Raw genomic sequence first — 72,089 nt, forward strand, 5'->3', positions numbered from 1 at the left:
GCTCATTCCCCACCCCCCAGCTCTCCCCCCTCATTCCCCCCAGCTCTCCCCCCTCATTCCCCACCCCCCAGCTCTCCCCCTCGTTCCCCGTCCCCCCCAACTCTCCCCCCTCGTTCCCCCCAGCTCTCCCCCCTCATTCCCCCCCCCAGCTCTCCCCCCTCATTCCCCCCCCCAGCTCTCCCCCCTCATTCCCCCCAGCTCTCCCCCCTCATTCCCCCCCCCAGCTCTCCCCCCTCGTTCCCCCAGCTCTCCCCCTCATTCCCCCACTCTCCCACTGCCCCATCTGATCCCCTCTCTCCCTTACTCCTCCCCCCACCCAGGGGCAGGCCTCATCCGCGGCCTCTCCTTACCCTCCAGACCCGTAAATAGTCTCCGGAGGTGGCGAGCAGGTCGGGGTAGACGCCCTTGGTGTCGGGGATCCACATGATCTTGGTGGTGGGGTACGGATGGTCGAAGGTGTTGCGGGCGATGAACTCGGAGCTCTCCTCGTCCAGGCCCACGATCTGCACCTTGTTGTTGTACTCCTCGACGAAGGAGCCGAGCGCCAGGCGGAACCGCTTGTCGGGCCGCACGCTCCAGTTCATGGCGTACACGGTCCATGGCGCCTCGTACTTATAAATCTCCTTCCTCTTGCCGTGCATGCTCATCTTGGGATGGCGATGTCAGGCCGTGCCCTCGGAGCCCAGCCCAGCGCGGCCCGGCCTCGCCTCGCTTGCTCAGAGACTCAGTCCCCGCCGCCAACGCGCTGCGCCGGGCCCTGATCCCCAACAACAATAAACCGCTCAAAGTCACAACGGAAACCGGCCGCTAACTGACAGCCACCTTCACCAACCACAGCCCGGGATCGCCCGATTGACAGCTCGAAGGACCGCTCCGATGCGGGGGCGGGCCTGCCTGTCGCTCTTTGGTCTTTATTGGTTAGAATGATTAAATGCTGGGTGACAAATGTGGAAGATGCCCAATCAAATCTAGGTTGGGAGGCGGGAGCTGACCCCCGTCCTTGATTGACGGCGGTGCTGAATGAAGGATTCTGGGAATCTGAAAGGCGGTTTTTTTTGTCCGTTGCTGTGTTAGTTTTGAACCAGCGAGCGCGGGCTGCAACTTGATTGACAGAGAGCTCACCAGTCAGAATGAGCACAAGAGGCGCAGGCGCAGTTGCTGTACCGGTAATTAACGGACGGTTATTCATTGGGACGTTGGCTTCGAGTGGCCAACACCGCCTGATTGACAAAGGAAAATATCCAGTCAGACGGGAGCTTTGGGGAGGCGGGCACAACGGTGACCGGGTCGCATTGAATGACAGGCGTATTGACCAATCGAAAGATAGAACTCCCTTGGACCCCACTGTCATTGACTCCCATAACCCTCAGACCCACATGATCATGTTCCCGCCTAAAGAGCTCATGAAGTTTGTGTAGAGCAAACTGTGACTGGGATCTCCTGGGTCAGATGGTCGTCATTGCACCCAAACTGTATATGGGGACTCAAACCATGACACCCTCCACTCCACCCAGCCCTTGCCCTTCTCAATCCTTTGGGTCAGTCATCAGCTAAAGCACTCCCTCCCAACCTCTGTCCGTTGGAGAGTATTCCATCATGTTCCTGACCGTAGATGGTGGACTGGCTTTGGGAACTAGAGAAGAATTGACAGCACAATTCCCAGCACCTGTGCCCGTTGCCTCTATATGGCCAGCCTGGTTAGGTTTCTGGACGATGGAAATGGGTCAATGCCAATCATACAAGTGACACAAACGTTAGCTGCCACCTATCACCCAAACCTGAATATAAACCGACGCAGAATGCTTCAGCGTCTGAACAGTGCAAAATGGGCAGCTTGGTGGGTCAGTGATGAGAAGTACTGCCACGCAGCACCACGGGACCCAGGTTCAATTCCAGCCTTGGGTGACTGTCTGTGTGGAGTTTGCACATTCTCCCTGTATCTGCGTGGGTTTCCTCCAGGCGCACAAGTTTCATCCCACAACCCAAAGATGTGCAGATTAGGTGAATTGACCATGCTAAATTGCCCATAGTGTTCATGGATGTGTAGGATAAGTGCATTACTCGGGTAAATTTTGAGGAATGGGTTTGGGTGGGATACTCTTCAGAGGGTTGGTGTGGACTTGTTGGGGCAAAGGGTCTGTTTCCACACTGTAGGAATTCTAATTCTAAAACAGCCAATTTCTGGCTTTTGAGGAGTGTTGACAGTGACTGAAGAGGCTAGAACACTACTCCGGAGAAACCCTACAGCACTTTCGCTGGGCTGAACTCTAATGGCCAAGAAGCATAACCACCCTCCTTTGTGCCAGCTATGACTCCAACCAGCAGAGATTTTTCTAGTTCCAAATGACTTCAATTTTACTGGATATTCCACTCACTGCTTATTTCTGGAATTCAATTTTTTATTCGGTGTTTTTGTGCAAATCTGTAATGAGGTGGCCCAAGCAACCAAACTCAACATTGATGAACAGGTTAGTGTTGGGTAAGTACAGAAAAACCATCAATTTCAATTATTTTGTTGAAGACAAGCGAGAAAATTGATGGGATGACAATTGCAAGATTCAATTAATGCTTTTTTTGTGTGTGGTTAGAAAATACTGGACAATTTTTCTTCTTGTCAGATAGTATTGTAGCTGTTTTGGCACAGCTTGACTAGTCTTCACAAGTCTGGAGCAGTCCCACCTTCCTCTCCTATTTATCTCAACCTCCTTTCTCTCTTCTACCAAAAAAAATTCTTAATGATGGACTTATGCCGATTCTCCCACTGCTCGGATGCTGTCCGACCTGCTGTGCAATTCCAGCGCCACATGTATCAACTCTGATCTCCAGTATCTGCAATCCTCACGTTCTCTTTAGTAATATAATCAGGTTGTTGTAAGATCCATAACCTTTGCAGCATCCAGTCAATTACAATGTTTCTTCGTTTCACATGGAGTAAATTAAAATGACTGACAAATTACATTTGTAATATTGGGGATCTCAGAGGAAGCTAAGATGAATTGTCCACTCAGCACTTCTGGCTGACGACGACAGCAAATTCTTCAGCCTATCTTTTGCTCTCATCTACTGGGCTTGACCACCATTCTAAATGGGAAGGTTTTTGGAACATTGTCTTAGCACATACAACAGAGTAACACAGGAACAAGCCCATTGGCTCACCATGTCTATGTCGACCATGATGCCATTCAAATCCCATCTGCCTGCACATAGTCAATATCCATCTATTCTCTATCTATTCATGTGGTTGTCTAAATGTCTCCTGAACGTTGCTCTTTTACCTGCTGCTACCACCTCACCTAACAGCTCTTCTTGTTAGTTCTGTCATTGTCCATCGTTATTCATAACGCAATGTGGCAGGCAGATCGGGGCATGGAGATACATCAGCGCCCATTGCTTTTGGGTCGGGTGTGGCCACTCAACTCAGGTTGGAGGCTGGAAGCAATTCCAGCATGGTGATTTCTGTCCCTGCCCATGAAGGCAGCACTAAAGAGTTTGAGTCTGATCCACTATTATCTACAACAAAAATAGACACCAATCGTTTCTACAAATATATGGTTCTCCCAGAAACTGGTCCCAGACAAAACAAGCAAAGCTGTCCCAATACAACATCTCCCAAACTGGGTGGGTCCTGGTGGTGGGGTCCCTTTCAGTGGGGAGCATATTGAAGGATGGAACCAAACAGGGAATATGTATCCTGTTTGGTTCCAACTCAGAGTGCCATATGTATCAGATGGCACTCTGAGTTGGAAACAGTTCTAGCCTGCACAGATACAGGATTGCAGATAATGGAGATCAGAGTTGATACATGTGGCGCTGGAATTGCACAGCAGGTTGGACAGCATCCGAGCAGTGGGAGAATCGGCATAAGCCCATCATTAAGAATTTTTTTTGGTAGAAGAGAGAAAGGAGGTTGAGATAAATAGGAGAGGAAGGTGGGACTGCTCCAGACTTTGACATAGGGAAAGTGGAGGGGTTTCTGGACAGTTTTATCCAAAACACAGTCACAGAAAACACAGGATCTGGAAAGGGGAGGTATAGGAGATAGGGACCTGGATTGTGGGGATTTAAGACAAGTTGAGAAGGAAGGGCCACAGGTCCTAGTAGGAACAGGGTGGAAGTCCTGCTGAAAGATTACCAGGATTTGTGCTCTAAATTAGAAAGCAGGAGCTGAAAGATAATCACCTCTGGATTATTGCGAGACTCATAGACTGATGTTGGAGCAAACATATCAGGGAAATTAATAAGGCTAAAGGGCTGGTGCGGGAAAGAGAGGCAATTTTTTATGCACCGCTGTCAGCAGTTCTAGAACAGAAAGAAGCTGCACTATTGAACACATTGCATCTGAATTGGGATGATTTCACCAGTTTCCTCATTTCCCCTTCCCCCACATTATCCCAGTGCCAAGCCTCCAACTCAGTACCATTCTCCTGACCTGTCCATCGTCCTTCTCGTTATCCAACCCCACCCTCCTCTCCGACTTATCACCATCTCCCCCACCTTCATCTACCTATTGCCTTCTCAGCTACCTTCTCCCCACCAGCCTCATTCCTGATGAAGGGCTTATGCCGGAACGTCGATTCTCTTGCTCCTTGGGTGCTGCCTGACCTGCTGTGCTTTTCCAGCACCACACTCGATGCTAAATTTAATATGTTTGGAATGAAAAGCGTTGACAAATTTTGTAAAAACCCAATTGACTTAAACATACCCTTTAGAGAAGGAAATCTGCTAAATGGGATAGATGTGGTGGACCCTCAGTGATGTGACTGATTCTGAAATGGCAGAGGATGGCACTCAGTTGTACCAAATTGTTACAGAAAAGTCAAAAAGGAATAAAACTAGACTGACCATCTGGCTTTGAAATAGACACCAAAAAATGATAACAGTATGTCTAATCCTACTAACCCTGCAAACTCCTCCTTACTATTTTAAGGTTTATGTCAAATTGGGAGAACTTTCCCACAGATTAGAATTTCCCATCATTCATTACTTGAAAGGTATGAATCTAAGTGGGTTAGAGGAACAAATATACCAAATGTTTGCCACAAATTAGCGAAATTATCTTTTAAAAAAGCAAAAGAACCATTCCCTTTATTTCTAGAAGGACAGGGTTGAAAAGTAGGACAGTTACATTGTGATTTCAGTTGATGTCATTGGGGGGCAACTTGTAGATAAGAAATAGGCTACGAAGGATTGATCATTGTGGAACTAAGAGGAGTGATTACAGCCCCATCAAACCGACTGCACCAACTCATGGCTGAATTTGGACATCAACTGTATATTTCCACCTGCTCTGCATATCCCTTGTTTGTCTGAGTTGTTAAAAATCCTCCTTTCCCAATTTTAAATATATTCAACAAAAGAGTATCTGGGGTAGAGACTTCCAAAGATTCACAGTTGTTTGAGTGAAGTAATTTTCATTCATTGCAGTCCTAAATGGTTTTCCCTTATTCTGAGAAAATTGCTCTTGTGTTTTAGATTCCCTGACCTGAAGAAACTATTGCTACATCTAATAGATCAAGTCCTTTTCTAATCTTGGATGTTTCAATGAGATATTTCTTCTAAATCCCAGACAGTCTGATTCAGTCAGCCTCTCATCATAGGACAGCTTACATATTCAAAGGACGAGTCTAATGAACCATACTGTTTTATCTCCAACATAAGCATATTCTGCCTTTTAATATGGAGACTAAAACTGCAGTGTTCCAAATGTAATCTCTCCAATGCCGTATAATTGTAGCAAGACTTATTTATTCCTGTATTCCAATCCCCTTGGAATAAATGCCAACATTTCTTTTACCATCCTATTTGTGTGCTTTACCTGAATGCTAACATTCTGATCGTTGTATGCGCATATCCTCTAAATACCAACATTTACAAGTTTCACATATTTGAAAAGTATCCTCTTTTTGTCTTTGTACCACCTAAGTAAATAACTTTGCCCATACCACGTTATACTCCATCTGCCACTTACTTTACCTGTATATATCTCTTTCAAAACCATGTCTTCCTCACAGCATATCCTTCTACCTTGCTTTGCATTGCTAACAAAACCTAGAATTCCTTGTTTCATCTTCTAATTCATTATCATAGGTTTAAATGACCAAAGCTCTAGCACTAATATTTACCATACTCCACTTGTCACAGAGTGCCATCTTGAAAATGAATCATCTATTCCACTTCTTTGAATCCTGTCCATTTGCTGATAGTACTCTAGGGGGAGTTCCAGGAGGTTGACCCAGCAACAATGAAGGAACAATAATGTAGTGCCAAGACAGGATGGATGGTGTGTGGCTTAACAGGTCGCAAGCCCCAGATGTTCCAGAGTCACAGGAATTCATAGCGTTGCAACAAACACCAAACTATATTAATCCCATTTAACTGCACTTGATCGAAAGTGTACTATACTCTAATGTTTTAAGTACTCATCCAGACACTTCCTAAATGTTTCAAGAGTACCTACCCTCTCAGGCAGCTTGGTGCAGATTTCTATCACCCTCTGGGTGAAAACAATTTTTCTCAGACCTCCTCGAAACCACTTACTCCTTCAGCTTAAACTTGTGCCCCCTGGTCTTAGACACATCTGCCATGAGAAAACTATTCTTATGATCTACTCTGCCTATAACTCTTATAATTTTGTCTACATCAATCAGATACCTCCTCAGCCTCCTCTGCTCCAAGGAAAACAAACCTAGCCTATCCAGTCTCTCCTCATAACTGAGACTTTTCATCCTAGGCAACATTCTGGTAAATCTCCTGTACATCATCTCCAGTGCAATTGCATCCAATTATGTGATGACCAGAACTACGCACAGCATTCTACCTGTGACCTGACCAATGTTTTATATAGTTGTAATGAATCTTCTTTGCTCCTATATTCTACATCCTGGTTAATAAAAGCAAGCAGCCTCTATGCCTTCTTCATCACACTGTCTACCTGTGCTCACAGTTTCGAAGATCTATGAACTTGTATACCAAAGTCCCTTTGCTCCTCAGTACTCTCTAGGGACCATTGGGATTCATTATGTATATCCTTCCCTTATTAGACTTTCCAAAGTGCACTGCCTCACACTTATGAAGATCAAATTTCATCTGCCATTGCTCTTCCCAATTTACCAGCTGATCAATATCAGACTGTAGCCTGAGGCCATCCTCCTCAGTATCAATATCACCAATTTTCGTGTCATCTGCAAACTCACTAATCGTACCTTCTACATTCACATCCAAGTTATTAATGTACATACAAACAGCAAGGGTCCCAGCACCGATCCTTGTGGTACATTGCTGGTCAGGCTTCCAATCAACCCTCCAGCCTTACTCTTCACCCCTTATTTGTAAGCCAGTTTTGGATCCAGTTTGTCACCTAGTCTTGGATGCTAACTAACCTTGGATGTCAACTAGCTTTGGATGGCATGAGCCCTTATCTTTTTAGATACCTGTCCATGTGGGACCTTGTCAAACGTCATACTAAAGTCCATGTAAACAACATTACCCTCATCAATATGTTCAGTCAACTTTTCAAAAAATCTGATTAAATTCATCAGACTGGATCTGTTAGTAAGGAATGTCCAGGGTTAATAGGACTGGGTTTGCTGTTGGTCATTACTGTTCTATTCCTTTTAGCCTTTGTGGTGGTTTGATGCAACTGAATGGCTTGTTCGGGCATTCAAGAAGACAATAAAGAGTCAATCATATTTCTGTCAGTTTGCAGTCCCACGTTGGCTGGATCAGGGAATATTTCCTTCCATAAAGGATATTACTGAGCAAAATATTTTTATGTAGTTTCAGATTTATTTGTTGAATTAAATTTCATAGCTACCATTGGCCTCTTAATTATTAGGCCAGCAACATATCTACCAAATACTACTGCCCTCAAATGTATAAGGTTATACTATTTATAAATGTTATAATTTGTTATAAATTATAAATGGTTAAGTATTCACTGAGCTTTCTTCACATTACTTACAGCTTGCCACAAGTGGTGTGCATGCGAACTGGCTGCAGCATTTCCTACACCAGTGAATACTTCAAAAATCATTGGATTCAAAGCAAGTTGGGACATCCTGAGGATGGGCAAGGCACTCTAAATGGAAGTATTTTTCTTCTTTTGCAGTAATTTGTTTGCTTTCACATTCTTGTTTCTGAGATTTACTTGAGTTTCAATTCTCTTGTGTATATTTGACCTGTTACAGGGAGAAGGACAGGCCATCCTCCGACAATGTCAGGTCTCAATTATTTGAGGAAGAGCTGAGAATTGGTTTATGTTTTACATGTAAAACACAAAATTTACATAGAGATTGCATAGCATCTTCCTCTCATTCCCTCATTGTTATGCAATACGTAAATTCGATTGAAATCAAATTTTGTGACAATAAGCACTTATAGTAAATTATATGGATGATAATGATCAAAAGTTGCTTATAATATTTGACAGGAAGCAGTATCTCAGTGATGAAAATAAAATGACAGTTAAATCCTCACATTTTCAGCTTACACGAAAGTGCTGAAAGGATTTTGATTCCAGGCATTTGATCAGTAATGTTCAGTGTTCTTCCTGACCCCCACTACAATCCTGCAGGCTGTGCTGAAAGCTGGGTACTGTTTAAGTGCAGTGGCCACTATCTTCACAGTGAGAGTTAGCATGTGAAGAGACTGAAGGAGTCTTATAACAAAGTTCACACACATAGCTTTACACAGCTTGCAGGTTCTCTGGCTGAATGTTCCCTGGCCTAACCCAGGAATTTAGAAGCTAATCATAATGTGTCAACAAGGATTCCTAACCAACAAATGGCACATCTATGATCAGGGTGAGGCGAGGTCATCTAGTCGTAAGGGTGGCTTTCTGTTAACTTGTCAGAATTGAAGGCTGGAAAAGCACAGCCGGTCAGGCAGCATCCGAAGAAGCAGGAGAATCGATGTTTTGAGCATAAGCTCTTCATCATAGAGTCATAGAGATGTACAGCATGGAAACAGACCCTTCGTTCCAACCCGTCCATGCCGACCAGATATCCCAACCCAATCTAGTCCCACTTTTCAGCACCTGATCCATATCCATCCAAACCCTTCCTATTCATATACCCATCCAGATGCCTTTTAAATGTTGCAATTGTACCAGCCTCCACCACTTCCTCTGACAGCACATGCCAAATATGTACCAACCTCTGTGTGAAAAAGTTGCTCCTTAGGTCTCTTTTATGTCTTTTCCCTCTCACCCTAAACCTATGCCCTCTACTTCTGGACTCCCCCACCCCAAGGAAAAGACTTTGTCTATTTACCCTATCCATGCCCCTCATGATTTTATAAGCCTCTATGAGGTCACTCCTCAGCCTCTGACGCTCCAGGGAAAACAGCCCTAGCCTATTCAACTTCTCCCTCTAGCTCAAACCCTCCAATCTTGGCAACATCCTTGTAAATCTTTTCTGAACCCTTTTACGTTTCATAACATCGTTCTGATAGGAAGGAGACCAGAATTGCACACAATATTCCAAAAGTGGCCTAACCAATGTCCTGTACAGCTGCAACACGATCTCCCAACTCCTGTACTCAGTATTCTGACCAATAAAGGAAAGCATACCAAATGCCGCCTTCACTATCCTATCTACTTGTAACTCTACTTTCAAGAAGCTATGAACCTGCACTCCAAGGTCTCTTTGTTTAGCAACACTCCCTAGGACCTTACCATTAAGTGTATAAGTCCTGCTAAGATTTGCTTTCCCAAAATGCAGCACCTCACTTTTATCTGAATTAAACTCCATCTGCCACTTCTCAGCCCATTGGCCCATCTGATCAAGATCCCGTTGTAATCTGAGGTAACGTTTGCTGTCCACTACACCTCCAATTTTGGTGTCATCGGCAAACTTACTAACTATACATCTCATGCTCACATCCGAATCATTTATATAAATGATGAAAAGTAGTGGTCCCAGCACTGGTCATTTGAGTGGGAGCAGCGGCCGAGTAAAGGCGAACCCGGGAGACTACAGCTAAGGTAAAACAGTTTGTTTCAAAATTACTTACCTGTAGCGGGCAGCGGTGTTTTTTATTCTCTCTTCACAAAAAGAGCGGGAGCAGCAGAGGAAGTGACGGCAAACAGAGGGGCAGCCGGGAAGGAGAACTGTGAGTATAAATACTCACCCTTTAATCACCAACGGTCATTTGAGTGGGAGCAGCGGAAGTGAGGTTGGAGCGCATAGCTGGGCGGGAAGGTAAGTGATTAGTATTTGAGTGGGTGTGTTCTAGACCCCAGGTCCTACTTCCGTAGGGCCTCCCTCCCAACCTCCTCCTCTAACCTCCTCCTCTAACCTAACTTTAAAGTCCACAGGTAAGTGACTCAGTGTTATTGACTCAGTGTTCTTGTTTTTGGAGAAAGTGTACAGTCATGGCAGCGCAGGCGGTGGAATGTTCCTCCTGCAGGATGTTTGAGGTAGGGGTGACCACCGATACTCCTGCCGACTTCACCTGCAGGAAATGCAGTCAGATCCTGATCCTCACCGAACGAGTTAGGGAACTGGAACTGGAGTTGGATGAACTGAGGATTATTCGAGAGGCTGAGAGGGTGATTGATAGAAGCTACAGGGACATAGTTACGCCGGAGAACAGAGGTAGCTGGGTAACAGTTAGAGGTGGGAAGGGGAAGAAGCAGGCAGTGCAGGGTTCCCCTGTGGTCGTTCCCCTAAAAAATAAATATACAGCTTTGGAAACTGTTGGGGGGGACAGCGTTGTAGGTGTAAGCTGCAGTGAAGGGGTCTGTGACTCTGAGACTCAGAAGGGAAAGGGGGAGAGGAGGAGAGCGCTAGTTATAGGGGACTCTCTAGTTAGAGGGACGGACAGGCGGTTCTGTGGACATGGGCGAGACTCACGGATGGTTTGTTGCCTCCCGGGTGCTAGGGTCCGAGACGTCTCAGACCGTGTCTTCAGAATCCTTAAGGGGGAGGGTGTGCAGCCAGAAGTCGTGGTGCACATTGGCACCAACGACATAGGTAGGAAGAGGGGTGGGGAGGTCATTCAAGAGCTCAAGGAGTTAGGCTGGAAGCTAAAAGCTAGGACAGACAGAGTCGTCATCTCTGGGTTGTTGCCGGTGCCACGTGACAGTGAGGCAAAGAATAGGGAGAGAGTGCAGTTGAACACGTGGCTGCAAGGCTGGTGTAGGAGGGAGGGCTTCAGATATTTGGACAATTGGACTGCATTCTGGGGAAGGTGGGACCTGTACAAACAGGACGGGTTGCACCTGAACCAGAAGGGCACCAATATCCTGGGGGGTAGGTTTGCTAGCACTCTTCGGGGGGGTTTAAACTAATTTGGCAGGGGGATGGGATCCGGACTTGTAGTCCAGCAAGTAGGTTAGCTGTTTGTCAGGATGCCCAAGACTGTAGGGAGGCTGTGGAGAAGGTAGCACTGACAGGGACTACTTGCGGGCACAGAGATGGGCTCAAGTGCGTATACTTCAACGCAAGGAGTATCAGAAATAAGGTGGGTGAACTTAAGGCGTGGATCGGTACCTGGGACTACGATGTTGTGGCCATCACGGAAACGTGGATAGATGTGGGACAGGAATGGCTGTTGGAGGTTCCTGGTTACAGGTGTTTCAGTAAGATTAGGGAGGGTGGGAAAAAAGGAGGGGGGGTGGCATTGCTAATTAGAAATGGTATAACGGCTGCAGAAAGGAAGTTTGAGGGGGATCTGCCTCTGGAGGTAGTATGGGCTGAAGTCAGAAATAGGAAAGGTGCAGTCACCTTGTTGGGTGTTTACTATAGGCCCCCCAATAGCAGCAGAGATGTGGAGAAACAGATTGGGAAACAGATTTTGGAAAGGTGCAGAAGCCACAGGGTCGTAGTCATGGGCGACTTCAACTTCCCAAATATTGATTGGAAGCTCTTTAGATCAAGTAGATTGGATGGGGCGGTGTTTGTGCAGTGTGTCCAGGAAGCTTTTCTAACGCAGTATGTAGATTGTCCAACCAGAGGGGAGGCCATATTGGATTTGGTACTCGGTAATGAACCGGGACAAGTGGTGGGCTTGTTAGTGGGTGAACATTTTGGTGATGGTGACCACAATTCTGTGACTTTCACCTTGGTTATGGAGAGAGATAGGTGCGCACAACAAGGTAGATTTTATAATTGGGGGAAGGGAAATTACGATGCTGTAAGACAGGATTTGAGGAGCATACGTTGGGAGCATAGGCTGTCAGGGAAGGATGTGGTGGAAATGTGGAACTTTTTCAAAGAGCAGATACGACGTGTCCATGATATGTATGTACCTATCAGGCAGGAAAGAAATGGTCGTGTGAGGGAGCCTTGGTTGACGAGAGAGGTTGAATGTCTGGTAAAGAGGAAGAAGGAGGCTTACATAAGGTTGAGGAAACAGGATTCAGACAGAGCAGTGGAGGGATACAGGATAGCCAGAAGGGACCTGAAGAAAGGGATTAGGAGAGCTAAGAGAGGGCATGAAAAATCGTTGGCGGATAGGATCAAGGATAACCCTAAGGCATTTTATGCGTATGTGAGAAACCTGAGAATGACGAGAACGAGGGTAGGTCCGATCAAGGACAGTAGTGGGAGACTGTGTATTGAGTCGGAAGAGATAGGAGAGGTCTTGAACAAGTACTTCTCTTCAGTATTTACGAACGAGAGGGACCGTATTGTAGAAGAGGAGAGTGTGAAATGGACTGGTAAGCTAGAAGAGATACCTGTTAGGAAGGAAGATGTGTTGGACATTTTGAACAACTTGAGGATAGACAAGTCCCCCGGGCCTGACGGGATATATCCTAGGATTATGTGGGAAGCAAGAGAGGAAATTGCAGTACCGTTGGCAATGATCTTCTCGTCTTCACTGGCAACGGGGGTGGTACCAGGGGACTGGAGAGTAGCGAATGTTGTGCCCCTGTTCAAAAAAGGGAATAGGGATAACCCCGGGAATTACAGGCCTGTTAGTCTTACTTCTGTGGTAGGCAAAGTAATGGAAAGGGTACTGAGGGATAGGATTTATGAGTATCTGGAAAGACACTGCTTGATTAGGGACAGCCAGCACGGATTTGTGAAGGGTAGGTCTTGCCTTACAAGTCTTATTGAATTCTTCGAGGAGGTGACCAAGCATGTGGATGAGGGAAGAGCAGTGGATGTAGTGTACATGGATTTTAGTAAGGCATTTGATAAGGTTCCCCATGGTAGGCTTATGCGGAAAGTCAGGAGGCATGGGATAGAGGGAAATTTGGCCAATTGGATAGAAAACTGGCTAACCGGTCGAAGGCAGAGAGTGGTGGTAGATGGTAAATATTCAGCCTGGAGCCCAGTTACAAGTGGAGTTCCGCAGGGATCAGTTCTGGGTCCTCTGCTGTTTGTAATTTTTATTAATGACTTAGATGAGGGAGTCGAAGGGTGGGTCAGTAAATTTGCAGATGATACGAAGATAGGTGGAGTTGTGGACAGTGAGGAGGGCTGTTGTCGGCTGCAGAGGGACTTAGATATGATGCAGAGCTGGGCTGAGGAGTGGCAGATGGAGTTCAACCCTGCCAAGTGTGAGGTTGTCCATTTTGGAAGAACAAATAAGAATGTGGAGTACAGGGTTAATGGTAGGGTTCTTAGTCAGGTGGAGGAACAGAGGGATCTTGGGGTCTATGTACATAGATCTTTGAAGGTTGCCACTCAGGTGGATAGAGTTTTTAAGAAGGCCTATGGAGTATTATCGTTCATTAGCAGAGGGATTGAATTCAAGAGTCGTGAAGTGATGTTGCAGCTGTACAGGACTTTGGTTAGGCCACAGTTGGAGTACTGTGTGCAGTTCTGGTCGCCTCACTTTAGGAAAGATGTGGAAGCTTTGGAGAGGGTGCAGAGAAGATTTACCAGGATGTTGCCTGGAATGGAGAGGAAGTCGTACGAGGATAGGTTGAGAGTTCTCGGCCTTTTCTCGTTGGAACGGCGAAGGATGAGGGGTGACTTGATAGAGGTTTATAAGATGATCAGAGGAATAGATAGAGTAGACAGTCAGAAACTTTTTCCCCGGGTACAACAGAGTGTTACAAGGGGACATAAATTTAAGGTGAAGGGTGGAAGGTATAGGGGAGATGTCAGGGGTGGGTTCTTTACCCAGAGAGTGGTGGGGGCATGGAATGCCCTGCCCGTGGGAGTGGTAGAGTCGGAATCATTGGCGACCTTTAAGCGGCATTTGGATAGGTACATGGATGGGTACTTAATCTAGGTGAGAAGTTCGGCACAACATCGTGGGCCGAAGGGCCTGTTCTGTGCTGTATTGTTCTATGTTCTATGATCCAGGAATGTCCCAAGGGGGCTGAGAGGTAAATCCGAGAGGCCCAGGACCTGCATGTCTTTGGCGGAGTGGGAGGAAGAGATAAAGTGTTTGGCCACAGAGTGGTGGGCTTCGCTGAAACATTCTGCAAGTTGGCGTCCTGTCTTCCCAATGTAGAGAAGACCATATTGAGAGCAATGGACACTAGATGACTCCAACCTCACCACCAAAGCAGCAGACTAGGAGGAACACAGTGGTAGCTTGGTGCACCGACATCTACACTGCTGAAGCCAGTTGCCAATTCACGGACACCTCCTCCTACTGCCCCCTTGGCCACAACCTCTCCTCCCATCACCAAACCATCATCTCCGACACCATCCACAACCTTATCACCTTCGGGGATCTCCCACCAACTCATAGTCCAGGAATCCCGCACTGCCCAGTTCGACCTTTCACCTTCAGACTCTCCAATCATACGGAATCAATGTGGATTTCACCAGTTTCCCCATTTCCCCTTCCCCCCACCTTATCCCCAACCCAACCTTCCAACTCAGCACTGCATTCTTGAACTGTCGTACCTGTCCATCTTCCTTCCAACCTATCCTCTCCACCGTCCTCTCTGACCTATCACCTTCACCCCCACCTTCATCTATCTATTGCATTCCCAGCTACCTTCCTCCCCAGTCCCACCCCCCCTTCCGATTTATCGCTCAGACCCCTTAGGTGACCACCCCCCTCCTCCCCTCCCAACCATTCCTGATGAAGAGCTTATGCTTGAAACATTGACTCTCCTGCTCCTCGGATGCTTGTCAGATGTTGCTTAGAGACTTAATGAACCAGGATAGACAGACAATGGAGTCCAGACACATTTAAGGCAAGGCCTCTGACATGTGACTATCATCGAAGGTAACAAAATATGATTTCATTTGAAATATAGCATAGCCCCCTCACTCTGAATTGTAAGTCTGGATACGTGTTCAAACCTCTGGAATGGGAATTGAATCCTTGATCTTCTATTTGTTACCCACTAAACAATGGCTCGAACCTTATGCAATAAATTAATTTGACTGAGTTACCATGAATGATTGGCCCTACTTATTTATTGAGTACATGATAAAGAGAGCTTTCTGTCTCTCACAGCATGAAGTATTCCCAGTGTTGGGTTCTTTCCAAAACAGACAAACAGAAGCGAGACAGAGACCGAGCAGGAGTCTTAAAAGTTGCCTTTATTGAAAGCATTTCTCGTACATCTCCAACTTAAGTTACATTTACTGCGAGTAGACATGGCTTTTTATGCAGCATTGTAACCGAAGCTTGTGTATACAATATTCTTATGGTTATCTGTCCTTACTATGATAAACAGACATTTTCTTTACAGAGTATTTACTTATTCTCGCTGTCTTACTCAGTTAACATGACTCTCACAGGCCTGACAGCATTTGCCGTCATGCACCCCTTGAGTCATTCACGTTAATCTGATCATCCACATTAACCTGATCATCCACGTTAACCTGATCATATTTGCTGTCATGTGCTACTTTAGTCATTCACCTTAATCATCCTGAATACCTTCAGTTGCTGCCCTCCACCACGCTCCCTTTGATTCTGTCAAAGCAGAAAAATGTGATGCTGGAAAAGCGCATTATAACTTCAAGAGAAGATTGAATCAGCACTGGAGGAGTCCCAGACCAAACTGGAACCGATCTCGGCCATGCTACAAAAGCATGAGCAGGAGATCCAACATCTCGGGCAGTGCATGGAAGAGGTAGAGCAGTGAACTGCAGCATCAGAGACCGTGGCAGATTCAGGCCCTAGATAACCAGGTCCGGGCCTTAATCGAGCAGGTTGATGACCTTGAGAATCGAGGTCAGAGAAAGAATATCCACATTATCGGATTGCCAGAATGAGAAGATGATGATCAGCTGGTCAGCTTCCTGGAGCAATGGTTCCTACAGCTCCTGGCACCGGGAGCTAAATCGGGCCGGGTGCGCATTGTACGGGCTTACCGGATCGCAGTGCGCAGGCCCAGATCAGACTAGCGCTCCCATCCAGTCCTAGCTCGATTTCAATGTTACAGAGACAAACAAATGGTTATGGAAGCCTCCAGAATGCTCAGGAAAGATCCACAGGTCCTGATCTAGAAGGGGTTGAAAATCATGTTTTTCTAGGACTTTTCTGGGGCTGTGATTTGGAAAAAGAAATCTTATGATGAATTTAAAAAAAGGCTGAGAGACGTGAACATTCAGTATTCTGTCAGGTACCCAGCAGTGTTGTGCTTCGGCAGTGGAGGGTCCATGCATAATTTTGATTCAGCAGAGAAGGTAAAGGATTTCCTAGATACTTTAAAATAGACTGGTTGGGTCAAATACTATGGACAATATTGTTTCCTTTGTTCTCTCTGTTGTTTATTTTGTGTGCCTGTATGGGTGGGATAGGTTAGGTGCCCACATTTAATTTCCATGTGTATAAGATACATGTTTTCTTTGTTTCTATTTTGCCTGTGTTTGGGATGCGGCTTCAGCTAGAAGGAGCCATGGAGTCGTTAGAGAGTGTGCAAAGGGGAAAGTCTCCAGTTATTTGTCTTTTGTTTATTTTAGGAGTAGTTATAAGAATTTTTGCTTTGGTACTGCTGTTTTTTTTAGATTTTATGCATCTTTTCTTGTCACCACTCGGCGCATTATGAGTAGGGTTCTTCCTTTCTGGGGGGGCCACAGGCCACTTTAGATGGTTATGGCTGGTTGTTCATTTAGATGGTGCGCCTGGAACATAAAGGGGAATCAGTCGCTGGTTAAAAGAAAGAAAGTGTGCTCGAGTCTCAGAAAGGAGAGGGTCGATGTTGTTCTGCTACAAGGAACTGACTCAGATGATAAGGAGCATCTAAAGTTACAGCAGGGAGGGTTCGGCTGGGTGTTCTTCTTGTCTTTTAATTCCAAAAGCAGAGGAGTGGCTATACTAATACAGAAGAAGCTGCCATTTCAGTTGATAGAGGAGAAAGTGAGGTCTGCAGATGCTGGAGATCAGAGCTGGAAATGTGTTGCTGGAAAAGCGCAGCAGGTCAGGCAGCATCCAGGGAACAGGAGAATCGACGTTTCGGGCATAAGCCCTTCTTCAGATTCCTGAAGAAGGGCTTATGCCCGAAACGTCGTTTCAGTTGATAGACCCAATTAAGATCCTCAAAGACCTAATACATGGGGAGGAATGCAGCATTTTGAATGTCTACTGCCCTGCCCACCCCCTCAAATTTTTAACAGATGCACTTTACAGGCTGATGATCCTTGGAGTGCACCACACAAGACTTCAACCGTCTTATGGATCCCAAGGTGGATAAGATGCCAAGGGGTCTTTCAGGCATCTCCCCACAATTCAAACAGTAAGTGGACCTATGTGGGGAATTGAAGTTGGGGGATATGTGAAGATGTCTTCACCCTAAGGGAAGGGATTTTAATTTCTTCTCCAACTCGCACAAGTGCCACACAAGGATCGATTTTTTTTTTGCCGCTGACCTTTTTGGGTTCAGTACTAACCTGTACGATTGGGAATATAGCCATTTTGGACCATGCAACAGTGTATTTGGAGGTTAAGATCAGGGGTAACGGGACAAATACGCGGCATGGGCGCATGGATCCTTTTCTCTTGAAATACTGTAAGTTCGTTGAGTATTTCACAAGGGAGTTTAAGACCTTCTGGGATATTAATTTGGGTACATCCAGTAACCCATCAGTGCTCTGGGAGGCTGTTTACTCAAGGGCTTACTCAAGGGGTATAATTATCGCATACTCGCTGATAAGAGGGAAGAGCAACAGCATATACTTGAGGCCTAATTGAAGGCAGCAGAGACAGACCACCTGTGACTACGTTACAGTGGATTACAGCTCTGCAGTCTGCTCTGAACTCTGTGCTCACCCAGGCAGTGAAGAGAGAGCTCTCCTTCTTGAAGCAAAGACTATTTGAGCACGGTGGTAAGCCAGGTAGATACTTGGCATATCTGGCCAGGAAGAAGAGCACTCCTCAATCTCGCATGTCCATTAGAGAAGGTACTGATACTCCCACCCCTGAGTCCAAAAAGATCAACGCAGCATTTAGGAAATGCTGAGATATACCTGTCAGAGGGCTGTGAGGATGGAGTCCTTTTTTGAGAATTTGGATCTTCCAGGTATAACTTCGGAGCAAGCCTCCCCTATGAATGCCCCTCTGACAACATAAGCGATACAAGAGGTGGCAAGGCAGCTCCAAAGTGGCATAGCACCTGGCCCGGATGGATTCCCAAGTGAGTTTATAAGGAGTTTATAAATGTGTTGGCTGAGCCAATGTTGGGCACATATAACCGTTCATATAGTCAGGACTGCTTCCCGCCCTCCCTCAGGGAAGCTAATATTTCCCTCATTCTTGAGAGAGGGCAAGGCCCTGAGGACTGCACCTCATACAGACCCATCTCACTCGGAATTGTGGATTTTAAAATTCTGTCTGAAACGTTAGCTTTGAGGCTGGAGAAGGTATTGCCCTCTATTGTAAAGGAGGACCAGACAGATTTCATTAAGGGTTGCGGCTCATCTAACAACATCAGAAGAATGTTGAATATGATCCAAATGTGTCAGCAAAGATCAATCCCCGGCTTGGTAGTCTCCCTAAATGTGGAAAAAGCATTTGATTGGGTGGAATGGCTGTCCATTTTTATGTCTTGGAATCGTTTGGTCTTGGGGGTTGGGGCGGGGGTCTTCGCCAGGTGGGTGGTAGTGTTGTATAGCGATCCCAAGGCAACTGTAACTGAATGGCATTAAATCAGACATTTTAGTATTGGTAGAGGCAGCTGACAAGGATGTCCCCTTTCACCACTGCTGTTTACTTTAAGGACCAAACCACTGGTGGAGACTATTCTGAAGGATCCCAAAATAGTTGCCCCAGAAGTGGGAATAGGAGAGCATAAAATCACTCTCTATGCAGACAATGTCCTCCTCTTTCTGTTTAACCCAGCAATGTCTGTGCCTCACTTAATACAAAATATTAATTTATTTGGCTCTTTATCGGGGTATAAAATTAATTTTTCGAAATTGGAGGCCATGCCCGTGGGAGGATCTTGAAGATGGAACTTGATTTCCTTTTAGGTGTTTTCATTACCCCTGCCTTTCACCAACTGTACAAAGATAATTTTGTACAATTACTCAAAAGATAAGACAAAACATTCAGCGTTGGGAGGTGCTACCTGGTGGGGTCGAATAGCTCTGATCAAAATGAATGTTCTTCGTTGTCTACTGCACCCCATGCGAATGCTCCTTCTGGTGCTACCTAGGCAAGCATTGTGGAGACTTAATGGTTGGCTTGGATCTTTCATTTGGCATTACAGACTCCCTCTCATTGCGTTTGCTAAGCTGCAGCTTCCACAGGCAATGGGGGTGGGGGGAAGATGGGGGTAGACCTCCTAGACTTCAAAAGACATCAAATAAGTTCTTTATTGTCTTATGTGAATGATTGGGCTTGTCAGGATCTGAGGTCAATATGGCTCGATATTGAGGCCTCCCAGGCAAAATGTCCCCTTATTAATTTGCTATTTGTGGACAGGATGAGAACTGTCGCGGAATATTGTAAAAATCCGATCGTCATTAACACGGTCAAAACGTAGAGAATGATGCAACAGAGCGAGGGTAATTTACATAAGACCTCCTCGCTCACTCCTATAGTAGGAATACCAGGGTTTAAGTTATGGGAGTCTAGGGGAGTCTCCCGTTTGGGAGACTATTTGGAAGGTCATGATGTCTTTTGATCAGCTGAGTCATAAATATGGGTTATCCAGTAGGGACCTCTTCCGCTATTTTCAGATCAGGGTTTTGTAGAGAAAAGGACCACACTATTGGTTCATTGCTAGAAGTCCGATGTGGAGAGGAGAGTGCTTTGGTCCACTGGCACTCTCTCAATTAGTGCCCTCCATCATATACAGGGAGCGGGTGCCTCAGAAGGTATTGAAAGGCTTTACAGAAACTGGAATCAAGAATTGGGAGCAGAAATTTCATCAGAAGTATGGGAGGATAGCTGGGAGAATGTGCAAAAGATTTTGATTTGTAATAAAACACAACTCAAGATTCTCCACAGGGCCCATCTGGCCCCACAGGGGCTTGCAAAATTTTAAAAAGGAGCATCTCCAAAGTGCCCTAAATGTAAAACAGACATTGGTACACTCACACATTGCTTGTGGTTGTGCCATAAGATTAGTAGATATTGGGGCGCCATAGCAAATGTGTTGGAGAAGATCTTGGAGACTGAGGTTAAGGCAAATCCAGTATCCATCCTTCTGGGATCGCCAAATCTGCCTTCTCCAGATGAGCATGAGAAAAATCTTTTTAATATTCTTACATGTTCTGCAAGGAAGTACATCCTGACGAGCTAGGTCTCTGACAACCCCCCGGGGCTTTCGGGATGGTGTAGGTTAGTGATGGAGGATGTTCCCCTAGACCTCCTTCCAAGTATGGTGCACCAGAAAACGGAACTTTTTTATAAGACATGCTGGCCCTTTTTGAATCACACAGACTTGTCAGCCATATTGATTAGGGGCTTTGTACAGCCACGAAGACTGTATCTTGCAGGCTGGGGACTCAGAGAGGAAGAGTCCTGAATAAATATGGGTGTGTTAACTGATGGTCCTGATGATGGGAGCTTCGGTCTGGTGGCACTGAGTGGTGTAAATTGATTTAGATCAATTCAACCTAATTTAATTTATTATGTCTAATTATTTATTCAGTTGTGGTATGGGAAGATTGCTGTTTTCCTTTTGGTATTTTTGATTTGTTTTGTAAGGTAGAGTAGTAGTTAGTTTATTGTTATTGTTGTTGTACCATCAGATTGTTATACTGTCTCTTTTGTCATTTTATAATTTTTTGTAATTTTATAATTTTGTAAATAAAAAAAACTTTCAATAAAAAAAGTTACACAAAAAGACGACACTATCTTGCCTGCCTCTACCACTTCCGCTGGCAACGTGTTCCAAGCATCCATCACCCTCTGCATAAAGAATTCCCTTAAACTTTTCCCTCTTGCTTGTGACCCCTGATGATTGAGTCCCCCACTCTGGGGAAAAAGCCTCTTGCTATCCACCCTATCTATACCTCTCATGATTTTGTAGACCTCAATCAGGTCCCTCGTCAACTTCTGTCTTTCTAATGAAAATCCTAATCTACTCATCCTCCCTTCATAGCTAGCACCCTCCATACCAGGTAAAGTCCTAGTAAACCTCCTCTGCACCCTCTCCAAAACATCCACAACCTTTTGGTAATGTGGTGACCAGAACTGTATGCAGTGTTCCAAATGTGACCGAACCAAAGTCCTATACAACTGTAACATGACCTGCCAACTATTGTACTCAGTACTCTGTACGATGAAGGAAAACATTACCATTAAAAGGGGTGAAATGGGTAATAAGTTCAGGGAACTAATTTTGTTGAAAAATGCCTTCACGGTTGGCTTTGTGAAAAGTAAGAAGGCTATTGGACCCACATGTGAGGAGAGTCCCTCAGTCAGAAAGGATTGGGAAATCTTTCCTATGAGAGGGAATAATAGAGACATTATAATATTGGGAGCATCTGCTGACTCCCATGGGTGTCCTGTTTTCCTGAATTGCAGTTCTGGTGAGACAGACAAGGGCTGTGCTCCTTCCTTCATACAAAAGGTTGGTCAGTGTAACAAAAGAGAGGCGGAGGAGGTGGTGTGATAGTCTGGCTGGTAATGTTTGTGGAAGGCCGAAAGGGGGGTACTCTGGAGACTGCCACTCTTGCAGTAGCTGGTCAGTGTTAATTATATAGCGGTCAGCTTCAGTCTGTGAACCATCCCAATTCCTGGGCATCAGCAAACCGTTCTGTTTTAGTACCCACTCTGTCAATTCAGAGGCATTGAAGGGGAGCTGTCATAATGGGAGTCCCCCTTTGGAGTGGGTTGGAATATCAGTACATACCCAACAACCAGACACATTATTCCGAGAGGCGTAAGTATATGAGAGGTAAAGGACAGTGTTTACACCCAGCATTATTCTTTTGACAAATTATGTATCTATCCAACACTGACTGCTTGAGTCTTTTAAATCCCCTTCCCCACCAACTTCTCTGAAACCTGGCTGTCATCTGCAGGGGTCCTTGGTGGCCCCAGGATGAACTTGTTGAACCAGAAAAGGGCGGCAGTGCTTGTGGTGCTACTGGTTTATTCGTTTCCCTCTGTCTCCAAATCCCATCTTCACATAACGTCAATCTTGGCTCAACCCACATCCACTTCTCTTCAAGAGCATTGCTGTTGCATAGTTTTTAACTCTTGCAATTTATGAGCTGTTGTTTGCAATGCCCCTGTTAGGGGTTTGTGTGGGGTATGGGCCACCACATCTTTGGCTGCCTGGTTAGCCAGGGCATTGCCCTGGGTCTCCAAGGAGTTCCCTTTAGCGTGGGCTTTACACTTAAGGATTGATATCTCCTGCAGTAACTGGATGGCAGTCAGCAGGCTTCGGCCTTCATTTCTGTTTTTAATGGGAGTGCCTGCTGTTGTGAGGAAGCCTCATTTTTGCCAGAAGTAGCCTAAATCGTGGACTATACCAAAAGCATATCTGGAGTTGGTGAAAATGTTAGCCATTTTCACCTCAGCCATTCTACATGCTTCAGTTAATGCCCTTAATTCAGCCTGCTGAGCAAAGGTACCCAGGGGCAGACTGCCTTGGGTCAGGATCTCCTGCAGAGTCTTGACTGCACAGCAGTCTTCCAATCCTTTCGGATCCTGTTTTCCAGAAAAGAGGACCCGTCTGTAAAGAGGAGCAGATCTGGGTTTTGAGGCTCTTCTGAAGCACAAACTGCTTTGTCAAGCTGCTGGAATATCTCAACCTTGCCAGTGTCACCCCTTTTCCCCTCCCCCTCTTAGTCCTGTGGGATTGGTAACAATGTGACCAGGTTAATAGGACTGGCTCACACAAGATTAAGGTTGGGAGCCTCCAAAAGTTGGGGGGGGGGGGGGGGGGGGCAGCGAGAGGTTGTAAGCTGGGAGACATGACCCATACAGAGCATAGCATGAATAGTGTGAAGACATTAAACAGTTAATCTTTGATCAAGAACAATAGGTGCTGTGGTTTTAACCGTATGGCAAGTGGCTTTCATCACCCATAAACAACTCCCTCATCCCAATGCCACAGGATCAAATCAGTTCAAATAGGTCATTGTTTATCACTGTGCTCTTGGGTCAAAACGGCTTTCATACAACTGTCCTGTTCATGCAATTGGAGGCTGAAGGGTCTACCATTATTGGGGTGGAACAAAGGCAATTTAAAATTTTCTGGAAAGCAGAGGGTTGTTCATGGGAAAACCGTATCCTTGGAATCTCTTCTGCCCTTTAAAAGATTGGTCAGGGGCTGAGCTATCTGGGAGTAGCTGTCAATCTAATTTCTATTGAAATTGCAAAAGCCGAGGAAATCTCAGTTCCTTCACCCTCCAAACAGCAGTTGTCCTATCCTCAGTGATCTCACATTTCCCACTGAAATCTTCTGGCCCAGGTATATAACTTCTTCCTGGACAATCTGGGCATTTTTAAGGTTAGCTTTATGGTCCCAGAGTGGAGGTGGTCAAAGAGGGTAAGGATGTCCTCCATATGCCTGCTCATTGGTCAGAGGGGCAACTAAGATTTCATCCACACGTAGTATAACCGCAGGGGCCGTGGGGGCAGCTTACGCAGATGGTTTGGGCAGTGCCATTTAGAACACAATGGGCCTACTGTGAAATCCCTGTGGAATATTATGTATATTATGCTGTTGAATGGCAAAGGTGAACCGGTGGTCAGTGGGACCAACCAGAACCCGATGGCCATATCTATTACAGAGAAAAACTGATGATCTGGTGAGAGGGCTTTAAGGATGGTCCACAACCAAGGATGCATTCTGTTGATGCACTGGTTAGCGTTCTGGTAGTCAACAGTCAGGTGCCACATACCGTGAGGTTTCTTACCAGACATACCGGACTGTTGGATGAAGTAGGGGTTTCAACGAGAACCCCTTGTTGTTCTAATTGAGCGATGAGGAGTAAAATGCCAGCAATAGAGGCAGAACTCAACATTGTTTTGTACATGGTGGCGCAATACAAGTGAATGCTATTGGTGTCATCTTCAGTCGGCTAGTGATTTTTATCTTTTGCCCAAACAGGGTGGTCTCGCTCTTCCTCTTGGGTAAGGTGCCTTATGGACCAAGTGACTTGACCATAGTCAAAATGTATCGATGAGTTTATCTAGGTCAAGCCATCAATGCCAGCAAAGCTTGACTATTTCATAAGGGTCCAGCTATATCGGTGGGGATTCTGTTTTCTCAATCTTGACTACTTTCTTCCCCAAGTCCCCCTCACCATCCTCTTCTTGCCTTCTCAGGGTACACCATGGCTACATGGCCATCAAACAAAGGAAGACAAGTTAACAGCACCTGTGTCAAGGAGACAGTCATTTTACTTATCACCCATCCCCATTAAAACGTAACAGGTGGCTGGTCGATTTTCTAAAGCTATAGTAAACGGGCTAAAAGGTGGGGGGTGGGCTGTTAGTTTTTTTTTGTAAGATCCATGAGTTTCTTCAACTGAGACTCCAAGCACCCTTTAAGTTGCTCAAGTAGTCAGGCGTTCCGTTGGGGCAAATTTGGGGAGAGTATCTTCTGTTCTACTGCGTCAGCCTCGTCATCATGAGCAAGCCCTGAATGTTCCATCTAAATAATCTATAAAACAAAGTCCCTAATGTCTTCAGTATGTTTTTGTTGGCAGGCAGTTATTCTTCATGTGTTCTATCTCCTTTTTAGCAGCAACCAATTCGTCTTCGGTTGTTTTTAACTCATTACATACCACTTTCAACTGGTCTTTCAAATTGTTCACTTCTCCATCACAATTGGACTTGTCAATGATCTTGTCGCTGTCTCAACAGTTGCATAACACGAAGAGACAGAATTCATTCAGGTACTTTATCCCCCGAGCTCATCTGATATCGTCCAGGGGGTACTGTCCCATGGAGGTTCCATATTTCTTACAAATTTCCAATAAGGTGGTAGGGAGATAAAAGCATTGTTCAAGATATTCTTTTAGTTTTTGTAAGACTTCCTTTTCTAGAATGTCAAGCGGTTTAAGGTCTTAGTGACTGCTTCATCCAGAGGCTAGGCGGCACTGAAAGTGTCACCCAGGAGGGAGGCGAAACGTATGGAAGAAAAGCAATCAACTCAGCGAACTGACCAAGTTCAGTGCCTGCCCACTTCTGACAGTAGCTAGTAATGGTCTAGACATTTTGCATCAGGTCTCACATCTCTTAGATCAGAACCAAACTAGACTCTTTTTGAGCCGTAGATAATCTAATTGATTACTGAAAGAGCTGTCTCTATTTAAAAACAGATTCTGGACCGACTATGTTTGCCTTATTTGGATCACGTCAGATGGGACCTTCCACCATACAGCCTCTCACTTTTCACTGGAGGGATGTTTTAATAGAGGAGTCCTTACCTCGTAGATACTAGCCAAGTGAAGCAAGAGCAATGATGGTGGTCAGGCATCTTATTGTGATCCTGTCAACTACGCCAAACTGTTGGATTCTTTACAAAACCAGCAAACAGCAGCGAGATGAGACCAAGCAGGAATCTTAAAAGTTGTCTTTATTGAAAACAATTCTTAGTATATCTTCAAGCTCAAGTTAAATTTACTGTGAGTAGACCTGGCTTTTTATACAGTATTCTTACAGTCATCTGTCCTTACTATAATAGACAGACGTTTTCTTTAGAGTATTTAATTATTTTCTCTCTCTCTCTTAGTTAAGATGACTCTCACAGGCCTGACAGCATTGCTATCATGCATCCCTTGAGTCCTCCACATTAACCCAATCATCCACATTAACCCAATCATGCTTACTGCCATGGGCTCCTAGTCAGTTGCCACCCTCCATACCAGCATATACATTATCAATGGCACGAACTACAACAAAATATCAGGGCTTAGATTTCTGAACAAATTATTGCAAATGTTACTATTATTCAGGCTTACTTTCTCCAACTCTCCTAAAGGTTCAGGTTGCAAAATCTGTCCCACCCAGCTATTTCTCTAGCAGTCAAGGCTGGCATGGTAATTTACAATATAGGACATTAGAGTCAGATCCAAGCCCATCCTCAGGTGAACAACACACAGGGAAGTGTTTCAGCAATAGAAAGCTTGATTGTTCTACTCTCAGCCCTCCTAGCCTGAAGATGACCAAGTTGAACAGCAACATGTAATGGTCAATCTTTGCTTAGCTCGGAGTACTCTCAGAAGAATGCGGGTTCAATCACCTCTCCATGACTTAAACACAATCTAGACAGGGACCTGAATGCAACACTGAATGAGTGCAAATGTATTTTGAATGGGAGATAATTCAAGACTACCTGTTCAGGTGAGTATTAAAGGTTCTAGGCATGAGGAGACATCCAGTTGTCATTGCCCAAATACCCTCTCTGTTAATATCTCCTCAAAATATTTGCCATTTGTCCACATTTCAACAAAGACAACATTTCAAAACAAAAAACCTCTAAAGCGTATTAGATGTTTTCAGACATTTTCTAAATGCAAACTCTAACTTTCATAATCATCCCCTGCTATTGGACAAAAGCGAGATTAGTCAGGGATTTTGCTCTTGATCACTGTTCAACGTTCACAGGTTAAATAACAATAAAAATCAGTCAGGATTCTGAATCCAGATCGTAGCCCATTGACCCCTCCTCCTGTTCACTGTCCCTCTTGAAAATCAAGAACTGGACTAGATTGTGCCATCCAACGCAATGGGTTACCAACACGTACATGAAGTTGTAGACGAATAATGGAACTGTAACCCAATGAACATCTGCACTTATGGGGACAGTGATAATGAAGCAGGATCAGAAAACACCATTAGTTACATAGGGATGCATGGCTGCCTCACAGCGACAGGTACCCAGGTTCGTTTCCATACTTGGACAACCATCTCTTGGAGCTTGCACGTTCTTCCCATGTCTGTGTAGGTTTCCTCCAGTTGCTCTGGTTTCCTCCCACAGTCTAAAGATGTGCAGACTAGGTGGATTAGCCAAGGGAATGCAAGGTTACAGGGACAAGGCAGGGGGTGGGTCTGGATGGGATGCTCTTCAGAAGGTCAGTGTGGCCTCGATGAGCCGAATGGTCTGCTTCCACACTGTAGGGATTCCATGATTGGCAAGCACTGTCACGTAATCACAACCTTTACTCAGTGAGGGGGTCACAGTTGTATTTGGCAATGCAGAGAGGACATAACTATCAGTATCTTTGATATAGTCCTCATGCAATCTCAATTCAATATTCAACTGTACTTCCTGAACATAGATGCAGCAACCAATAAGGTACAGAAATCTCTTTCTTGCTGTCAGTCAACCTTGTGACTCTATATTATCATAGACTTTAATAACGTCCCGATATCCATCGATCAGTTCAATCAAGCTAAATGCTGCCTCCAAATCTCGGTCTGTAAGCTGGACTGTGGTTGTGGCAATAAACTCAGGCACAGCAGTAATAGTCAGCAATCCCAGTGCCTTCAACCTCTCTCTTACATCTTGTAGAGATGGTATGTCAGAAACAAACTGAAAAACAATGATAAAAAGAACAAGCTGTTACAAAGAGTTTCCCATCAAGATGGCAATAATTTACACCTGTAACAACTGCATGATGTAAGAATGCTATGATGGAGCAAATTCATCACATAGTACTGTATGAGATCAGATAGATGATCGGGTCAGTCTCCATGTAATGCTGAGTGGCAAGATCAGAGTCAGTGGTATCTGGAAGGTGGGTCACTATCAGCTTATGGTCCTTGAAGCTTCTGCTCAAATCCAGCCCAGTTACGTGAGATCAAAGTATTCTCTGCCCATCATAGAGCTCTGACCTTTGAAAGAGACATAAAACTGAGGTTCAATTTGTTTGTTGAGGCAAATGAAACATGAAGGGATCTTCCTGATGTTTATCCATCAACCATGAAAAGCAAATTATTTGATCATTTAGCTCATGCTGTTTTTTATGGACCTTGCTCTGAACCAATTGGCTGCTTTGATTTTCTACAAAGTCACGGTCAGTACAATGGAGGATGAGTAACATTTCCTGCAGATAGAAAGTGATTTTCATTTTTATGTGAAATTAATATAGAGAGATGCCATCCACTATTGGGGACAAAACCCTTCCCAGTCATTAATTCTGCTCGACTGGTACAAAATTCTTAACTTCACTCAAAGACTGCAAAGAGTCCTGCTGCTAGAAACACAAAACTAATCACTCTGATGGAGCCATATTTCCTGTTCAATAGCTGCAGCCAAGGGAAACCATCAGAGAAACAGAGCTCTATCGACCCTATACTCCATCTATCCTAGAAATGCTTGATGGGAACAGTTTAGAGAGAGCTTTATCTATATCTAATCCCATGTTGTGAATGCTGGACTTATTTGTTGGCTAGAGACGTATACATGCCATGAATAGTACTGGTCAGATATCCATTTGCACAGTGCCACAGGTGGGAAGACTGACAGCACCATTCTTTACATCAATATTAAAATTTATAAAAGGCTGCACTCACCTTCAGGATCACCTTGTCTTCTTCATCCTCAGCCTGTTTAACATCCTCAGCCCCTGCTTCAATTGCCAGTTCTAGAGCACGTTCCAACTCAATCTGCTGACCATCGTTGTCCAGTCCATTCACCGTCACCACTCCTTTTCTCTCAAAGCAGTGGCGAGCACCCTCACACAGAGAGCCCCTGAAGGGGCCAATACACAAAAATACGTTATACACCAGCAGATGAAGCCTATCCCAAACTTTCCTCCATTAACCCACATGTCCCATCACTTTATTGATGACAAAGTTAAAAATCACACAACACCAGGTTATAGTCCAACAGGTTTATTTGGTAGTACAAGCTTTCAGAAGGCTGCTCCTTTGTCAGGCTACCTGCAGGAGGGGCATAGTTCCAAAAGTTTGTACAGGCATTTCGAAATAAACCTGTTGGACTATAATCTGGTGTCGTGTGATTTTTAACTTTGTCCACCCCACTGGCACCTCTTCAACATAATTGATGACAGACATACATATCTTGCTAAACTATCAGCACCTTCCGGCCCCACACTAGGCTCAAGATAAGGGGATAAAGTAATTGCTCAGACGTTTGGGGGTTTATTACAATCAGATTTCAGGTATGTATCATATATTTAAGTGGCTGATCTAAGCAGATTTGGGAGTGCAGCGTCAGAACATAGGAACAAAAGAAATAGGAGGAACAGACCTTTCGACCCTTCAAACGTATTTCTCCATTCAATAAGGTTATGGCTGATTAAACCATCTCCTTAGCTTCAGTTTTCTGTCTGTCCCTCATAACCAGTCTACCTTCTGTAATTAAACATCTGTATAACTCAGCCTTGAATATATTCAATGGCCCAGCTTCCACTGCTTTCTCAGGAAGAGAATTTCAAAGATTTCTTCAGAAGAAATTTCTCATTTCAATCTCAATGGGGAGACCCCTTATTTTGAAATCAAGCCTTAATTCAGAATTCCTCCACAGGGAAACATTCTCACAGCTTTCTTCCTGTCAAGCCCTGCAAAATCGTAGATGTTTCAATAAGATCACTTCCAATTCTCCTAAACTCCAATGAATATTGGTAAATTGCTCAATTTATCAATCAAAAGATTACTCAATCTTTTCACCTAAAGCAACCCAGGAATCAACCTCATAGGGATAGAAGAATTAGCATCACGAGTAACCCATTCAGTCCCTTAATCCAGCTCTGCCATTCAATAAGAGCATGATGGATTTGAATGTAGCTTTAACTTTACTTTCATGTCTACCCCAATACCTTTCGATTCCCTTTTTAGTCAAGAATCTATCTACCTCTATCTTAAAAACATTTAGTAACATTGCCTCCACTGCTCTCAGGAAAAGACTCAGGAATGTCTTCTCATCTGCCTCCAATGCAAATATATCCCTTAAATACAGAGACCAAAACTCCACTGTACTGTACATCTTGGCCTAATTCTGCTCCTATATCTTGTGGTTTTATGGATTTGTTCAAATGTTTCCCCATTTTCTCCTTTTACATTAATTCCCCAAACTCCACTTCTAAAGGGGCAATCTCTACTTTAGTTCTTCTCTTTTTCATTACATAATTATTGCTATATTTTATATTTCTTACTAGTTTAATTTCCTCCTTTATTTTAGTTTTAATCAACATTTCGTCATTTCGAAAATGTCCCCAATCTTTGCGAGCAATGTGAGTTTTTTCTTTCAAGTCCTTAACTAGCTGCAGGTGTAGTATGATCAGGATCAAGAGTCACATTATCGGAGTGATATGAGTCAGAGCATCACGTCTATGCCAGAGGCCATGTTAACGGTGGAGAGAAGCAGTGGTGCTGGTGGAACAACTCTTTGGAAAATTACTTTGCAAACCGATCAAATAACTGAAACCGGTCCAAACCATCCCTCATCCTGTTCATTTTATATTCTAAACCCAGAGTCCAGAGGCAAGAGGAGGTGAGGGGAGGGGAGGGTTTCCGGAATGTTAAGGATCTACAGGTAGCTGCGCAGGATTAGGTCCTGATTGGAGTCTGTGAACCAATTCCTTGAAGAGAGTCCCTCAGCCCATTCTTACCCATTTTTGTTCAGGATGTTTTTTATTTCTTGATGTGACCGACTATTGTTGTCTGTTAGAACTTCAATCAGCAGGGATGATCCACCAGGGCCTCTCCCTTCATACAGTGAATAGATTGAAGCCTTGGACTTCTGGAAAACCAGCAACATGTGGTGTTAATCAGAAGTAGTACCACATCTGAAACATACAACAAACAGTGCTCCATAGAAGTCTAATAGGAAGAACAGGGAGAGCCAGGTTAATGAACGCAGCTGGGCTGGCAGTCTGAAATGTATTTATTTTAATGAAAGGAAGTAAGGCAGGTGAGCTTACAGCCCCAAAAACTTGGCTGAGAGAAAGTCAGAACTGGCAGTTCAATGCTCCAGGGTTTAGATGTTTCAGACAGAGAGGGATGTAAAAATGTGGGGCAGTTATGGAGTCATAAACATAGAAACACACTCTTCAGTCCAACTCATTTAGTTTCCCAAAGTAAACTCGTCCCACTGCCTGTGTTTGGCCCATATCCCTCTAAACATTTCCTGTCCAAATGCCTATTCAATGTTGTAACTGTACCTGCATCTACCAGTTCCTCTGACCTTTCATTCTCCATACAAACCGCCCCCTGTGGCCTCTCATGTCCCTTTTAAATCATTCTCCTCTCAGTAGTAGGTTTGAACTTCCCTACCCTATAGAAAAGATGATTAGGACCAGCTGCCTCACAGCACCAGGGACTCGGCATCAATCCCAGCCTCGGCCGACTCTCTATGTGGAGTTTGTACACTCTCCGTGTGTGTGTGTGTGTGTGTGTGTGTGTGTGTGTGGCTTTCCTCCGGGTACTCTGGTTTGCTCTCACAGTCCAGGTTAGGTGGACTGGCCATGCTAAATTGCCCATAGTGTCCAGGGATGTGCAGGCTAGCTGGGTTGGCCAAGTAAAATATGGGTTTATAGGGATAAGGTTGGGGATCTGAGTGGGATGCTCTTTGGAGGGTCAGTGTAGATATGATGGACCAAATGGCCTTTTTCCACACTTTAGGGATTCTATGAACCTATGAATATTCACCTAATCTCTGCCCCTTGTGCTATTATAAATTGCTATAAGGTTATCCCTCAACTTCCTAAAGTGAAATGAGCCCCAGCCTATCCAGCTTTTCCTTTTCTGCACCCTCCCCAATTTAATAATATCCTTCCTATAGCAGGGCAACCAGAACTGTGCACGGTACTCCCACAGTGACCTCACCGATGTCCTGTGCAACTGCAACATCCCATCCAACATCTATACCCGTCAACGGTTTGAGAAGTGAAGACAAGCGTGCCAAACGCCGCCTTTACTACCATCTACCAATGACACAACTTGCAAAGAGCTGTGTACCTAAACCCCTAGGTCTTGCTTTTCAACAAAATTCTCCAGGGCCCTACCATTAACTGTATAAATCCTGTCCTTGTTTGTTTTAACAAAATGCAACACCTCACATTTATCCAAATTAAACTCCATCCACCACTCCTTGGCCTATTGGCCCAATTGATCAAGATCCCCTTGTAATTTTAGATCACCTTCTACACTGTCCACTATAGCACCAATTTTGATGTCACCCACAAACGTCCTAACTGTGCTGCCTAAATTCTCATCCAAATCATTTATGGAAATGACAAACAATAAGAAACCAGTATGGATCCCTGCGGAACATTGTCCGTCACAGGCCTCCAGTCTGAAAAACAACTGTCCACTGCCTCCAACCGTCTTGCCAATTTTTGATCCAATTGGTAAGCTCTCCCTGTGATCTAACTTTACTATCATTCTACGATGCAGAACCTTGTCAAAGGCTTTACTAAAGTCCATGTAAACACCATCTACTGCTCTGCCCTCAATATTTTCCTCAAAATAAATCAATCTCATCAGTGAGACATGATTTCCCATGCTCAATGCCATGCTGACTGTCCCTAATCAGTCCTTGTCTCGCCAAATGTATGTATGGTAAATGTATGTAAATCTCGCAGAATCTCCTCCAACAATTTACTGATGTCAGACTTACCGGTCTATCGTCCCAAAGTTTCTCCCTGCAGCCTTTCTTAGATAACAGTACAACATTAACCACCTCCAGTCCTCTGGCACCTCACCTGTGGCTGTAGATGATACAAATATCTTTGCGAGGGGCCCTGCAATTTCTTTCAGCTTCTCACAATATTCCAGGATTCTGGAGATTTATCCAACTTTATGTTTTTTTTAAGACCTCCAGCATGTCCTGCACTTAATGTGGGTTGTTTTTAGGACATAAATATTTATTTGTCCAAGTTCTCTAGCTTCCATGATCTTTTCCACAGTAGATACTGATGTGAAATATTCATCTAATAACTCTCCCATTTCCTGTGGTTCCACAATCTTTGGACTTTAAAGGTCCCTATTCTCTTCCTGGTTGCTCTTTTTCTTTGAATGTATTTGTAGAATTTCTTTGGATTAGCCTTAATCTTATCTGCCAAAGCTACCCCATATCCCTTTCTGCCATCCCGAATTCACTCTTAAGAATGCCCCTACTCTCCTCACTCTTCGAGATTCTCTTGATCCCAGTTGTTTCTGATAGATTCCTCCTTCTTATTATGACCAGAGCCTCAATATCTCTATTCATCCACAGTTCCCTACTCCTACCAGCATTACCATAAGAAATAGGAGTGGAAGTAAGGCCATTCGGCCCATCGAGTCCACTCTGCCATTCAATCATGACTAATGGGCATTTCAATGCCACTTACCCACACTCTCTCCGTATCCCTTAATTCCTTGCAATATTAAGAATTTATCAATCTCTGCCGTGAAGACATTTAACATCCCGGCCTCCTCTACACTCCGTGGCAATGAATTCTACAGGCCCACCACACTCTGGCTGAAGAAATGTCTCTTCATTTCCGTTCTAAATTGACCCCCTCTAATTCTAAGGCTGTGTCCATGGGTCCTAGTCTCCCCGCCTGACAGAAACAATTTCCCAGCGTCCACCCTTTCTAAGCCATGAATTATCTTGTAAGTTTCTATTGGATCTCCCCTTAACCTTCTAAATTCCTCATATGTTATTCCAGGGATCATCTGAGTGAATCTCCGCTGGACACGCTCCAGGGCCAGTATGTCCTTCCTGCGGCGTGAGGCCCAAAATTGGACTCGGTATTCTAAATGGGGCCTAACCAGAGCTTTATAAAGTCTCAGTAACACATCACTGTTTTTACATTCCAACCCTCTTGAAATAAATGACCTTACATTTGCTTTCTTAATAACGGACTCAACCTGCAAATCTACCTTTAGAGAATCCTGGACTAGCACTCCGCGATCCCTTTGTACTTTGGTTTTAGGAATTTTCTCACCGTTTTAGAGAAAACTTATCCTTCACTCTAACATGAGCATATTGTTTCTGAACTCTCGTCCTCACTTTTGAAAACCTCCCACTTGCCCTTCATCCTTTTACCAGTGAAGGGTTTACCCCAATCAACTTTTGAAAGTTCCTATTTCACGCCACCAAAGTTAGCATTAGTGATCAAGGAGAATGTCAAAGCTGCACAAATTGAGGACATCTTGGACAGCTCATCCACTGAAGCCATATGATTAAAACTCAGGAATAATAAAGTTATTGTGATCAGTGCATCCCAATAGCCAGAAAAAGTTAGACGACAGATAAGTAAGCAGATCATTGAAAGGTGTAAGAACAGGGACAGGAATGGTTGTTGCAGGTTCCAGGATTTAGATGTTTCAGTAAGAACAGAGAAGATGGTAAAAGAGGGGGAGGTGTGGCATTGTTGGTCAAGGACAGTATTACAGTTGCAGAAAGGATGTTTGGGGACTTGTCATCTGAGGTAGTATAGACGGAGGTTAGAAACAGGAAAGGAGAGGTCACCCTGTTAGGAATTTTCGATAGGCCTCCAAATAGTTCGAGATGTAGAGGAAAGGATAGCAAAGATGATTCTCAATAGGAGTGAGAGAGACAGGGTAGTTGTTGTGGGGGACTTCAACTTTCCAAATATTGACTGGGAACACTACAGTACAAGTACTATAGAATGGGTCAGTTTTTGTCCAGTGTGTGCAGGAGGGTTTCCTGACACAGTATGTAGACAGGCCAACAAGGGGCAAAGCCACATTAGATTTAGTACTGGGTAATGAGCCTGGCCAGGTGTTAGACTTGGAAGTAGGTGAGCACTTTGGTGATAGTGATCACAATTCTGTTATGTTTACTTTAGTGATAGAAAGGGATAGGTGTATACCACTGGGCAAGAGTTACAGCTGGGGGAAAGGCAATTACGATGCAATTAGGCAAGATTTAGGAAGCATAGGATGGGGAAGGAAACTGCAGGGGATGAGCACATTAGAAATGTGGAGCTTATTCAAGGAAAAGCTCCTGTGTGTCCTAGATAAGTATGTACCTGTCAGGCAGGGAGGAAGCTGTAGAGCGCGGGAGCCGTGATTTATGAAGGAAGTAGAATCTCTGGTCAAGAGGAAGAAGGTGGCTTATGTTAGGGTGAGATGTGAAGGCTCAGTTAGGGCGCTTGAGGGTTACAAGGTAGCCAGGAAAGACCTAAAGAGAGAGCTCAGAAGAGCCAGGAGGAGACACGAGAAGTTGTTGGCGGATAGGATCAGGGTAAACCCTAAGGCTTTCTATAGGTTTTTAAGGCATAAAAGAATTATGAGAGTAAGATTAGGACCAATCAAGGATAGTCGTGGGAAGTTGTGTGTGGCGTCAGAGGAGATAGGGGAAGCACTAAATGAATATTTTTCAACAGTATTAACTCCAGAAAATGACAATGTTGTCGAGGAGAATACTGAGATACAGGCTACTAGACTAGGTAGGATTGAGGTTCACAAGGAGGAGGTATTAGAAATCCTGCAGAGTGTGAAAATAGATAAGTCCCCTGGGCCAGATGGGATTTATCCTAGGATCCTCTGGGAAGCCAGGGAGGAGATTGCAGAGCCTTTGGCATTAATCTTTAAATCGTCATTGTCTACAGGAATAGTGCCAGAAGACTGGAGGATAGTAAATGTGGTTCCCCTGTTCAAGAAGGGGAGTAGAGACAATCCTGGTAATTATAGACCAGTGAGCCTTACTTCAGTTGTTGGTAAAGTGTTGGAAAAGATTATAAGAGATAGGATTTGTAATCATCTAGAAAAGAATCATTTGATTAGGGATAGTCAGCACGGTTTTGTGAAGGGTAGGTCGTGCCTCACAAACCTTGTTGAGTTCTTTGAGAAGGTGACCAAACAGGTAGATGAGAGCAAACCGGTTGATGTGGTATATATGGATTTCAGCAAGGTGTTCGATAAGGTTCCCCACAGTAGGCTATTGTACAAAATGCGGAGGAATGGGATTGTGGGAGATATAGCAGTTTGGATCAGTAATTGGCTTGCTGAAAGACGACAGAGGGTGGTGGTTGATGGGAAATGTTCACCCTGGAGTCCAATTACCAGTGGTGTACCGCAGGGTTGGTGTTGGGCCCACTGCTGTTTGTCATTTTTATAAATGACCTGGATGAGGGCGTAGAAGGGTGGGTTAGTAAATTCGCAGATGACACAAAGGTCAGTGGAGCTGTGGATAGTGACGAAGGATATTGTAGGTTACAGAGAGACATAGATATGCTGCAGAGCTGGGCTGAGAGGTGGCAAATGGAGTTTGATGCGGACAAGTGTGAGGTGATTCACTTTGGTCGGAGTAACCGGAATGCAAAGTACTGGGCTAATGGTAAGATTCTTGGTAGTGTAGATGAGCAGAGAGATCGCGGTGTCCAGGTACACAGATCCTTGAAAGTTGCCACCCAGGTTGGCAGGGTTGTTAAGAAGGCATACAGTGTTTTAGCTTTTATTAATAGAGGGATTGAGTTCCGGAACCATGAGGTTATGCTGCAGCTGTACAAAACTCTAGTGCAATCACCTCACACTTCTGTACAGTTCTGGTCATCACATTATAAGGAGGATGTGGAAGCTTTGAAAAGGGTGCAGAGGAGACTGACCAGGATGTTGCCTGGTATGGAGGGAAGGTCTTACGAGGAAAGGCTGAAGGACTTGAGGCTGTTTTCGTTAGAGAGAAGAAGGTTGAGAGGTGACTTAATAGAGACATATAAGATAATTAGAGGGTTAAGATAGGGTGGACAGGGAGAGCCTTTTTCCAAGTATGGTTATGGCGAGCACGAGGGGGCATAGCTTTAAATTGAGGGGTGATAGATATAAGACAGATGTCAGAGGTAGTTTCTTTACTCAGAGAGTAGTAAGGGTATGGAATGCTTTGCCTGCAACGGTAGTAGATTCGCCAACTTTAAGTACATTTAAGTCACCATTGGACAAACATATGGACATACATGGAATAGTGTAGGTTGGATGAGCTTCAGATTGGTATGACAGGTCGGCGCAACATCAAGGGCTGAAGGGCCTGTACTGCACTGTAATGTTCTATGTTCTATGTGACAGCAGTATGAGTGCTGTTGTAGTAAGTGATTTTAACTTCCAATATTGACTGGGACTCCCTTTGTCATGAGTGTGATGCAGGAAAAGCACAGCAGGTCAGGCAGCATCCGAGGAGCAGGAGAATTGAAGCTTCAGACATAACGCCATCATTCCTGAGGAAGGGCTTATGCCCAAACAGTCAATTCTCCTGCTCCTCTGATGCTACCTGGCCTGCTGTGTTTTTCCAGCACCACATTCTCAACTCTGATCTCCAGCATCTGCAGTCCTCACTTTCTCCTGGAACTCTTAGTAGCAGGGGCTTAGATGGGGCAGAATTTGTTAGGCACATCCAGAAGGGTTCTTGAAGCAATATGTAGATAGTCCAATGAGGGAAGAGAGTGCATTGGGGAATCAGCCTGGCCAGATGATCAAATCTCATGGCGGGACATTCTGGGTACAGTGAACATAATTCCACAAGTTTTAAGATGGTTATAGATAAGAATAAGACCGGTCGTCAGGTGAAAGTGCTAAATTAGAGGAAAGTTAATTACAACATTATTAGACAGGAATTGGAGAAATTATATTGGGGTGATTGTTTCAGGGTAAGTCCACATCAGGCATGTGGGAGTCTTTTTAAGGCCAGCTGATCAGAGTTCAGACCAGCATGTTCCTGTAAGGATCTAAGATTCAAGAACTTCATGAATCTTGGATGACAAATAATCAAAAAAAGAAAAAGGAGGCATATGACAGGTTTAGGAAACTGAAATCAGACTAGACTCTTGAGAAATATAAAAGGAAGCAGTTAGCAAGTCATGTTTCAGCCTAATAAAACTTTAGTCAGGCCACATTTGGAGTAATGTGTGCAGTTCTTGTCACCACACCACAGGGAGTATGCAGAGGAGAGAGTGCAAAAGAAGTTTCTCAGGATGTTGCCTGGATCAGAATTTGAATGTGAGGAGACGTTAGACAAACTTGGGATAATTCTCATGAGTGATCTAATAGAAGTACATAAAATTAAGAAAGGCATGGATAGGCTGGGCAGTCAGTATTTTTCCCAGGGTGGAAATGCCAGATGTTGGGGGATGTAAGTTTAAGGTGAATGGGAGAAAGTTTAAAGGAGATGTGCGAGGCATGTTTTTGTTTTACGCAGACGGTGGTAGGTGCCTGGAAGCATTGGAAGGGAAAGTGATAGAAATAGATATAACAGCAACATCTAAGAGGCGTTTGGACAGACATACGAATAGGCAGGGAATAGAAGGAAACGGACCATGTGCAGGCAGATGGGATTAGTTTAGAATGGCGCCATGGCCCACACAGACATGCTGGGCAAAGGGCCTGCTCCTGTGCTGCACCGGTCCTTCTGCCAGGCAGTACAAACATACAATGACACTTTACAGATCCCATCTACCTGGGTCTCAGCCACGTATAGACTGAGTAAACGTTAAAAGAGAAACCAGCAGAGACTGCAGTCACATATCCACCTCGTCTGCACAGTGCCCTATATATCATCTCAACTCAGGGTGAAGACACACTAAAACGCCAAGAGAGGTGGGGGCCAAGTGATTTATCCTGATCTCCAGCGAAATAGCATTCTCAGAGGATGTGGTGCTGAAGTCCACTCTAGAGATTTGAACACACAACCCAATGTGACACTCCGATTTATAAATCTCAAAAAACTCACATCCAAATTCAATGGGTAACACACAAATATAAAAGATAGGAGGAGTAGACCATTCAGCCCCTTGAGCCCCTCTGGTCAGATCACAGTTAGAATAATATCAACAGTTTTGTTTCCTTATTAAAGAAAGCTAAACTGGCATTGGAAGCAGTACTGAAAAGGTTCACTTGGTTGATCCTTGGTATTGGAGGGATTTTCTTATGAGGAGAGGTTAAAACAAGTTAGGTGTGTATTCGTTGGAGTTAAGAAGAAATGAAGGTCACCTCATCGAAACATAGAAGATTCTTAGGGGGCTTAGCAGAGTAGATGTGGAGAGATTGTTTCACCTTGTAGGAATGTCTAAGAACAGAGGGTGTAATCTTAGAGTAAGGAGTTACCCATTTAAGACACTGACCAGGAGGAATTTCTTTCTCACAAAGAGTAGCGAACGTGTGAAATTCTTTACCATAATGGGCCTTCAAGGTTGGATTTATATGGGTATTTAAAGCTGAGAGTGACCAATTTCTAATCAGGAAGAGAATTAAAAGTTATAGGGTATAAACCAGGAGTTAATGATGGTGAGTTCAGCCATGATCTCATGGGTCACGGAGGTACAGCATGGAAACAGGCCCTTCCGTCCAACTCATCCATGCAGAGGTACAGCATGGAAACAGGCCCTTCCATCCAACTCATCCATGCAGACGTACAGCATGGAAACAGGCCCTTCCGCCCAACTCATCCATGCAGAGACACAGCATGGAAACAGGCCCTTCCGCCCAACTCATCCATGCAGAGGCACAGCATGGAAACAGGCCCTTCCGCCCAACTCATCCATGCAGAGGCACAGCATGGAAACAGGCCCTTCCGCCCAACTCATCCATGCAGAGGCACAGCATGGAAACAGGCCCTTCCGCCCAACTCATCCATGCAGAGACACAGCATGGAAACAGGCCCTTCCGCCCAACTCATCCATGCAGAGACACAGCATGGAAACAGGCCCTTCCGCCCAACTCATCCATGCAGAGGCACAGCATGGAAACAGGCCCTTCCGCCCAACTCATCCATGCCAACCAGATATCCAAAATTAATCTAGTCCATTTGCCTGCACTTGGTCCATACTCTTCTAAACCTTTCCTATTCATATACCCATCTGGATATCATTTTATTGGTGGAGGAAGCCTCCATCACTTCCTCTGGCAGCTCATTCTAAACACACACCACCCTCTGCATGAAAATGTTGCCCCTTAGGTTCCTTTTAAATCCTTCCCCTCTCACCCTAAACCTATGCCCTCTAGCTCTGGACTCCCCACCCTGGGGAAAAGACCTTATGTATTCATCCTATCCATGCCCCTCATGATTTTATAAACCTCTTTAAGGTCACCCTCAGACTCCGACACTCCAGGGAAAACAGCCCCAGCCTATTCAGCCTCTCCCTGAAGCTCAAACCGTTCAACTCTGACAACATCCTTAGAAAGCTTTTCTGAACCATTTCAAGTTTCACAACATCCTTCTGATAGAGAGACTAGAATTGAACTCAGTTCCAAAGGTGGCCTATCCAATGTCCTGTACAGCGGCAACATCACCTTCCAACTCCTACACTTAATGCACTGACCAATAAAGACAAGCATACCTTTTACTCAGAGGTGTAGGTGTAGGTAGTAGGGGTGTGGAACACACTGCCTGCAACAGTAGTAAACTTGCCAACTTTACGGGCATTTAAATAGTCATTGGTTAGACATATGGACGAGAATGGAATAGCGTAGGTTAGATGGGCTTCAGATTGGTTTTACTTGTCGGCGCAACATCGAGGGCCGAAGGGCATGTGCTGCACTATGTTCTATATGAAATGCTGCCTTCACTATCCTATCTACCCAAGACTCCACTTTCAAGAAAATATGCATGTGCACTCCAAAGTCTCTGTTCAGCAACACTCCCCAGGACCTTACCATTAAATATAGAAGTCCTGCCCTGATTTGCCTTTCCAAAATGCAGCACCTCGCATTTATCTGAATTAAACCCTATCTGCCACTCCTAGCCCATTAGCCCATCTGATCAAGATCCCTTTGTAATCCGAGGTAACCACATTCACTGTCCACTACACCTCCAATTTTGGTGTCATCTGCAAGCTTACTACATTCACATCCAAATCATTTATATAATTGACAAAAAGTCGTGGAGCCAGCACCGATCCTTGAGGCACTCCGCTGGTCACAGGCCTCTAATCTAAGTAACCCTCCACCACCACCCTGTCTCCGACCTTTGAGCCAGTTCTGTATCCAAATACTAGTTCTCACTGTATTCCATGTGATCTAACATTGCTAACCAGTCTACCATGATCTAACTTTGTCTAATGCCTTACTAATGTCCATACAAACCACAGTCACTGTTCTGCCCTCAATCCTCTTTGTCACTTCCTCAAAAGACTCAATCAAGTATGTGCGACATGATTTCCCATGCATAAAGCCATGCTGACTATCCATAACCAGTCTTTGCCTTACCAAAGGCCTGTGAATCTTGTCCCTCAGGATTCCCTGCAACATGTCCACCATTGACGTCAGGCTCACTGGTCTATAGTTCCCTGGCTTGTCCTTACCATCTTTCTTAAACAGTGCCACCACATTAGCCAATGTCCAATCTTCCAGCATCTCACCTGTGACTATCAATGATACAAATATCTCAGCAAGAGGCCCAGCAATCACTTCTCTAGCTTCCCACAGAGTTCTAGATTATACCTGATCAGGTCCTGGGGATTTATCCATCTTTATGCATTTTAAAACATCCAGCACTTCCTCCTCTGTAATATGGACAATTTTCAAGGTGTCGCTATTTATTCCCCCATATTCTCTATCTTCCATATCCTTCTCCACAGTAAACACTGATGCAAAATACTCATTTAGTATCTCCCCCATTTTCTGCGGCTCCACACAAAGGCTGCCTTGCTGATCTTTGAGGGGCCCTATTCTCTCCCTCGTTACCCTTTTGTCTTTAATGTATTTTTAGAATCCATTTGGATTCTCCTTAACTCTATTTGCTAAAGCTATGTTCCCTTTTCCCCCTCCTGATATCCCTATTAATTATACACCTACTGCCTTTATACCCTTCTCAGGATTCACTCAATCCCTGCTCTCTATACCTGAGATATGCTTCCTTCTTATTATTAACCAAAACCTCAATTTCTCCAGTCATACAGCATTCCCTATATCTACCAGACTTGCCTTTCCCCCTAACAGGAATATACTGTGTCTGGACTTTTGTTATCTCATTTTTGAAGACCTCCCATTTTCTAGTCATCCCTTAATCTGTGAACACCCGCCCCTAATCAGCTTTTGGAAGTTCTTGACTAATGCCATCAACCTTGGTCTTTCTTCAGTTTAGAACTTTAACTTTTCGATCTGGTCTATCCTTTTCCATCCCTATTGTAAAACTCCAGTAGAACCCCCCCCCCCCCCCCACCCCCCGGCCCCCATACCCACGGGGGGGGGGGGGGGGGGAATACATTCCAGGACTTAACATGGAAGGCTGAAACCCATTCATTTCAATGGGAAACCTACCTCCCCGGCAGCCTCCTTGTCCCTGGATCCGGAACATTCCCATTTACATGTTCTGGCCACGGTAAACCACGAGTAAGTGAAACCACGGTAACTGGACCCAGGGATATGGGTGTCGCCCTGTAATAGAATTATGGTCGCTGGTCCCAAAGTGCTCCCTTACTCCTCAGTCACTTGCCTTATTTCCCAAGAGTAGGTCAAGTTTTACACCTTCTCTAGTATGTATATCCACATACTGAATCAGAAAATGTTCTTGAACATACTTAACAAATTCCTTCCCATCCAAGCCCTTAACACTGTGCTAGTTTCAGCCTATGTTTATAAAGTTAAAATCCTCTATCATTACTATCATATTATTCTTACAGATAGCTGAGATCTCCTTACAAATTTGTTCAATTTCCCACTGACTATTGAGGGATTTATAGTACATTCCAAATAAGATCATCCCTTTCTTATTTTTCAGTTCCACCCAAGTAACTTCCCTGCACATACTCAAAGACACCAATCCCCTTCCTCTCTTGCCCTCCTTTCTATTGTTCCTATAGCATCTATACCCTCAATAAAGGATGGACTAGACTCAATGGGCTGAATGGGCTACTTCTGTTCCTCCATCTTATGGTCTTACTATGAAGGGAGTATCATAATGCCAATGGTTCCAGCTTTCAAATGAAATGTTAAACTGATATGTGCTCCATCAGGTGGACCTGAATGATCCCACAGCACCACACTAAGAAAAAAAAAGCAAGGACTTCTTCCTGGTAATCTAGTCAATATTTTTACCTCAAATATGTTCCACATCCCTCCCAACCCCTCCTGCAGCCTTTGTCTACCCCCCCCCCCCCCCCACCACACTTACTTGCACTCTCCCCTTTCTCCCCTAATCCTCTCTCAGCCTCCCCTTCCTTGTAGCCTTTCCTTGGCAGATGCACTCCCCAGCTCCTGTCCCAAATTCCACACGTGGAGTTCCTGAAAGGTAGATCCATTTCTCAGCACCTCCACCCTCAGCTCCAAACACGCTAACATATCTTTCATTCAATCTTATCCTGCTTGCTGCTCCTTCGATCAGGCTGACATCATACACTGTTGATTAGCAACTACCATAGAACATAGAATAAAACAGCACAGGAATGGGTCCTTCAGTGCATGATGTTGTGCTGAACATGACACCAAATTAAACTAATCCCTTCTCCCTGCCCTTGGTCCATATCCCTCCATTCTTTGCATATTCATGCACTTATCTAAAAGCCCCTATCACATCTGGGCCACCCCTGGCAGAACATTCCAGACTCCTACCACACTGGGTAAAAAACGTGCCCCTCACATCTCCTTTGGACTTTCCCCTTCTCACCTTAAATGCATGCTCCCTGGTATTACACATTTCAATTCTGGGAAAAAGATTCTGACTGTCAACCCCATCAGTGCATCACATACTGTCATAGACTTCTATCAAGTCTCCCCTCAGCCTCTGCTGCTCCAGAGGAAACAATCAATTTGGCCAGTCTCCCTCTATAGCTCATATCCTCTAATTCAGGCAGTATCCTGATAAATCTTGGCTGCATCCTCTCCAAAGCCTCCACATCCTTCCTGTAATGTGGTGACCAGAACTGAACACACCACTTTAAGTGCAACCTGTGGTGTGTTGATAAGATAAGGATTTTCTATTTCTTTTTTTAAAAATCATGTAATTGGTTAAAAATTTACTTTTAAAAAAAATTTTGGTTTTTTGAAAAAGAGTATAGCAGAGAAGTATTAGAAATTATTTAACTCATAAGTTTATATAAAGTAATTAACTAAGTGGAGATGGCTGGACAGGTGCTGTGCTATGGGAGCTGGCTGATCCCATTGTGAACGGCAGTGACCACATCTGCAGCAAGTGTTGGCTGCTGGAAGAACTTCGGATCAGAGTTGATGATCTGAAATCTGAGCTTCAAACACTGTGGCACATCTGAGAAGGGGAAAAAAAGAGTTACCTGGACACTGTTTCAGGAGGCTGTCATAGGTGGTAGATTAAGTCATTCAAATTCAGTCAGTGATCAGGGGCAACAGGGTGTATTTGCAAATGAGGCAGGTAGGAAGATTCTGAGTTCAGGAATGGAGGAGTCTCAGTTTTTGATCTTTCTTTTTAAGATTAGATTCCCTACAGTATGGAAACAGGCCCTTTGGCCCAACAAGTCCACACCGACCCTCTGAAGAGTAACCCACCCAGACCCATTCCCCAACCCGATATTTACCCTGGACTAATGCACCTAACACTATGGGCAATTTATCATGGCCAATTCACCTGACCTGCACATCTTCGGATTGTAGGAGGAAACCCAGGCAGACATGGGGAGAATGTGCAAACTCCACACAGACAGTTGCCAGAGGCTGGACTCGAACCTGGGACCCTGGCACTGTGAGGCAGCAGCATTAACCACTGAGCCACTGTGCTGTCCTTATCCAACAGGTAGGAGATGTTCGCTTCCTATATGGATGAGGAAAAGGTCTGCATGCAGGATGAACTAGCTGATCACAGCACCATGGTGCAGGAGGCCATTCAAGAGGCAGAGGGAGCAAAAAGACAAATGATGGTTACAGGGGATTCTATAATTAGGGGGATAGATGGTATCCTTTGCAAGCCGGATCAGGAGTCCCACATGGTGTGTTGCCTGCCCAATGCCAGGGTGCAGGACATCTCTGACTGGCTTGAAAAGGTATTGGTGCTGGAGGGGGAGAATCCAGTTGTTGTGGCCCACATTGGGACTAACAACCTAGGCAAAGCAAGAATGGAGGACCTGTTTGTGGAGTATCAAGCACTAGCTACGAAATTAAGGAACAGGTCCACAAGGGTTGTAATCTCTGGATTACTGCTGAGCTACATTCAAATTAGCTTAGGGATAAGAAAGTTAGGGAAGTAAACACGTGGCTAAGGGAATGGTGTGGGAAAGAAGGGTTCATGGGGCATTGGCATCAGAAGGGATTGGTACCAATGGGACGGTCTCCACCTGAACCAATCCAAACCAGTGTTCTAGCAAAAAGGATAAATAGGGTGATCACAAGGAGTTTAAAACTAGTGAGTCAGGAGAAGGGAAGGGAAAACAACAGGAATTATGATGGTAAATAGAAAGGTAAACAGCAGGTTAGCATGTGTTCCAGGCAGACAAAGAAAGAAGCAAAAAGGAAGGATAACTCAGGAGATATTATTAGAGATGTCGGAAATCATGAGGTAAGAAAGTTAGCATAAAGGCACTTTACCTGAATACTCATAGCATTCGTAACAAGGCTGGCGAGTTCACGGCACAAATCATTGCGAATGAATATGATTCATTAGCCATTACAGAGACATGGTTATAGGATGGTCACAACTAAGAGTTAAACATCCAGGGGTATCAGACTATTCGGAAAGACAGACAGAAAGGTAAGGGAGATGACATAACTCTGATATTCAAGGATGACATCAGGGCTGTGCTGAGAGATGATCTCGGTTCTATGGAGAATAAAGTTGAATCCATTTGGGTAGAAATTAGAAATTCTAAGAAGAAGTAGTCCCTGATAAGCATAGTCTATAGGCCACCAAATAATAACATCACATTGGGGTGGGCAATAAACAAATAAATAACTAAGTCCTGTAAAGATGGTACGGCTATTATCGTGGGGATTTTAATCTACATGTAGATTGGTCGAATCAGCTTGGCCAGGGTAGCCTTAAGAAGGAGTTCAAGTGTATCCACAAAAGCTTTCTTGAACAGTATGTAATGGAATCAACGAGGGAGCAAGTTATCTTAGATCTGGTCCTGAGTAATGAGACAGGAATAATTCATGACCTCACAGTTAGGGATCCTCTTGGAAGGAGTGATCACAGTAAGGTTGAATTTAGAATACAGATGGAGAGTGTGATGATAAAATCCAATACCAGGATCCTGTACTTAAACAAGGGAGACTCCAATAGGATGAGGGAGGACTTGGCTAAAGTAGCTTGGAAACAAAGACTTTATGGTGGGACAGTTGACTTCCAAAGTCATTTTTCAAAGTGCCCAGCAAAAGTATATTCCAGTGAAAAGAAAGGATTGTAAAAAAAGGAGCAATCTGCCATGGGGTGTCTAAGGAATTAAGGGAGACTATCAAATTGAAAGAGAAGGCATATAAAGTGGCCAATAGTAGCATGAAACTAGAAGACTGGGAAAACTTTAAAGGTCAATAAAAAGCCACAAAAAACACTATAAAGAAAAGGAAATAGAACATGAGAAAAAACTAGCACAGAATATAAAGACAGATAGCAAACTTTTCTATACAAATATAAAACTAAAAGAGTGGCTAAAGTAAACGCCGGCCCTTTAGAAGATGAGATGGGGCATTGAGTTATGGGATATGATGAAATGGCCGAGGCATTGAATAGGTATTTTGTATCGGTCTTCACAGTGAAGGACACTAATAACATGCCAGTAATCGACAAAGTGACGAAGTTAGGTGAGGACCTGGAATCAATCATTATTACGGAAGCGTTAGTGTTGGGCAAACTAATGGAGCTAAGGAGAGACAAGTCTCCTGGCCCTGATGGAATGCATCCCAGGGAGAAATAGCAAGTACACTGGTGGCAATTTTTCAAAATTCACTGGACTCTGGGGCAGTTCCAGCAGATTGGAAAACAGTGATGCCACTGTTTAAAAAGAGGGGTAGACAAAAGATGGGGAATTATAGACCGGTTAATTCAACCTCTGTAATGGGCAAGATGTTTGCATCTATTATCAAGGAAGAAATAAAAAGGCATCTCAATAAAAATTGTCTCATTAGACAGACGCAGCATGGGTTCATGAAGGGCAGGTCATGCTTAACAAATTCTATTTTGGAATTCAATGAAGACATCACAAGCAAGGTGGACAACAGGGACCCAGTGGATGTGGTGTACTTAGATTTCCGAAAGGCAATCGACAAGGTGCCGCACAAGAGACTGCTGCATAAAAGGAGGATGCATGGTGTTACAGGTAAAGTATTAGCATGGATTGAGGATTGGTTGACTAACAGGAAGCAAAAAGTGGGGATAAATGAGTGCTGTTCTGGTTGGCAATCGCTGACAAGTGGTGTGCCTCAGGGATCAGTGTTGGGGCCACAATTATTCATTGGGTACCCAACGAACACAGTCCGCTGATTTCTCAATGACAAACCCAAACAATGAGACAAAACACGCCCAGAAACCCTAGCCACTCTCCCCTACATCAAAGACATCTCGGAAATGACTGCCAGACTACTCAGACCCCTCGGCATCATGGTAGCCCACAAACCCAACAAAACCGCAGCTAATGAACTTGGAAGACCCTATACAGACAACAAGCAAAACAAATGTCATTTACAAAATACCTTGTGAGAACTGTAACAAACACTACATTGGACAAACAGGAAGAAAACTAGCCACCAGGATACATGAACACCAACTAGCCACAAAAAGACCAGACCCACTCTCACTAATATCCTTACATACAGATGAGGAAGGATACCATTTCAACTGGAATCAGCCAAACAGAGACACGCACGAAAATTCCTAGAAGCATGGCGTTCTAACCGGAACTCTATCAACAAACACATTGACTTGAGCACCATTTACCATCCCCTGAGAAAAAGAACAGGAAATGGCATTACCATAGGGAGTCATGTCACCACAGGGATTGACATTACAAACCCTAGAAAACTCAAACACATAAATAGAAACCGGGCTATCCTATCAGTTCTTCATCCGGAGGCTCACTGAAGATGTTATCCAGTATGGTGACGAAACGTCTGAAAATGAACCTTCCAGCTCAGTGAGCAAACCTACATCCAGAACCTCAACCTGAGCTACAAATCTTCTCAAATCTCACTAGCATTATTCACAATTTATGTAGATGATTTGGAGTTGGGGTCTACGTGTAGTATGTCAAGGTTTACAGATGACTCTAAGACGAGTGGCAGAGCGAAGTGTGTAGAGGACTGTAAAACTTTGCAGAGGAACACAGATACTTTGAGTGAGTGGGCAAAGGTCTGGCAGATGGAATACTATGTTAATAAACGTGAAATCACCCATTTCAGTCGGAGTAACGGTAAAAAGGATTATTACTTGAATGGTAAAAGATTGCAGCATGCTGCTGTGCAGAAGGACCTGGGTGTTCTTGTGCATGAATCACAGAAGGTTGGTCTGCAGGTACAACAAGTAATTAGGAAGGCAAATAGAATTTTGTCCTTCATTACTAAAGCAACTGAGTTATAAAACAGGGAGGTTATGTTGCAGCTGTACAAGGTGCTGGTGAGGCCACACCTGGAGTACTGTGTGCTGTTTTGATCACCTTACTTGAGAAAGGATGTACTGGCACTGGAGGGGGTGCAGAGGAGGTTCACTAGGTTGATTCCAGAGTTGAGGGGGAAGCTGAGGAGACTGGGATTATACTCATTGGAATTCAGAAGAATGTGGGGGGGGGATCTTTTCGGAACATAGGAGAGAGGATGTTTCCACGAGTGGGTGAAACTAGGACAAGAAGGCATAGCCTCAAAATTAGGGGGAGCAGATTTAAGACAGAATTGAGAAGGAACGTCTTCACCCAGAGGGTTGTAAATCGATGGAATTCCCTGCCCAGTGAAGTAGTGGATGCTACTTCAGTAAACGCCAAGATCGATTTATTTTTGAAAAATAAAGGAATTGAGGGTTCTGGTGAGAGGGTGGGTAAGTAGAGCTGATGCCACAAGAAGATCAGTCATAATGTTATGGACTGGCAGAACAGGCTCGAAGGCCGGATGGTCTGCTCCTGCTCCGGGCTCTTGCGGTCGAACCAAAGCCTTATAAAGCTGCAACATGACATCCTGATTCCTGTACTCAATTCCCCGACCAATAAAAGTAAGCATGCCATGCCTTCTTTACCACCCTATGTACTTGCGTGGCCACTTTCAGGGAGCTATGGACTTGAACCCCAAGATCCCTCTGTACATCAATGCTGTTCCTGATCCTACCATTAACTGTATACTTTTCCTTAATATTTGAAATCTCAAAGTGCAGCACCTCACACTTACCCGGATAAAACTCCATCTGCCATTTCTCCGCCCATATCTGCAACTGATCTGTACACCACTATCCTTTGACAACCCTCGACACGATCCACAACTCCACCCATTTTTGTGTCATCTGCAAACTTAGTAATCCACCCATCTACATTTTCATCCAACTATCATGTGATATTTATGCTAGCTCCCCTAACACAAAAATGAGACGTGGGTACATAGTAGTGAAGAAATCTATTAAGTTTTGTTTCAGCTCCTGTATCTAATAATCACAGGCTCAAGCCAAGCAATTGAGATGTAAAGTGTACCAGTGTGGTATGCTGCAAGAGGACAGAGCTCAGTCAGGTAGAGAATGAGATTTTTACACCATCAGCACCACCATGTGCTGTGATATCATGATGGTATAATGATCACCACCCTTAAAGCTACACAGTATACAAGCTGTGAGATGGAACACAACTCAAACTGCTTCCACTCCACAGTTACTGATGGGGAATCAGCAGTAGAAGCACCAGAGAAGGAGCCTGTGATTGGAAGTGCAGCTGCTCAGAGATCATCTCCATTCTCTTCGAGCGGTAGTTTCCATGATGGAATTTTCTTAGATATTCTGTAGTTTTTGGGGTGAAATCCCCTGCATCCACCATTTTGATTGCAACATTGGATGGTTAACATGAATCAGCAACACATGTTTCCCTGAGCTGATAGATGGAGCATAAAACTGAAGTTTAGAGAAACATCCTGACATCGTAACTGGAATTAGCAGTGAGGCGGCTGTATCATACTTACTGCCCCTTTGATAGCAGCTTCAATGGATGCTTTGGGCATGTTCTTGGCTCGACACTGCTCAATGACATTGGCCAGCTGTGTGTTAAACTCAGGGTCTGGGCCTCCCTCTGCAAAGAAAATCACATCAAAACTGATCTGTACATAGCATCTTCAGCATGGAGACTGGAGTGACTCTAGCTCATTACCATGAGTCAATACCGCATGTTCAAATTAGTAAAACATGTTGGACTCAAATAGTTTTCAATTCAATCATTAGCTCTAATCTACTCCTGCCATTTCCAGTCCTATATCACTTCCCATCTGACTCCAACCCTTTGTGCATTACTCTCTACCATAAAGCAACAGCCTTCAGTAAGTTCAGTCCTTGGAATTCCACTCCTAAGCTCCTACAGCTCCCTCGCTCTTCAACTTTAAGAATATCTATTCAACCAAGCTTCCAGTCTTACTCCTGCAGCTCTCTTGTTCTGGCAAGCCTTCCTCACACTGGACCACCTTGCTCAATTATCCATTCACATGAATGTCACTATATAAATACACCTGGGACACAGAGTACAAGGTTTTAAAACTGAACTCCAAAAGGAAGAATGCTGGCAATTCAACGACACAGTTGTGCGGGTGGGAATGTATGGGGGGTGGTGGGGGATTGGGGTTGGACTGTGTGTTTGGTTAATCCAGATCTCTCTACATGATCATGAAGCATTGGTCACCTTTGACACAGACTTTCCAGTTGTGTCATTCTCCTCAATGAGTTTATAACTGCCAATAAGCCACTGCATCGATTGTGCTTCAGCCACCAAGAGGCAGGGGGAGAAAAGTAAAAAGCAAATGCAATTGGGATAAAAACGAACTGGGGCTGCAGGTATAGCACCCATATTACCTCTCACTGCAAAGCGAAGCATTATCGAGAACTTAGCAAACATCCGACTCCTCTCAGCATCCTTCGGCCCTTTGACATGCTTCACCTTTGACCATTTGTTGTGCCCTGCGCAAGTAGCAGCAGACGTGTGGATCTCGGCACATTGTGACAAGGAATGATGCTGGCCGCTTGCCTGGTTGGACGAGGGAATGCACACGGACAGTACAACTCTGGGTTTTGGCAGCAACTTGGCTGACCACCTCAGTGAGAATAGAAGACATCGTCTGTTCCATGAGCAAACATTTCGAAATGTGGCAACTGTAGCCATAGTTTTGTTCCTGTTAATCACCTGTAAAAGGGAAGGTGATGCTGTTATCGTCAACACAGTAAAATGTTTACTCGCCTGGAAAAACTGGAATTACATACAATTTACTGCCCTCACAAAGGTCATTCAAACCAACTATTGATGTTTCTGCTTCACCACAAGCCTCTTCCACCTACCTTCATCAAACCCCATCTTCCCTCATGTGCATCTATACTAATCACCTGAACCACACCCTACAAACTGGAGTTCCTTATTCTCACCACTTTCTGAATAAAGATTTTTTTCTTAAATTAGATTTATTAACTAACTTATCCATCAGGCTCCTTTTTTGGACTGCCTACAAATGGAAATGTTTTATCTGCGCCTATCCAATCAAATCTTCCACGAATTAAAGAACTTGGTGTGATGCATCCTTCCCCTTTTCAGTCTTTTGTCTTTCCTGATAGACGTAGCCTCCATTATGGCACCTGCCTTGTAATTTTGTTTTGCACTTTCAACGGCCCCTCCATATGCTTTCTGAAGTCTAGACCTCTGCAAGTACTCTGATCCAACTAAGTTTAACATAATGCTCTTGTTTTCAATTCTGTTCTTCCAGGAAGGTATTTTTATAGACTTTCAACTCGCGTTGTCACAAATCAGTGAAAGTAGCAAAGTGGAGGGCAACATAAAGATTTTGGCATGGATGAAGCAAAGTGTTTGCAGACTGGTTACAGTGGACACGTGAGGATAGCATCTGTATCCCAGACTGTTTTGATTTTCTTGTTCATTTTGTGCTCTATCTTCTGAATTCTCATCCTTGATTTGAAATCCCTTAGTATCTCTAATCTCCTTCAGTCCCACAAACCTCCAAGATATCTGCAGTCATTCCATTTGGGGTGTTTGTAAATTAACAATTATAATGGCTCACCCATCTACAGACACTGTTCTGGTTGTTTCATCCTCAAGCTGTGGAAATATCTCTCCAGACATTTCTGATCTCTCTCCTATCTTTCCTTATTTGGCACTTAAGCTTACCTCATTGACCAAACATTTGGTTACCTGACTGAGTATAAGCTGTGCAACTCAGTGTCACAGTTTGCTGTGAGGTCCCTGTTTAACATTGCAGATTTTAAACATTCCACACTGGCAAAGCCAGCAAAACCACTTGACTTCACCTGAAATTTTGTGGCTGAACCTGTCTCTCCACCTTTCGTTCCTTTAAGAAGCTCAGTTGAAATGTATTTTTATCCAAAGCTTTCAACCCCTGCTTTAATACACTCCTCATACTGCACCATTCAAATGTTGTGGGACAGCACTGCTGTAGACTTTTTAACGACACAAGGACACAGTATAAATGAAGTTACTGTTGCTGTAAATCAGTTGAGATGCTAAAGTGAAGCCCCACAAGACTGACTTTCGGAAAACCGGCGTTCTCCCTGGGGCCTCGACCAATAGTCAATGTGACCAGATCACTCAAGGCAGAGTAACCAAACTACCCCACCGTGATCCCACTGCCCCCTCACCCAGCCACGGCCGACAGCCCACCCCGTCCTTATTCACACACATGCCCCCTTGCCCCTCTACCCTGCTCCCCGCGGCGCACAGCCAACTCCCGGACCCGGACCCAGGCCGAGTGCCATCCTACCCCTGCCTACGTACGTACGCGCGCGAGCACGCACGACCCATGACCCCTGCCCCTGTCCTCACCCCGGGGAACCATGTCTCTGGGTCACTCACTGCCTTTTCCCGCCGCACGGGATCCTGGGAATGACGCATGCGCATGGACGCGGCACTGACCGGAGGGAGAGCATGCGCAGTACCGCCCAACAGCCCAGGGATCGCAATGATCGCCGACAGGGAGAGATGACCGACAGGGAGAGATGACCCACAGGGAGAGATGACCCACAGGGAGTGATGACCCACAGGGAGAGATGACCCACAGGGAGTGATGACCCACAGGGAGAGATGACCGACAGGGAGAGATGACCCACAGGGAGAGATGACCCACAGGGAGTGATGACCCACAGGGAGTGATGACCCACAGGGAGAGATGACCCACAGGGAGTGATGACCCACAGGGAGAGATGACCCACAGGGAGAGATGACCCACAGGGAGAGATGACCCACAGGGAGTGATGACCCACAGGGAGTGATGACCCACAGGGAGAGATGACCCACAGGGAGTGATGACCCACAGGGAGAGATGACCCACAGGGAGAGATGACCCACAGGGAGTGATGACCCACAGGGAGAGATGACCCACAGGGAGAGATGACCGACAGGGAGAGATGACCCACAGGGAGTGATGACCCACAGGGAGAGATGACCCACAGGGAGAGATGACCCACAGGGAGTGATGACCCACAGGGAGAGATGACCGACAGGGAGTGATGACCGACAGGGAGAGATGACCCACAGGGAGTGATGACCCACAGGGAGAGATGACCCACAGGGAGTGATGACCCACAGGGAGAGATGACCCACAGGGAGAGATGACCGACAGGGAGCGATCACCGACAGGGAGCGATGACCGACAGGGAGCGATCACCGACAGGGAGCGATCACAGTCAGGGAGCGATCACCGACAGGGAGCGATCACAGACAGGGATTGATGACCGACAGGGAGTGATCACAGTCAGGGAGTGATCACAGTCAGGGAGTGATCACCGACAGGGAGTGATCACAGACAGGGATTGATGACCGACAGGGAGTGATCACAGTCAGGGAGTGATCACCGACAGGGAGAGATGACCGACAGGGAGTGATCACAGACAGGGAGTGATGACCGACAGGGAGTGATGACCGACAGGGAGTGATGACCGACAGGGAGAGATGACCGACAGGGAGTGATGACCGACAGGGAGAGATGACCGACAGGGAGTGATCACCGACAGGGAGAGATGACCGACAGGGAGTGATGACCGACAGGGAGAGATCACAGTCAGGGAGTGATCACCGACAGGAAGTGATCACCGACAGGGAGAGATCACACTCAGGGAGTGATCACCGACAGGGAGTGATCACAGTCAGGGAGTGATCACCGACAGGGAGTGATCACAGTCAGGGAGTGATCACAGTCAGGGAGTGATGACCGACAGGGAGAGATGACCGACAGGGAGAGATCACAGTCAGAGAGTGATCACCGACAGGAAGTGATCACCGACAGGGAGTGATCACAGTCAGGGAGTGATCACCGACAGGGAGTGATCACAGTCAGGGAGTGATCACCGACAGGGAGTGATCACAGTCAGGGAGTGATCACCGACAGGGAGTGATCACAGTCAGGGAGTGATCACAGTCAGGGAGTGATGACCGACAGGGAGAGATGACCGACAGGGAGAGATGACCGACAGGGAGTGATCACCGACAGGAAGTGATCACAGACAGGGATTGATGACCGACAGGGAGAGATGACCGACAGGGAGTGATGACCGACAGGGAGTGATGACCGACAGGGAGAGATGACCGACAGGGAGTGATCACCGACAGGGAGTGAACACAGTCAGGGAGTGATCACCGTCAGGGAGAGATGACGGACAGGGAGTGATGACCGACAGGGAGTGATGACCGACAGGGAGAGATGACCGACAGGGAGTGATCACCGACAGGGAGAGATGACCGACAGGGAGTGATGACCGACAGGGAGAGATGACCGACAGGGAGTGATCACCGACAGGGAGTGATGACCGACAGGGAGAGATGACCGACAGGGAGTGATCACCGACAGGGAGTGATGACCGACAGGGAGTGATCACCGACAGGGAGAGATGACCGACAGGGAGTGATCACCGACAGGGAGTGAACACAGTCAGGGAGTGATCACCGTCAGGGAGTGATCACCGACAGGGAGTGATGACCGACAGGGAGAGATGACCGACAGGGAGTGATCACCGACAGGGAGTGAACACAGTCAGGGAGTGATCACAGTCAGGGAGTGATCACAGTCAGGGAGTGATCACCGACAGGGAGTGATCACAGTCAGGGAGTGATCACAGTCAGGGAGTGATCACCGACAGGGAGTGATCACAGTCAGGGAGTGATCACCGACAGGGAGTGATCACAGTCAGGGAGTGATCACAGTCAGGGAGTGATCACCGACAGGGAGTGATCACAGTCAGGGAGTGATCACCGACAGGGAGTGATCACAGTCAGGGAGTGATCACCGACAGGGAGTGATCACAGTCAGGGAGTGATCACCGACAGGGAGTGATCACAGTCAGGGAGTGATCACAGTCAGGGAGTGATGACCGACAGGGAGAGATGACCGACAGGGAGAGATGACCGACAGGGAGTGATCACCGACAGGGAGTGATCACAGTCAGGGATTGATGACCGACAGGGAGAGATGACCGACAGGGAGTGATGACCGACAGGGAGTGATGACCGACAGGGAGAGATGACCGACAGGGAGTGATCACCGACAGGGAGTGAACACAGTCAGGGAGTGATCACCGTCAGGGAGAGATGACCGACAGGGAGTGATGACCGACAGGGAGTGATGACCGACAGGGAGAGATGACCGACAGGGAGTGATCACCGGCAGGGAGAGATGACCGACAGGGAGTGATGACCGACAGGGAGTGATGACCGACAGGGAGAGATGACCGACAGGGAGTGATCACCGACAGGGAGTGATGACCGACAGGGAGTGATGACCGACAGGGAGAGATGACCGACAGGGAGTGATCACCGACAGGGAGTGATGACCGACAGGGAGTGATCACCGACAGGGAGAGATGACCGACAGGGAGTGATCACCGACAGGGAGTGAACACAGTCAGGGAGTGATCACCGTCAGGGAGTGATCACCGACAGGGAGTGATGACCGACAGGGAGAGATGACCGACAGGGAGTGATCACCGACAGGGAGTGAACACAGTCAGGGAGTGATCACAGTCAGGGAGTGATCACAGTCAGGGAGTGATCACCGACAGGGAGTGATCACAGTCAGGGAGTGATCACAGTCAGGGAGTGATCACCGACAGGGAGTGATCACAGTCAGGGAGTGATCACCGACAGGGAGTGATCACAGTCAGGGAGTGATCACAGTCAGGGAGTGATCACCGACAGGGAGTGATCACAGTCAGGGAGTGATCACCAACAGGGAGTGATCACAGTCAGGGAGTGATCACAGTCACGGAGTGATGACCGACAGGGAGAGATGACCGACAGGGAGAGATGACCGACAGGGAGTGATCACCGACAGGGAGTGATCACAGACAGGGATTGATGACCGACAGGGAGAGATGACCGACAGGGAGTGATGACCGACAGGGAGTGATGACCGACAGGGAGAGATGACCGACAGGGAGTGATCACCGACAGGGAGTGAACACAGTCAGGGAGTGATCACCGTCAGGGAGAGATGACCGACAGGGAGTGATGACCGACAGGGAGAGATGACCGACAGGGAGAGATGACCGACAGGGAGTGATGACCGACAGGGAGTGATGACCGACAGGGAGAGATGACCGACAGGGAGTGATGACCGACAGGGAGAGATGACCGACAGGGAGTGATGACCGACAGGGAGTGATGACCGACAGGGAGAGATGACCGACAGGGAGTGATGACCGACAGGGAGTGAACACAGTCAGGGAGTGATCACCGTCAGGGAGAGTTGACCGACAGGGAGTGATGACCGACAGGGAGTGATGACCGACAGGGAGAGATGACCGACAGGGAGTGATCACCGACAGGAAGTGATCACCGACAGGGAGTGATCACACTCAGGGAGTGATCACCGACAGGGAGTGATCACAGTCAGGGAGTGATCACCGACAGGGAGTGATCACAGTCAGGGAGTGATCACAGTCAGGGAGTGATGACCGACAGGGAGAGATGACCGACAGGGAGAGATCACAGTCAGAGAGTGATCACCGACAGGAAGTGATCACCGACAGGGAGTGATCACAGTCAGGGAGTGATCACCGACAGGGAGTGATCACAGTCAGGGAGTGATCACCGACAGGGAGTGATCACAGTCAGGGAGTGATCACCGACAGGGAGTGATCACACTCAGGGAGTGATCACAGTCAGGGAGTGATGACCGACAGGGAGAGATGACCGACAGGGAGTGATCACCGACAGGGAGTGATCACAGACAGGGATTGATGACCGACAGGGAGAGATGACCGACAGGGAGTGATGACCGACAGGGAGTGATGACCGACAGGGAGAGATGACCGACAGGGAGTGATCACCGACAGGGAGTGAACACAGTCAGGGAGTGATCACCGTCAGGGAGAGATGACCGACAGGGAGTGATGACCGACAGGGAGTGATGACCGACAGGGAGAGATGACCGACAGGGAGTGATCACCGACAGGGAGAGATGACCGACAGGGAGTGATGACCGACAGGGAGTGATGACCGACAGGGAGAGATGACCGACAGGGAGTGATCACCGACAGGGAGTGATGACCGACAGGGAGTGATGACCGACAGGGAGAGATGACCGACAGGGAGTGATCACCGACAGGGAGTGATGACCGACAGGGAGTGATCACCGACAGGGAGAGATGACCGACAGGGAGTGATCACCGACAGGGAGTGAACACAGTCAGGGAGTGATCACCGTCAGGGAGTGATCACCGACAGGGAGTGATGACCGACAGGGAGAGATGACCGACAGGGAGTGATCACCGACAGGGAGTGAACACAGTCAGGGAGTGATCACAGTCAGGGAGTGATCACAGTCAGGGAGTGATCACCGACAGGGAGTGATCACAGTCAGGGAGTGATCACAGTCAGGGAGTGATCACCGACAGGGAGTGATCACAGTCAGGGAGTGATCACCGACAGGGAGTGATCACAGTCAGGGAGTGATCACAGTCAGGGAGTGATCACCGACAGGGAGTGATCACAGTCAGGGAGTGATCACCGACAGGGAGTGATGACCGACAGGGAGAGATGACCGACAGGGAGTGATGACCGACAGGGAGTGATGACCGACAGGGAGAGATGACCGACAGGGAGTGATGACCGACAGGGAGAGATGACCGACAGGGAGTGATGACCGACAGGGAGTGATGACCGACATGGAGAGATGACCGACAGGGAGTGATGACCGACAGGGAGAGATGACCGACAGGGAGTGATGACCGACAGGGAGAGATGACCGACAGGGAGTGATGACCGACAGGGAGAGATGACCGACAGGGAGCGATCACAGTCAGGGAGCGATCACCGACAGGAAGCGATCACCGACAGGGAGAGATCACAGTCAGGGAGTGATCACCGACAGGAAGTGATCACCGACAGGGAGTGATCACAGTCAGGGAGTGATCACCGACAGGGAGTGATCACAGTCAGGGAGTGATCACAGTCAGGGAGTGATCACCGACAGGGAGAGATGACCGACAGGGAGTGATCACAGACAGGGATTGATGACCGACAGGGAGAGATGACCGACAGGGAGTGAACACAGTCAGGGAGTGATCACCGTCAGGGAGAGATGACCGACAGGGAGTGATGACCGACAGGGAGTGATGACCGACAGGGAGAGATGACCGACAGGGAGTGATGACCGACAGGGAGTGATGACCGACAGGGAGTGATGACCGACAGGGAGAGATGACCGACAGGGAGTGATGACCGACAGGGAGAGATCACAGTCAGGGAGTGATCACCGACAGGAAGTGATCACCGACAGGGAGTGATCACAGTCAGGGAGTGATCACCGACAGGGAGTGATCACACTCAGGGAGTGATCACCGACAGGGAGTGATCATAGTCAGGGTGTGATTATCTGTCAGGGAGTGATCACCGAAAGGGAGTGAACACCGAGAGGGAGTGATCTCTGTCAGGGAGTGATCTCTGTCAGGGAGTGATCACAGACGGAGAGTGATCACCGAGAGGGAGTGAACACCGAGAGGGAGTGATCTCGGTCAGGGAGTGATCACCGACAGGGAGTGATCACCGACAGGAAGTGATCACCGACAGGGAGTGATCACAGTCAGAGAGTGAACACTGACAGAGAGCGATCACAGTCAGGGAGTGATCACCGTCAGAGAGCGATCACAGTCAGGGAGTGTTCACCGACAGGGAGTGATCACCGACAGGGAGTGATCACCGACAGGGAGTGATCACTAAGAGGGAGTGAACACCGAGAGGGAGTGATCTCGGTCAGGGAGTGATCACCGACAGGGAGTGATCACAGTCAGGGAGTGATCACCGACAGGGAGTGATCATAGTCAGGGTGTGATCTCTGTCAGGGAGTGATCACCGAAAGGGAGTGAACACCGAGAGGGAGTGATCTCTGTCAGGGAGTGATCTCTGTCAGGGAGTGATCACAGACAGAGAGTGATCACCGAGAGGGAGTGAACACCGAGAGGGAGTGATCTCGGTCAGGGAGTGATCACCGACAGGGAGTGATCACTGACAGGAAGTGATCACCGACAGGGAGTGATCACAGTCAGAGAGTGAACACTGACAGAGAGCGATCACAGTCAGGGAGTGATCACCGTCAGAGAGCGATCACAGTCAGGGAGTGATCACCGACAGGGAGTGATCACCGTCAGGGAGTGATCACCGTCAGAGAGTGATCACAGTCAGGGAGCGATCACAGACAGCGAGTGATCACAGACAGCGAGTGATCATAGTCAGGGACTGATCACCGAGGGGGAGTGATCACAGTCTGGGAGTGATCACCGACAGGGAGTGATCACCGAAAGGGAGTGATCACAGTAAAGGAATGATCACAGTCAGGGAGTGATCACAGTGAAGGATGGATCACAGTCAAAGAATGATCACAGTCAGGGAGTGATCACAGTCTGGGAGTGATCACAATCAGGGAGTGATCACAGACAGTGACTGATCACCGAGAGGGAGTGATCACAGTCAGGGAGTAATCACAGTCAGGGAGTGATCACAGTCTGGGAGTGATCACAGTCAGGGAGTGATCACAGACAGGGAGTGATCATAGTCAGGGGGTGATCTCTGTCAGGGAGTGATCACCGACAGGGAGTAATCACCGAAAGGGAGTGAACACCGAGAGGGAGTGATCTCCCTCAGGAAGTGATCTCTGTCAGGGAGTGATCACAGACAGGGAGTGATCACCGACAGGGAGTGATCACAGTCAGGGAGTGATCACAGTCAGGGAGTGATCACCGACAGGGAGTAATCACCGAAAGGGAGTGAACACCGAGAGGGAGTGATCTCCCTCAGGAAGTGATCTCTGTCAGGGAGTGATCACAGACAGGGAGTGATCACCGACAGGGAGTGAACACCGAGAGGGAGTGATCACAGTCAGGGAGTGATCACAGTCAGGGAGTGATCTCCGTCAGGGAGTGGTCACCAACAGGGTGTGATCACCGTCAGGGAGTGATCACAGTCAGAGAGTGAACACTGACAGAGAGCAATCACAGTCAGGGAGTGATCACCGTCAGAGAGCGATCACAGTCAGGGAGTGATCACCGACAGGGAGTGATCACCGTCAGGGAGTGACCACCGACAGGGAGTGATCACCGTCAGGGAGTGATCATCGTCAGAGAGTGATCACCGTCAGAGAGTGAACACTGACAGAGAGCAATCACAGTCAGGGAGTGATCACCGTCAGAGAGCGATCACAGTCAGGGAGTGATCACAGTCAGGGAGTGATCACCGACAGGGAGTGATCACCGTCAGGGAGTGATCACCGTCAGGGAGTGATCACCGTCAGAGAGTGATCACAGACAGTGATCACCGAGAGGGAGTGAACACCGAGAGGGAGTGATCTCGGTCAGGGAGTGATCACCGACAGGGAGTGATCACTGACAGGAAGTGATCACCGACAGGGAGTGATCACAGTCAGAGAGTGAACACTGACAGAGAGCGATCACAGTCAGGGAGTGATCACCGTCAGAGAGCGATCACAGTCAGGGAGTGATCACCGACAGGGAGTGATCACCGTCAGGGAGTGATCACCGTCAGAGAGTGATCACAGTCAGGGAGCGATCACAGACAGCGAGTGATCACAGACAGCGAGTGATCATAGTCAGGGACTGATCACCGAGAGGGAGTGATCACAGTCTGGGAGTGATCACCGACAGGGAGTGATCACCGAAAGGGAGTGATCACAGTAAAGGAATGATCACAGTCAGGGAGTGATCACAGTGAAGGATGGATCACAGTCAAAGAATGATCACAGTCAGGGAGTGATCACAGTCTGGGAGTGATCACAATCAGGGAGTGATCACAGACAGTGACTGATCACCGAGAGGGAGTGATCACAGTCAGGGAGTAATCACAGTCAGGGAGTGATCACAGTCTGGGAGTGATCACAGTCAGGGAGTGATCACAGACAGGGAGTGATCATAGTCAGGGGGTGATCTCTGTCAGGGAGTGATCACCGACAGGGAGTAATCACCGAAAGGGAGTGAACACCGAGAGGGAGTGATCTCCCTCAGGAAGTGATCTCTGTCAGGGAGTGATCACAGACAGGGAGTGATCACCGACAGGGAGTGAACACCGAGAGGGAGTGATCACAGTCAGGGAGTGATCACAGTCAGGGAGTGATCTCCGTCAGGGAGTGGTCACCAACAGGGTGTGATCACCGTCAGGGAATGATCACAGTCAGAGAGTGAACACTGACAGAGAGCAATCACAGTCAGGGAGTGATCACCGTCAGAGAGCGATCACAGTCAGGGAGTGATCACCGACAGGGAGTGATCACCGTCAGGGAGTGACCACCGACAGGGAGTGATCACCGTCAGGGAGTGATCATCGTCAGAGAGTGATCACCGTCAGAGAGTGAACACTGACAGAGAGCAATCACAGTCAGGGAGTGATCACCGTCAGAGAGTGATCACAGTCAGGGAGTGATCACAGACAGGGACTGATCACCGAGAGGGAGTGATCACAGTCAGGGAGTGATCACAGACAGGGATTGATCTCAGACAGGGATTGATCACAGACAGGGATTGATCTCAGTCAGGGAGTGATCTCAGTCTGGGAGTGATCACAGTCAGGGAGTGCTCACAGACGGGGAGAGGTCACAGACAGGGAGTGATCACAGGGCATGATCACAGTCAGGGCGTGATCACAGTCAGGGAGTGATCACAGTCAGGGCGTGATCACAGTCAGGGAGTGATCACAGTCAGGGAGTGATCACATGCAGGGAGTGATCACAGACAGGGAGTGATCACAGACAGGGAGTGATCACCGTCAGGGAGTGACCACCGACAGGGAGTGATCACCGTCAGGGAGTGATCATCGTCAGAGAGTGATCACCGTCAGAGAGTGAACACTGACAGAGAGCAATCACAGTCAGGGAGTGATCACCGTCAGAGAGCGATCACAGTCAGGGAGTGATCACAGTCAGGGAGTGATCACCGACAGGGAGTGATCACCGTCAGGGAGTGATCACCGTCAGGGAGTGATCACCGTCAGAGAGTGATCACAGTCAGGGAGTGATCACAGACAGGGACTGATCACCGAGAGGGAGTGATCACAGTCAGGGAGTGATCACAGACAGGGATTGATCTCAGACAGGGATTGATCACAGACAGGGATTGATCTCAGTCAGGGAGTGATCTCAGTCTGGGAGTGATCACAGTCAGGGAGTGCTCACAGACGGGGAGAGGTCACAGACAGGGAGTGATCACAGGGCATGATCACAGTCAGGGCGTGATCACAGTCAGGGAGTGATCACAGTCAGGGCGTGATCACAGTCAGGGAGTGATCACAGTCAGGGAGTGATCACATGCAGGGAGTGATCACAGACAGGGAGTGATCACAGACAGGGAGTGATCACCGTCAGGGAGTGACCACCGACAGGGAGTGATCACCGTCAGGGAGTGATCATCGTCAGAGAGTGATCACCGTCAGAGAGTGAACACTGACAGAGAGCAATCACAGTCAGGGAGTGATCACCGTCAGAGAGCGATCACAGTCAGGGAGTGATCACAGTCAGGGAGTGATCACCGACAGGGAGTGATCACCGTCAGGGAGTGATCACCGTCAGGGAGTGATCACCGTCAGAGAGTGATCACAGTCAGGGAGTGATCACAGACAGGGACTGATCACCGAGAGGGAGTGATCACAGTCAGGGAGTGATCACAGACAGGGATTGATCACAGACAGGGATTGATCACAGACAGGGATTGATCTCAGTCAGGGAGTGATCTCAGTCTGGGAGTGATCACAGTCAGGGAGTGCTCACAGACGGGGAGAGGTCACAGACAGGGAGTGATCACAGGGCATGATCACAGTCAGGGCGTGATCACAGTCAGGGAGTGATCACAGTCAGGGCGTGATCACAGTCAGGGAGTGATCACAGTCAGGGAGTGATCACATGCAGGGAGTGATCACAGACAGGGAGTGATCACAGACAGGGAGTGATCACAGTCAGGGAGTGATCACAGTCAGGGAGCGATCACAGTCAGGGAGCAATCACAGTCAGGGAGCGATCACAGTCAGGGAGCGATCACAGTCAGGGAGCGATCACAGTCAGGGAGCGATCACAGTCAGGGAGCGATCACAGACAGGGAGTGATCACAGACAGGGAGCGATCTCAGTCAGGGAGCGATCACCAACAGGGCGTGATCACCGACAGGGCGAGATCCGAGTCAGGGAGTACTCACAGTCAGGGAGTGATCTCAGTCAGGGAGCGATCACCGACAGGGAGTGATCACCGACAAGGAGTGATCTCTGTCAGGGAGTGATCTCTGTCAGGGGGTGATCTCTGTCAGGGAGTGATCATCGTCAGGGAGTGATCTCTGTCAGGGAGTGATCTCTGTCAGGGGGTGATCTCTGTCAGGGAGTGATCACCGACAGGGAGTGATCTCTGTCTGGGAGTGATCTCTGTGAGGGAGTGATCTCTGTGAGGGAGTGATCACCGACAGGGAGTGATCACCGAGAGGGAGTGAACACCGAGAGGGAGTGAATACCGAGAGGGTGTGATCTCTGTCAGTGAGTGATCTCTGTCAGGGAGTGATCTCAGGGAGTGATCACCGACAGGGACTGATCACAGTCAGGGACTGATCACAATCAGGGAGTGATCACAATCAGGGAGTGATCACAGTCAGGGAGTGATCATCGACAGGGAGTGATCACCGACAGGGAGTGGTCACCGACCGGGAGTGATCACCGACAGGGAGTGATCACCGACCGGGAGTCAACACCGTCAGGGAGTGAAGACCGTCAGGGAGTGATCACCGCCAGGGAGTGATCTCTGTCAGAAAGTGAACACCGAGAGGGAGTGATCATCGTCAGGGAAAGATCACTGAAAGCGAGTGAACACTGTCAGGGAGTGATCACCGACAGGGAGTGATCACAGTCAGGGAGTGAAGATCGTCAGGGAGTGATCACCACGAGGGAGTGATCTCTGTCAGAAAGTGTTCACCGACAGGGAGTGATCACCGACAGGGAGTGATCACCGACAGGGAGTGATCACTGAGAGGGAGTGAACACCGAGAGGGAGTGATCTCGGTCAGGGAGTGATCACCGACAGGGAGTGATCACAGTCAGGGAGTGATCACCGACAGGGAGTGATCATAATCAGGGTGTGATCTCTGTCAGGGAGTGATCACCGAAAGGAAGTGAACACCGAGAGGGAGTGATCTCTGTCAGGGAGTGATCTCTGTCAGGGAATGATCACAGACAGAGAGTGATCACCGAGAGGGAGTGAACACCGAGAGGGAGTGATCTCGGTCAGGGAGTGATCACCGACAGGGAGTGATCACCGACAGGAAGTGATCACCGACAGGGAGTGATCACAGTCAGAGAGTGAACACTGACAGAGAGCGATCACAGTCAGGGAGTGATCACCGTCAGAGAGCGATGTGGTGTAAAATTCCAAGCAGTGGAATGTGGTGAAACGGTTAAAAATTATGTCCCAATACATGTGTGAATCTAACCGGAATGGAGGTGTTGCTAATCTTATTACACACCTCCCCGTGTGAATCTTCTTATCTGTATGTAACCAGAATGGAATGTGGTTTTTTAGCCTTGCTCTGCTGTTCACATGAATGTTTATATCTGGAAAAGAGTATATCAGCTGGAAAAGTCTCCAGTTCGGTGAGTCTGCTCCGGGGTTACGTTTAACCGCCGAGCGTGGGTTGTTGGCAACCGCTCTACGAGAACTGACGGCTCCCAGTTCCGGTAACATGTAGAGTGAGTATAAGCCAGACCCGGGAGTCTGCTCCGGGGTTACGTTTAACCGCCGAGCGTGGGTTGTTGGCAACCGCTCTACGAGAACTGACGGCTCCCAGTTCCGGTAACATGTAGAGTGAGTATAAGCCAGACCCGCTGTACCTGGTTGTGGCGACGCTGCGGGGAATAAAAAGCTGAAGCATATTCTAGCAGACTCGCCTCTTGGTCGTTTGTTCTGTGTCAGACTACTCTCCTACGAACCTGACCTTGAGAATTTTTTAAAACAAGCGATCACAGTCAGGGAGTGATCACCGACAGGGAGTGATCACCGTCAGGGAGTGATCACCGTCAGAGAGTGATCACAGTCAGGGAGTGATCAGAGACAGCGAGTGATCATAGTCAGGGACTGATCACCGAGAGGGAGTGATCACAGTCTGGGAGTGATCACCGACAGGGAGTGATCACCGAAAGGGAGTGATCACAGTAAAGGAATGATCACAGTCAGGGAGTGATCACAGTGAAGGATGGATCACAGTCAAAGAATGATCACAGTCAGGGAGTGATCACAGTCTGGGAGTGATCACAGACAGTGACTGATCACCGAGAGGGAGTGATCACAGTCAGGGAGTGATCACAGTCAGGGAGTGATCACAGTCTGGGAGTGATCACAGTCAGGGAGTGATCACAGACAGGGAGTGATCATAGTCAGGGGGTGATCTCTGTCAGGGTGTGATCACCGACAGGGAGTAATCACCGAAAGGGAGTGAACACCGAGAGGGAGTGATCACCGTCAGGGAGTGATCACCGTCAGAGAGTGATCACAGTCAGGGAGCGATCACAGACAGCGAGTGATCACAGACAGCGAGTGATCATAGTCAGGGACTGATCACCGAGAGGGAGTGATCACAGTCTGGGAGTGATCACCGACAGGGAGTGATCACCGAAAGGGAGTGATCACAGTAAAGGAATGATCACAGTCAGGGAGTGATCACAGTGAAGGATGGATCACAGTCAAAGAATGATCACAGTCAGGGAGTGATCACAGTCTGGGAGTGATCACAGTCAGGGAGTGATCACAGACAGTGACTGATCACCGAGAGGGAGTGATCACAGTCAGGGAGTGATCACAGTCAGGGAGTGATCACAGTCTGGGAGTGATCACAGTCAGGGAGTGATCACAGACAGGGAGTGATCATAGTCAGGGGGTGATCTCTGTCAGGGTGTGATCACCGACAGGGAGTAATCACCGAAAGGGAGTGAACACCGAGAGGGAGTGATCTCTGTCAGGGAGCGATCACAGTCAGGGAGTGATCACAGACAGGGAGTGATCACCGACAGGGAGTGAACACCGAGAGGGAGTGATCACAGTCAGGGAGTGATCACAGTCAGGGAGTGATCTCCGTCAGGGAGTGGTCACCAACAGGGTGTGATCACCGTCAGGGAGTGATCACAGTCAGAGAGTGAACACTGACAGAGAGCAATCACAGTCAGGGAGTGATCACCGTCAGAGAGCGATCACAGTCAGGGAGTGATCACCGACAGGGAGTGATCACCGTCAGGGAGTGATCATCGTCAGAGAGTGATCACAGTCAGAGAGTGAACACTGACAGAGAGCAATCACAGTCAGGGAGTGATCACCATCAGAGAGCGATCACAGTCAGGGAGTGATCACAGACAGGGAGTGATCACAGTCAGGCAGTGATCACAGTCGGAGTGATCACAGTGAAGGAATGATCACAGTCAAAGAATGATCACAGTCAGGGAGTGATCACAGTCAGGGAGTGATCACAGTTAGGAAGTGATCACAAATAAGGAGTAATCACCGAAAGGGTGTGATCACAGTCAGGGAGTGATCACAGTCTGGGAGTGATCACAGACTGGGTCTGATCACCGAGAGGGAGTGATCACAGTCAGGGAGTGATCACAGTCAGGGAGTGATCACAGTCAGGGAGTGATCACAGTCAGGGAGTAATCACAGTCAGGGAGTAATCACAGACAAGGAGTAATCGCAGACAAGGAGTAATCACCGACAGGGAGCGATCACAGTCAGGGAGTGATCACAGTCTGGGAGTGATCACAGTCAGGGAGTGATCACGGACAGGGAATGATCAGAGTCAGGGACTGATCACAGACAGGGACTGATCACAGACAGGGACTGATCACAGACAGGGACTGATCACCGAGAGGGAGTGATCACAGTCTGGGAGTGATCACAGTCTGTGAGTGATCACCGACAGGGAGTGATCACCGAAAGGGAGTGATCACAGTAAAGGAATGATCACAGTCAGGGAGTGATCACAGTGAAGGATGGATCACAGTCAAAGAATGATCACAGTCAGGGAGTGATCACAGTCTGGGAGTGATCACAGACAGTGACTGATCACCGAGAGGGAGTGATCACAGTCAGGGAGTGATCACAGTCTGGGAGTGATCACAGTCAGGGAGTGATCACAGACAGGGAGTGATCATAGTTAGGGGGTGATCTCTGTCAGGGAGTGATCACCGACAGGGAGTAATCACCGAAAGGGAGTGAACACAGTAAAGGAATGATCACAGTCAGGGAGTGATCACAGTGAAGGATGGATCACAGTCAAAGAATGATCACAGTCAGGGAGTGATCACAGTCAGGGTGTGATCACAGACAGTGACTGATCACCGAGAGGGAGTGATCACAGTCAGGGAGTGATCACAGTCTGGGAGTGATCACAGTCAGGGAGTGATCACAGACAGGGAGTGATCATAGTTAGGGGGTGATCTCTGTCAGGGAGTGATCACCGACAGGGAGTAATCACCGAAAGGGAGTGAACACCGAGAGGGAGTGAACTCTGTCAGGGAGTGATCACAGACAGGGAGTGATCACCGACAGGGAGTGATCACCGACAGGGAGTGAACACCGAGAGGGAGTGATCACAGTCAGGGAGTGATCTCTGTCAGGGAGTGATCATCGACAGGGAACGAACACCGAGAGGGAGTGATCACAGTCAGGGAGTGATCTCCGTCAGGGAGTGGTAACCAACAGGGTGTGATCACCGTCAGAGAGTGAACACTGACAGAGAGCAATCACAGTCAGGGAGTGATCACCATCAGAGAGCGATCACAGTCAGGGAGTGATCACAGACAGGGAGTGATCACAGTCAGAGAGTGAACACTGACAGAGAGCAATCACAGTCAGGGAGTGATCACCATCAGAGAGCGATCACAGTCAGGGAGTGATCACAGACAGGGAGTGATCACAGTCAGGCAGTGATCACAGTCGGAGTGATCACAGTGAAGGAATGATCACAGTCAAAGAATGATCACAGTCAGGGAGTGATCACAGTCAGGGAGTGATCACAAATAAGGAGTAATCACCGAAAGGGTGTGATCACAGTCAGGGAGTGATCACAGTCTGGGAGTGATCACAGTCAGGGAGTGATCACAGTCAGGGAGTAATCACAGTCAGGGAATAATCACAGACAAGGAGTAATCGCAGACAAGGAGTAATCACCGACAGGGAGCGATCACAGTCAGGGAGTGATCACAGTCTGGGAGTGATCACAGTCAGGGAGTGATCACAGACAGGGAATGATCAGAGTCAGGGACTGATCACAGACAGGGACTGATCACAGACAGGGACTGATCACCGAGAGGGAGTGATCACAGTCTGTGAGTGATCACCGACAGGGAGTGATCACCGAAAGGTAGTGATCACCGAAAGGGAGTGATCACAGTCAAGGACTGATCTCAATCACGGAGTGATCACAGACGGGGAGTGATCACAGACGTGGAATGATCTCAGTCAGGGAGCGATCACAGTTAGGGAGCAATCACAGTCAGGGAGCGATCACAGTCAGGGAGTGATCACAGACAGGGAGTGATCACAGGGCGTGATAGGGAGTGATCACAGACAGGGATTGATCACAGACAGGGATTGATCTCAGTCAGGGAGTGATCTCAGTCTGGGAGTGATCACAGTCAGGGAGTGCTCACAGACGGGGAGAGGTCACAGACAGGGAGTGATCACAGGGCATGATCACAGTCAGGGCGTGATCGCAGACAGGGAGTGATCACAGTCAGGGAGCGATCACAGTCAGGGAGCAATCACAGTCAGGGAGCGATCACAGTCAGGGAGCGATCACAGTCAGGGAGCGATCACAGTCAGGGCGTGATCGCAGACAGGGAGTGATCACAGTCAGGGAGCGATCACAGTCAGGGAGCGATCACAGTCTGGGAGCAATCACAGTCAGGGAGCGATCACAGTCAGGGAGCGATCACAGTCAGGGAGTGATCACAGTCAGGGAATAATCACAGACAAGGAGTAATCGCAGACAAGGAGTAATCACCGACAGGGAGCGATCACAGTCAGGGAGTGATCACAGTCTGGGAGTGATCACAGTCAGGGAGTGATCACAGACAGGGAATGATCAGAGTCAGGGACTGATCACAGACAGGGACTGATCACAGACAGGGACTGATCACCGAGAGGGAGTGATCACAGTCTGTGAGTGATCACCGACAGGGAGTGATCACCGAAAGGTAGTGATCACCGAAAGGGAGTGATCACAGTCAAGGACTGATCTCAATCACGGAGTGATCACAGACGGGGAGTGATCACAGACGTGGAATGATCTCAGTCAGGGAGCGATCACAGTTAGGGAGCAATCACAGTCAGGGAGCGATCACAGTCAGGGAGTGATCACAGACAGGGAGTGATCACAGGGCGTGATAGGGAGTGATCACAGACAGGGATTGATCACAGACAGGGATTGATCTCAGTCAGGGAGTGATCTCAGTCTGGGAGTGATCACAGTCAGGGAGTGCTCACAGACGGGGAGAGGTCACAGACAGGGAGTGATCACAGGGCATGATCACAGTCAGGGCGTGATCGCAGACAGGGAGTGATCACAGTCAGGGAGCGATCACAGTCAGGGAGCAATCACAGTCAGGGAGCGATCACAGTCAGGGAGCGATCACAGTCAGGGAGCGATCACAGTCAGGGCGTGATCGCAGACAGGGAGTGATCACAGTCAGGGAGCGATCACAGTCAGGGAGCGATCACAGTCTGGGAGCAATCACAGTCAGGGAGCGATCACAGTCAGGGAGCGATCACAGTCAGGGAGTGATCACAGACAGGGAGCGATCTCAGTCAGGGAGCGATCACCAACAGGGCGTGATCACCGACAGGGCGAGATCCGAGTCAGGGAGTGCTCACAGTCAGGGAGTGATCACAGACAGGGAGCGATCTCAGTCAGGGAGCGATCACCGACAGGGAGTGTTCACCGACAAGGAGTGATCTCTGTCAGGGAGTGATCTCTGTCAGGGGGTGATCTCTGTCAGGGAGTGATCTCTGTCAGGGGGTGATCTCTGTCAGGGAGTGATCACCGACAGGGAGTGATCTCTGTCTGGGAGTGATCTCTGTGAGGGAGTGATCTCTGTGAGGGAGTGATCACCGACAGGGAGTGATCACCGAGAGGGAGTGAACACCGAGAGGGAGTGAATACCGAGAGGGTGTGATCTCTGTCAGTGAGTGATCTGTCAGGGAGTGATCTCAGGGAGTGATCACCGACAGGGACTGATCACAGTCAGGGACTGATCACAATCAGGGAGTGATCACAATCAGGGAGTGATCACAGTCAGGGAGTAATCACCGACAGGGAGTGATCATCGACAAGGAGTGACCACAGTCAGGGAATAATCACAGTCAGGGAGTGATCACCGACAGGGAGTGATCACCGACCGGAAGTCAACACCGTCAGGGTGTGAAGACCGTCAGGGAGTGATCACCGCCAGGGAGTGATCTCTGTCAGAGAGTGAACACCGAGAGGGAGTGATCATCGTCAGGGAAAGATCACTGAAAGCGAGTGAACACTGTCAGGGAATGATCACCGACAGGGAGTGATCACAGTCAGGGAGTGAAGATCGTCAGGGAGTGATCACCACGAGGGAGTGATCTCTGTCAGGGAGTGTTCACCGACAGGGAGTGATCACCGACAGGGAGTGATCACCGACAGGGAGTGATCACTGAGAGGGAGTGAACACCGAGAGGGAGTGATCTCGGTCAGGGAGTGATCACCGACAGGGAGTGATCACAGTCAGGGAGTGATCACCGACAGGGAGTGATCATAGTCAGGGTGTGATCTCTGTCAGGGAGTGATCACCGAAAGGGAGTGAACACCGAGAGGGAGTGATCTCTGTCAGGGAGTGATCTCTGTCAGGGAGTGATCACAGACAGAGAGTGATCACCGAGAGGGAGTGAACACCGAGAGGGAGTGATCTCGGTCAGGGAGTGATCACCGACAGGGAGTGATCACCGACAGGAAGTGATCACCGACAGGGAGTGATCACAGTCAGAGAGTGAACACTGACAGAGAGCGATCACAGTCAGGGAGTGATCACCGTCAGAGAGCGATCACAGTCAGGGAGTGATCACCGTCAGGGAGTGATCACCGTCAGGGAGTGATCACCGTCAGAGAGTGATCACAGTCAGGGAGCGATCACAGACAGCGAGTGATCACAGACAGCGAGTGATCATAGTCAGGGACTGATCACCGAGAGGGAGAGATCACAGTAAAGGAATGATCACAGTCAGGGAGTGATCACAGTGAAGGATGGATCACAGTCAAAGAATGATCACCGTCAGGGAGTGATCAC

General features: G+C 47.1%; 2 protein-coding genes across 4 annotated transcripts in view; both read right to left on the bottom strand.

Moving 5' to 3' along the window:
- Positions 1 to 772, bottom strand: part of dcaf7 (ddb1 and cul4 associated factor 7) — a 51,225-nt gene extending 50,453 nt beyond the window's left edge. The window contains exon 1 of the mRNA XM_043675363.2: positions 351 to 772. Within this exon, the coding sequence (XP_043531298.1) occupies positions 351 to 647 (297 nt within the window). The 5' untranslated portion in view covers positions 648 to 772. The remainder of the gene's footprint in view (positions 1 to 350) is intronic.
- Positions 773 to 27,052: 26,280 nt separating this feature from the next.
- taco1 (translational activator of mitochondrially encoded cytochrome c oxidase I) lies at positions 27,053 to 53,133 on the bottom strand. Of its 3 annotated transcripts, none has more exons than XM_087977983.1 (6): positions 53,094 to 53,133; positions 51,104 to 51,431; positions 50,227 to 50,333; positions 30,858 to 30,988; positions 28,798 to 28,975; positions 27,053 to 27,814 (listed from the first exon to the last, which is right to left on the bottom strand). In XM_087977983.1, the coding sequence occupies exons 2-6, from the start codon at positions 51,408 to 51,410 to the stop codon at positions 27,605 to 27,607; spliced, it is 933 nt and encodes a 310-aa protein (XP_087834109.1). In that variant the 5' UTR covers positions 51,411 to 51,431; positions 53,094 to 53,133; the 3' UTR covers positions 27,053 to 27,604. The 3 variants fall into 3 exon arrangements, with proteins under 3 accessions (XP_087834109.1, XP_087834107.1, XP_087834108.1); XM_087977981.1 differs by lacking the exon at positions 53,094 to 53,133 and adding an exon at positions 52,562 to 52,873; XM_087977982.1 differs by lacking the exon at positions 53,094 to 53,133 and adding an exon at positions 52,315 to 52,554.
- Positions 53,134 to 72,089: the final 18,956 nt, after the last annotated feature.

Source organism: Chiloscyllium plagiosum, unplaced genomic scaffold (assembly GCF_037043375.1).
Source record: "Chiloscyllium plagiosum isolate Xiang-an unplaced genomic scaffold, Cpla_swu_hap1 HiC_scaffold_32, whole genome shotgun sequence".
Lineage (NCBI taxonomy): Eukaryota > Metazoa > Chordata > Chondrichthyes > Orectolobiformes > Hemiscylliidae > Chiloscyllium > Chiloscyllium plagiosum.

Bases quoted from the DNA above. Each gene is read 5' to 3' on its own strand.
- taco1 (XM_087977983.1), bottom strand. From the start codon at position 51,410: ATGGCTACAGTTGCCACATTTCGAAATGTTTGCTCATGGAACAGACGA. The intron at 50,334-51,103 runs GTAATATGGGTG...TTTTCTTTGCAG, and splicing joins GCTTCGCTTTGCAGTGAGAG to AGGGAGGCCCAGACCCTGAG. The intron at 27,815-28,797 runs GTGAGTGCAGCC...ATTGTTTTTCAG, and splicing joins AAGACAAGGTGATCCTGAAG to TTTGTTTCTGACATACCATC.